Here is a 72089-nt window from a genome sequence, read left to right as displayed (position 1 = left end):
TAGACCCATTCCTGGATAACTCAGGGCCCACACCTGGGTGAATGTCATAGACTCATAGGACTGGAAGGGACCTAGTCATCTAGTCCAGTCCTCTGCACTCAAGGCAGGACCTAGTATTATCTAGACCATCCCTGACAGGTGTTTGTCTAACCTACTCTTAAAAATCTCCAATGATGAAGATTCCACAACCCCCCCCCCCAGGCAATTTATTCCAATGCTTAACCACTCTGACAGTTAGGAATTTCTTCTGAATGTCCGACCTAAACCATCCTTGCTGAAATTTAAGCCCATTGCTTCTTGCCCTATCCTCAGCGGTTAAGGAGAACCATTTTTCTCCCTTCTCCTTATAACAACCTTTTACATACTTGAAAACTGTTATCATGTCCGTCCCCCCCGCCCCTTAGTCTTCTCCTCTCCAGACTAAACAAACCCAATTTTTTCAATCTTCCCTCATAGGTCATGTTTTCTAGACCTTTAGTCATTTTTGTTGCTCTTCTCTGGACTTCCTTCAATTTGTCCACATCTTTCCTGAAATGTGGCACCCAGAACTGGACACAATACTCGTATATAATGAGCCAAATTCTCCACCGACATACACACTGTGCAACAGCATCAGCTTTTTGTGGGTTTGCACTTAGTTGTAGTGAAAAATTTGGCTCAAAATAAACATCTTTACTTTTAATAGGGAACACCACAATGGAAATGATTAAAAAAAGAAAAATAAACAAAATGGACAGTCTAACCCTTGGGAAAATACTTAAAAAATCCCTTTAGAGACCAACAGTCTTTTGTTAAAGAAGTATTTGATCTGTGTGGAGTTCAGGTGCCATTGTTTTGTGGTCCTTCTAGTGAAATTATAATACTGATGTCATAGGTACATTTTGGTACATAGGTCATGAGAATGTGACTTACAAAGATGTATTTTTAGCTGAATCAATACATATTTATGAGAAGAGTATCTCTTCACAAAAAGGGCTTGTAAATGATGTGAGACTTGTTTTTTTTCCCACAGGCTGATACACATATGTTGCAAACATCAAGGACAAGGATGGCCTCTAATCCCAGCAGCTACAGACAGCTGGGTAAGTTAAAACATAATTCTCTTGAAATTCATTGATAGTTGGCTTTGCTACTATCAGTTGTTTTGCTCTGATACCTACTGAGAGCTGTGTAAGTTGAAGAATAGCCTGTGATTACATTATATTATCCACTGTACTGCACAATGGACTGAAGCAACTAGTGTCCCATCAAAAATTGTCCTACAGTGGAGAGGAAGCAAATTGCCGCTCAGCATATGTTGCTTTAGGTTTGTATCTTTTCCTTTCTCAGCTAGAAGATAGTTCAGATAGAAGTTAGTGTCGGGTAAGTGGCACTTACTTACTAAGTTCTAAGACTCCATTCCTTTTCTGTTCCTGGCAAAAGCATCACACAGACAGAGAGAACCTTTGTTTCTCCCCCCCCTCCAGCTTTGAAAGTATCTTGTCTCCTCATTGGTCATTTTGGTCAGGTGCCAGCGAGGTTATCCTAGCTTCTTAACCCTTTACAGGTGAAAGGGTTTTGCCTCTGGCCAGGAGGGATTTTAAAGGTGTTTACCCTTCCCTTTATATTTATGACACCTTCCCAGAATAATTAGGAAAATATATGGAACCCTGTCTGGAGAGTTTTCCCTTTTTAGTGTTTATGTTTATTTCAGAAAGTCATTCTTGATTTATGTACTTCCAGTGAGATCAGAAACTCGGAAGATTTGAGGAGACTGTATTAGTTCTTTTAAGCTCAGGGTCAAATTCTGATGTCCTCATTCAGGTTTTATTCATTCCTCATGTAACACACTGGCCAAGTGTGTTTGTTCCCCTCTAACGCTTGGTCCATATAGAGGCAAAGCCAAGTGTTCCATCCATAGTTTCCACCTTAATGTACTCAGCCTCTGCTGAGCTGTGCTACGTTCAGAGGGTCTGCATCTCATTGCTAAATTTTGCTTCTCTGATGCCCCCCTTGTAGTGGACCTACACAGGCTATCAGGTACCTGGGAACTTTCATACCACTGGAGAGGGGGTGGGCTTTGATTCTTTACTCCAAGACTTAAATACTGTTTCTACATCAGATCAGTCCTGTTACCCACTATTCTCTGCTTGGCAGTGCTTGGCCCCAGAGCTTAGAGGCAAGCCGCTCTCTTTGTTCCTGAGTTGGCCTATGGGAATCCAGGGTTCCAGGACATCTCCCTTTCTTTGTAGTATCTGTTTTTCTATTGATGCAAGAGGCTACTCAAGGGAGACCTTTCTATAGCCTGGTGGGGGTCTGTGCAGGTTGATGGTTAGTTGCTAGGCTCCTCACACCACTCCTATCTTTTCTTTAATGCTTAAGTTATGTACATGTAGTAAAGGATTTGTGCTGGCTGTGTGCATGTGTCTTCCTGGGTGTTACATGTATGTGCACCCCTATGATGTGAATGTGTTTATAATAAAGCTATATAATTTAAAAAAATGAAGAAAAACAATCCAAATTCAGTTCTCAGATACTTGATTATTAAGAGCTTATTGGCTGGAATAAGGCAATAAACTAATTGCTTATTAACAGATGACTTGACTTCAGGAAGCTGTCTGAGTATAGACATTTCAGAGAGCTGCTTAAGTATGCTAAGTTTTGTTATTACTTGAACCATAGAGTAGACAAGCCATATTTTATGCCATTCTTGGACACCCGGTCTCAAAATTGGAATAAAGAAGTGAAGTCTAATGTCATATATAGTGAAGCTGCGAAGAGTACAATGAAGAAATATCATATACATGGCATGGTTAAATGATGTGAACGGTGAACGCTTTGCAGAGTTGCCTACTACATTTCTCCTTGAGCATACCCTGCTGGCTGAGCCACAGGAACTCACTCCCATTCAGACTGGACAGTGTTTATGGCTTTTTTCCAGACTGAAGAAGCAAAGTCAGTCAACAGCGGGGGGGAGTGTTCAGAGCATTTGGAGGCAAAGACAGCTCTGCCTGCAAGAAATGGAAAGAAAAAAGAACCTGTTACTCACGGAATATAATGGTGGTCATTTCACATTCTATTCTTCACCTTTGGGAATGTGATTAAGTACAGGATCGACTTGCAAACCATAAAAATACTGAACTGGTATAAACATAAACTGAAATCTGAACAGACTTTAGGGAAAGGAAATTTGTTTGGCTTGACCTGTTAATACAAAGTCAAAATACCTGTTAGTGCCCACCAGGTATGGGAAGCAGAACACCTTCCATTCAAATTAATAGAACTCTTCAAACTGTGTGTGGGGAGGAGTGGGGGCAGGGGGAGAACTGGATGGGATGGGAATTACACTTCCATTCACACTTAATTTATACAGCTGTCAGAAAGCTCACGTCTTTCTCGTGTGACTGTTGTATTGTCGGGATCATTTTGCCACTGTCAAATCCTGTCTTTGAGACATATTTTGTGCTTGAATGCTTGCCCTGATCAATAAGAACAGTATGCAAGTACCCAAGGCCCACTGCACTAATTAGACATAGATGTTCACTCCTTGTGTCAAGGTTCCTCCCCCACTCGGTAGGGTACAGATGTGGGGACCTGCATGAAAAACCTCCTAAGCTTCTCTTTACCAGCTTAGGTCAAAACTTCCCCAAGGTACAAAATATTCCACCCTTTGTCCTTGGATTGGCCGCTACCACCACCAAACTAATACTGGTTACTGGGGAAGAGCTGTTTGGACACGTCTTCCCCCCCAAAATACTTCCCAAAACCTTGCACCCCACTTTCTGGACAAGGTTTGGTAAAAAGCCTCACCAATTTACCTAGGTGACTACAGACCCAGACCCTTGGATCTTAAGAACAATGAACAATCCTCCCAACACTTGCACTCCCCCTTTCCTGGGAAATGTTGGATAAAAAGCCTCACCAATTTGCATAGGTGACCACAGACCCAAACCCTTGGATCTGAGAACAATGAAAAAGCATTCAGTTTTCTTACAAGAAGACTTTTAATAGAAATAGAAGTAAATAGAAATAAAGAAATCCCCCCTGTAAAATAAGGATGGTAGATACCTTACAGGGTAATTAGATTCAAAACATAGAGAACCCCTCTAGGCAAAACCTTAAGTTACAAAAAAGATACACAGACAGAAATAGTTATTCTATTCAGCACAATTCTTTTCTCAGCCATTTAAAGAAATCATAATCTAACACATACCTAGCTAGCTTACTTACTAAAAGTTCTAAGACTCCATTCCTGGTCTATCCCCGGCAGAAACAGCATATAGACAGACACATAGACCCTTTGTTTCTCTCCCTCCTCCCAGCTTTTGAAAGTATCTTGTCTCCTCATTGGTCATTTTGGTCAGGTGCCAGCGAGGTTACCTTTAGCTTCTTAACCCTTTACAGGTGAGGGGAGCTTTTCCCTGGCCAGGAGGGATTTCAAAGGGGTTTACCCTTCCCTTTATATTTATGACACCTTGAAATAGGTGTTAAACCTCCACCATAGATGGAAAACAGATGCACATATACCAGTTGGTGTAAATCTTTCATGACCATTGCACGCCTTACCCATGACACTTCTCACCTCCTATACTTCAAGGACTGTGTTTGCTATTTGCTTGCTGGTCATGCACTTGGATTGTAAAGAATCCCAGTTTCAAACTGAGACCCGTATGTACGGTTTTTCTCCCTGAGTTTTCACAGATTTTATGAATGCAGTGTTGTTGTAGCCATGTCAGTGCCAGGATACTAGAGAGACAAGGTGGGTGAAGTAATATCTTTTACTGGACCAACTTCCATGGGTGAAAGAGACAAGCTTTCGAGCTTACACCGAGCTCTTCTTCAGACCAGAAGAAGATGGATGGATTTTATGTCAGTTTATAATTTTATCAGTAGAATTAAAAAAAACTGTAGTGTCTGGCCTCTCTTTAAAAAAGCGTTGCATGCACACACACACACACACAGAAGTGCATGCTTGTTTGTGGGAAACTAAGTACCTTCCATTTTAGAAGTGCTTAATTTTTAACGCCAGGCCCTCATCTAAAAAGGTAAACCTCTGGTTGGTTGATAACATTAATGGGAACAACCATTATTTGCACTTTGGGTATGTCTTCACTACCTGCTGGGTCGTGATAAATCGACCCCTGAGCGTTCTCCTGTCGACTCCTGTAGTCCAGTGCCGGTAAGTCGATCTAAGTATATCGACTTCAGCTACATTATTCACGTAGCTGAAGTTGCATAACTTAGATCGATTCCTCCCCCACCCCCTAGTGTAGACCAGGGCTTTGGGTAATGACATGGCTAACAGATGAAAGTGACATGGACCCAGAGATCAGTGATGTCAAGTTCTTTAGGATTGCATTGTGGTGGAAGTGGGGCTGCTTTTGTGATAATTTATGAATTCGGTAGTGTGTCCTGGTTGTAGGGATGTTTACTATATGAAAAAAGTAGGCTGTAGGGGAAAACAAGGCAGGAAATGAGATGATGGCTTGAGATAGCCACCCATCTTCCTACATGTAAGGGGCTGTGCAAGAACCTTTCATTTTGATGTTCTACCTCCAGCCCCCTGCACAGCTCAAGGAATTGGTTTTGAGCAGCAAGGTTCAAGTTTGTGAACATAGGAGGACATTGACCCCAGGTAGTTTTAAAGGAACACTTCTTCAAGGGGGAAGAGACATCTGGGGGAATTAGACTGACACCTAAAGCCTGCAAAAAGAAAAGGAGGACTTGTGGCACCTTGGAGACTAACAAATTTATTTGAGCATAAGCTTTCATGAGCTACAGCTCACTTCATCGGATGCATTCAGTGGAAAATACAGTGAGGAGATTTATATACACGGAGAACATGAAACAATGGGTGTTACCATACACACTGTAATGAGAGTGATCAGGTAAGGTGAGCTATTGCTAGCAGGAGAGCGGGGTCGGGGGGGGGGGGAAGGGGATGACGAAACTTTTGTAGTGATAATCAAGTTGGGCCATTTCCAGCAGTTGACAAGAACGTCTGAGGAACAGCAGGGGTGGGGTGGGGTGGAATAAACATGGGGAAATAGTTGTACTTTGTGTAATGACCCATCCACTCCCAGTCTTTATTGAAGCCTAAGTTAATTGTATCCAGTTTGCAAACTAATTCCAATTCAGCAGTCTCTCGTTGGAGGCTGTTTTTGAAGTTTTTTGGTTGAAGAATTGCCACTTTTAGGTCTGTGATCGAGTGACCAAAGAGATTGAAGTGTTCTCCGACTGGTTTTTGAATGTTATAATTCTTGACGTCTGATATGTGTCCATTTATTATTTTATGTAGAGACTGTCCGGTTTGACCAATGTACATGGCAGAGGGGCATTGCTGGCACATGGTGGCATATACAGATTGGTAGATGTGCAGGTGAACGAGCTTCTGATAGTGTGGCTGATGTGATTAGGCCCTATGATGATGTCCCCTGAATAGATATGTGGACACAGTTGGCAACGGGCTTTGTTGCAAGGATAGGTTCCTGGGTTAGTGGTTCTGTTGTGTGGTGTGTTGTTGCTGGTGAGTATTTACTTCAGGTTGGGGGGCTGTCTGTAAGCAAGGACTGGCCTGTCTCCCAAGATCTGTGAGAGTGATGGGTCATCCTTCCGGATAGGTTGTAGATCCTTGATGATGCGTTGGAGAGGTTTTAGTTGGGGGCTGAAGGTGATGGCTAGTGGCGTTCTGTTATTTTCTTTGTTGGGCCTGTCCTGTAGTAGGTGACTTCTGGGTACTCTTCTGGCTCTGTCAATCTGTTTCTTCACTTCAGCAGGTGGGTATTGTAGTTGTAAAAACGCTTGATAGAGATCTTGTAGGTGTTTGTCTCTGTCTGAGGGGTTGGAGCAAATGCGGCTGTATCATAGAGCTTGGCTGTGGACAATGGATCGTGTGGTGTGGTCTGGATGAAAGCTGGAGGCATGTAGATAGGAATAGCGGTCAGTAGGTTTCCAGTAGAGGGTGGTGTTTATGTGACCTAAAGCCTGGAGATTTGAGGTGACACCGGTTATGTCTATATTTGAGCTGAAGGTGTGATTTCCCACTTGGGTAGACAAGTCTGCTTTGACACTCCCCAGGGGACCCTGGGTTGTGAGGCACCTCACTACTACCTGCCCTTAGCATGAGGGAGTCTTGTCCGTGTCTGCTATGGATCAGCTCCCTGAAACCACCAGCCTGTGGCAACACAAGCACTGCCTTCCAGGCATCTGCAGGCTTCAGTCTATTTGTACAGGTAGTGACAGGCACACACCAATCCCTGAGTCCTGGGAGTATTCCTTGTAGTTTCCCATTCCTCATCCACTGGGCACTCACAGAATTACCAGGCCTGCTGTGCCTAAAGGGACAGTACATATACCAGCTGGTAAGATTCAACTCAGGACACCACTTGGCTTAACATCACAGCATTCGGATATAAGAAAACAAGAATAAGTTTATCATCAAATATTCACGATTACCCAAATGTCTGGTAAGAATATTGGAAACAAAGGGTTACGTATAAAACAAAATCATAACGTGCTTTCTGGAAACTAAATTTACCAAACAAGTTACCATCCTGTCTAAACAAGTTTATCTCACCCAACGTTCACTCCAGCATTTTCAACCCAACGCTGGCTAAGACCCCTCTTTCGTGAAGCAAACATACTGTCCCTTTATTTCCTAGGTGATTTTCTTTGTTCCCCAGTTATAATAAAGCAAATCTTTGATGTGCACCTCAAGATAGGGTTCTCCTCCCCGCTCCTGTTTGTTTCTTCCTGTTACTTTCTCCCTTTGAAGTATTTACAATCCTTCATTAACATTCAGTACAGATTAGTGATAAAGAGGCCCATTGTGAACTATACAATACTTAAAAAGAAAAGGAGTACTTATGGCACCTTAGAGACTCTCCTTTTCTTTTTGAAAATACAGACTAACACTGCTGCTACTCTGAAACCTATACAATACTTAATTCACATGGAAACAGCCGGCTAGATAAATATTTCTTGTTTGACAGGAAACCTGTTTTTCACCTTTCCTGAGGACCAGTCCCTAGACACAGACCTTACAATTTTCAGTGTATATGCATAACTCCATACAGAACATCTGTATATGGATTTCTCAGAGATAACGATGACTGGTGTCACACCGGCTTTGATTTGAGATCTTTCCGAACATTCTTTAGTGAACTAGCCTGTACCTACCAGACTCAGGAGATCCCTGTAACCCGTATGCACTAAGAGGTTCTTGGGTCACAGCTGCACTAGCTCCGCTTGAGCTAGTACCTAAAAACAGCAGTGTGTTTGCAGCAGCATGGCAGACACTCAAGCCTGACCCCTGAGTATGTACTTGGCTGGCCCGAGCTACCACCAAGGCTGCTGTGGACACACTGCTATTTTCAGATGCTAGCTTGAGCCCAGCTAGTGCTGGGAATCACATCTCCCAGCTCACGTGTAGATGTACCCTCAGAAAGGGAAGGTAATGCCTATGGTTTGTACCGAAGTATGGTAAGCCTCTGGGTAAGGCAGACATACATATAGACCTTTTGTTGTTCTAAAATCCTTTCTCTTAATTTGTTCTTTATTCCTATTGTTAAGATTAAACAATGCTTTGGTTTAAGAAGGCTGTCTGGTCACTGTATTCACCATGGGTCGGGTGGTGAATACAGAACTGAACGCAGTTGGACCTGCAGGGTAAGCACAGTTGATACACAAGGTTCTGTAACCCAGGGCCCAACCAAACAGTGGAAGAATCATGTGAGTCTACTCCAGAAGAGATAAAGGCCCCTACTGGTGGGCTGCACTCAGAGAGATCAGGGAGGGGTCAGAGGTGCAGCTCTCTCTGTAACAGTGACTGGTATAATAGTACGAGTTAGAGTTACAGGAATTGAAAGGGGTGAAAACCTCACACAGAGTCAAACTCAGCAACTTCTGAATGTTACTCTCTAACAGCTGTGACTACTAAAAAGGGGAAGGAAGAGGTGGCAATTTTTATAAATGTTTCTTTATTAAATGTATCAATCCTATTTATGCTTTTCAAAACATGAACTTCTGTTCGTTTTTGGAAACACCTAGAAGGCAGGGGATTAAGGGAACAGGCCAAAGCTATGCAAATCTGTGCAGCTACCTGCTTCCTCTTCCATCTTTAGAGGCGAAAGGTGTTCCTGGCATCTCCAAGGATAGAGAAGGGTGTTAGCATTTACTGGGAAAATGAATTTGACCAGAGTAAAATGTTAAATTTGCTGGGCTATTTGTGATGTGGCAGCCACCACCTGTTTTAACTCTGCAGCTGCTTTTATTACTCAGTGGCTATTTTCCCCCTTGAGGTATCTGATGTAACTGCCGTTAACATAAATTAAAATGATATTTGCACATCAGATGGAGTCTAGATTGCAAAGATTGGGAATGACAGCTTTAATGTTTCCTGCAAAGTAGTCTGGGGGAGGCTGAGTTTAGTCACACTAGTTAGTCCCTCCCCCGCCACTTGCTCCTGATATCCAGGCACTTAATCACTTAGTACAAATTGCTGTTTTCAGAACCACTGCACCTTTACTCAGAGGGGAGAAATGCATTACATTTTCTATTGTGTTTGATTTAACCAACACTAGGATTTAGACAGTTACTAAAATATGAAGGAATGTATAATTCCTTCTTGGGCAGTCTTGAAAATGTGCTTTGAGAGAGAGAATAATTCTGGAAACACTTTACGGTCATCTGAGTGCAGAGGACCAGGAAACATTAATAAATGGATCTGGTCACATTTTGCATTAAAGTAATTAGCCATCATATTCAAATTAGTCTCTACTTAACTAGGTGCCAAAGTCATTTCTGTTTTTGGGTTAAACAAAACAAAACTACAAATATTTTTACAAAATTCATTGTTATTAGAAAAGTTCTCATGGTTTATTTTTTAAAAAGTGATACTATTTTTTATATTGGATTTACATATTTCCCAGCTTTGTTTGCAACCCAAATGCTGCAACTTTGTATTATTGCAGCTAATATGAGAGGCTTATTTAGTGCAACTAATTAGGAACAAGAGAAACTGTGACTAGTTCTACGTTCATCATTGTCTGTCTGAACTAAAAGAAGTGCAAAAAGTAGGCAAGTAATATACCTGTGGGAAAGTGAGTTAGTTTTTATAATGTCTCTGTTTTAATAACCTAGGAGATAGCTATTAACGTAGATGAGTGGTTTGTTTTAAAATATTTTTCTGAAACTGAGTATTCTTTAAAGATAATGAAAATTTCTCTTTGTTTCCTTTTACCTGTCAACACCTGCATGCAGGGTCTTTGCCGAATTTTTGCAACAACTGAAATAGCACAAATACTTGCATTACGCAGAGCAGAGAGTTTCCCTGCATTCTTCAGACCAGTGGTCCTTAAATGTTTATATATTATGACCCACTTAAGACTAGAACCTCTGCTAGACCAACTCCCTTTCCAACCAACTGATTCAATTTTCCCTATGGCAAATATGCTATTTGGTTTAATGAAAAAAATATGAAGACCTCATTAGGAAGATAAGATCAATATAACCTCTAATGCAATGCATGCTACTCTTTGTTTCCATTCTCCTAGTTTATTCATTTGGTCTTTGCTTCCTCTTCCCAGACTCTAGGAAATTACATTTATTAGGACCAACTCTCTCCTAGACTAATAGACAGCGGACCCCACTGCTCCAATCTTTCCAAGTCTCTTTGCAGTTTGGTAGGATCTTCCTGTATATGCCACTCCTCCAATTTTGGTGATCATGGTTGAATTTACACTTACCATCCCCAAAACAAAAACAAAATCAGAACAACCAAAAAACCCCAACACAACCAACCAACCAAAAACAGGCTGAGAGAGACATGAAACAGTTGTGTAGATCTTGGGATTTTTAGATGGTTTTTAGTTGATCAAAAAATAATCCATTAATTCTTGAAAATTGATATGCTGCCATTTGGACAGAAGCAGCACTGGCCTGCCAGTGGCCCACAGATTGTGTACCACAGTTTCAGAAGCAGCATGGTTTAGAGGTTAGGATACAGGAGACAGTCTCTAGTCCTGATTCTGCCATTGGCCTATTCCGTCATCTTGGACAAACCACTTCACCTCTTAGTGCCTCTTTTTCAATATACGTTTAAAAACAAAACACCCCCCTGGGATAATGATACTTCCCTTTTGTGAAGCTGTATGAGAACTACGGATGAGACATGTTATACAAAAGCCTATTATTAATAATCTGTTCAGACAGTTTTAGCTGGTAGTGACAAATGCGGAACCTTGAATTCAGATCTTGCTGGGTAAGTCTAGAAGGAGATTATTTTCAAATTACCATTATTTTGCTTAGTCTATCTTTAAAGTCTACACATGCATTCTGTGAATATTGAGGGATTTTTCTACTTTTTAGATTTATTTCAGAGATGGGTTTGTATCAACCCCCCAGATCTCCTGAATACTCAGAACTTTGGAGACATTCAGTCCAGAACCAGACTTTGCAATTCTGGTTCATCTTTAACTTAAAAGCTGTAGAGCTTTCCAGTTTTCAATAAAACCACTAAACTGGTTGCCAGAATACCCTACATTGATATCTTTTTTGCATCCAAAGAGAACAGACTAGACCAACTTCCTTTCCCGTCATTCTCATACTGCCTTTTCTCAGACTGTTCAATTCCTCTTACTTTATATCCTGGTACATAGTACCCCAGATGTCAGAGGCAGAAGTACTTTGATCTCAGGCCATGCTCAAGTTAAATTACCAATAGATGCCTTGTGCTTACTCTACATCTAGAGGTCATGGCACATTAATCTGAACTTTGCAGGCTCTCGGCTTTACATCTGTAGACAGTGAAAACAGTTTAAAGAAAGGAACACAGTTCAGTCCTGTGATCCAGTCCTGTTGTGGGAAAAGGCTAACGCTGCCCACAGGAGGGCTATTATCTTCTAGTCTAAATGAAGAGGAAACAATTAAACCTCAAACTGTTAAAGCTCAAGAGGAGAATTAAGGAGCTGTAGGAACAATTTAAAAAAAGCCGCTCAGCTAAGATTAAAAGAGAATTAAAAGCAGCAGGGCATGCCTTCTACCAGATTTTAAATCAAAGATTTGTTTGAGACTTCCTACTAAGAGTTGTATATTTGAAGGCCACACAGACCAAGGTAGAAAAATGCTTTCAAAGTTCATCAAAGGATAATATTTTCCATCCCTGTAATTACAGATGGGCCCAAACCAGAACTCCGGATCCATGAACACCTGACAACTTTGAGGAAGTTTGGATCTGAACTCCAAGGATCAGGCCCATCTCTACCTGCAATGAGCCAAACGCTTTGCCAGAAACAATCATGTGCAATGGGCATTAAAGGAAAGCAGCAATGGGATACATAAAATAGCTTCCAGTCACTTAATTCAGTAAGTGTGACTAAATCAGCAAAGTGTGACTAAATCACTAACATTTTTTATAAATGACAACTGGGAGAGGATTTTTCAAAAGCAATCAACATTGGCCTTACTCTGCTCCTACTGAAATCAATTAGCACTTTAACACTGATGTAAATTCAGAGCAAAATTAGGCCCTTGCCAGTTGTATAAGTATCTTTTTAAGATATCTAATGGAGGTGATAAGTATGAGACATATGATATAGGTAATTCCTAATAATTCTAAATACCTTATCATGGAAGTTTGTTGGAAAATTTCTGTTGACACTAGTTTCAACCAAAAACTAGAAATAGTTTTCGCAAAAATGTTGTGAAAATTGTACAGCTGCTGACGTTTGTATATTGCTCAGGTGCATGCACAGGTAGGTATTTGCATTGGTGCTGTGCGTAATCATCAGGAGTGGTTATGTCGATACAAAATGCAGTGCATCACTGGTAGCTCTCTGAGTGTGGCCTGCACTGCCATGTGACTCAATGCCTTGTGCATATTAAGTGTTTTTTGTGGGATACCAGTGATTTGCCTAGCGACTTCTGGGAGCTGCCACTTTCTTCAACCCATAATACTTTTAATATCCCATATTTTCTCTGCTTTTTAAAAAACTCCTACAGTCCTGTGCGATGCTTTTAGTTCTCCACCATCTCTCTGACAGAAGCACGGACCCTTCAGAGCACAGGTCTCATGGGAATTGTTAATACAGGACATATAGTACTCCTGTATCTCCAGAGCTCGAATTAGTATTGTTACAACTGGAATTGCAAAGAGGAAGATGCAGAGATGTTCAAGCACAATAACTGGATGCTTATGGACATAATAAAAAAAGCCAGATTGCTGCTGGCATTCACTGGGCAGCTCCACACAGTGGTTTACGGCTTCTGGGTCCTAGATTTGAGCACTGATTGGTGGAATCACATCATACTGAGGATTTGGGATCACAAGCAGTGGCTGCGGAAGTTTTGGATGCGAAAGGCCACGTTCCCAGATCTGTGTGCTGAGCTCATCCCAGACCTCCAGAGCAGGAACAATAAAATGAGATGCAATGACAGTGGAGAAACAAGTGACAATCACACTCTGGAAGCTTGCAATGCTACATTGTTGTAGGTTAGTGGGTAATCAGTTTTGGAATTGGAAGATCCACAGTGGGGACTATTGTCATCCAAGTGTGTAAGACCATTAAGCAGCTCCAACTGCACAAGAGTGTGACTGTCTGTAAAGTACAGGAAAACGTGGATAGATTTGCAGCAATGGGATTCCTGAACTGCAGTGGGGTAATAGCACACAATCTGCATTCTGGCACCAGCCCACCTTGCCACCCAGTACATCAACAGAACAGAATACTCTTCTATGGTTATGCAAGTGCTAGTGGATCACCAGGAATGTTTCCCTGATATCAGCATGGGGAGTTCAGGGAAGGTGTATGATGCTCACATCTTCAAGAACACAGGACTTTTCAAAAAGCTGCTCACAGGGAAGTGCTTCCCTGAATGGTGGATTACCACTGGCAATGTCAAAATGCCAGTAGTGATTCTGGGGGATCCAGCCCATCCTTTGCTCCCCGGGGGCATGGAGCCATACACTGGCCACCACAACAGCACCGCGGAAGAATTCAGCTATTGACTCAGCAGGCTCAAAATGACTCTTGAAAGTACTTTTGGCAGATTAAAGGTAGGCTGGCGTTGTTTGCTCACTAGATTGGATCTTGACAAGAAAAATATCCCCAGGATTATAGCTGAATGTTCTGTACTGCATAATATCTGTGAGGTGGAGGGGGAAAGGCTGTTGCCAGTGTGGAGGGGCAAGGTGGAGCGGCTGTCTGCTGAATTTGACCAGCCAGACACAAGGGTTATTAGAAGAGTCTAGCGTGGAGCTAGGCTGCTGAGGGAGGCCTTAAAAGACCATTTTAACAGTCAGACCCGTAACGTTGTCTGATGCATTTATGAAATAGTGTCTCCTGTGGGTATTTACTGAGATTAAATAAGGATGGGTCTTTGCCTCCTGCTTTGAATTCTGTAATGCTTGAGCAGACAAATAAAGAGTTTGAGTTTCCAAAAATAGAACTTCATTGTGTGCAAAGAAACAGGCAACAAAATTAAAGTTGAAACAAAGACACAAGGTTAAAAAACTTTTACTGACACTATAGCAGAAGAATCATACTTTGCAATCCCAAGTAAAAATGGAAATAAACAGTGAATATTTATGTCCATGTATCTAAAAACTACTTTAATGTAGGTTGTGACTACATATACACTGAGCTGTAGTTTTCACAGGTTGGTGTGTGTGTCGCTGTTGTTCTCATTGTCTAGTGTGGCTAGGGTAGGTAGGTCTAGCATGGTAGGGGTAAGGAATGATGTACACCATGCTACAACCTGGGGTATGTTGTGGGGTGTAGGGAGCGAGGGCCAGGGAGTTCTCCAAGGATTGGAAAGCTGCTGAGTCCAGGGTCACTGGGCGTGTCTGTCAGTAATGCTCCGCAACATCTGAGTTTGTTGCCTGAGCAAACCCATTACGTCCTTGTGCATTTTCTAATGTACCTCTTCGTCCTTTTCCCTCCTCTATAGCAACCACTCTGTCCATTCTCATATCTTCTCCATGGTCCTGTTCAAATGACCTCTCTAATTCCTGAGTTCATGGTCCAAGGCTGTAGAGGGTTGCAGTGTTTTGCAGAACGTTTCCTCTGTAGTACTCTTCTTTCTTCTCCTGAGCTGGGTCAGGCATTCAGAAGGCACCACTCCAGGCCACCACACCAGAGGCTGCTGGTTAAAACAGACCGCTACGTCATTATATTTACAATCACCACAGCAAGAAAGATACATCTCAACATTCCCTTACTTTATTCCCATTAATACATTTAAGAAATGCTAACTGTCAATTTAGCTTTGGAGCACCTCACTACAGCACCACTCCTGCAGCTCCAACCATGGCAAATGGGAAGGCAGGAGGAGTGCTGTTACCTGGAAACTAGTGCTGGGTGCTCCTCTCCAGATGAGTGTATGGAAAGTGCACTAAATATTGGTACTGTTTTCACCAGTGGTGGTGATTTTAGACAATATCTCACTCCTGATGATGGGCAAAGGCACAGAGAACCTATCTGCTATTGGTGATCTGAAGCTGCCCGGGGTTGGATGCTGCTAGCCTGTTTGCTGCAATGGTGCCAAATGAACTCATCATGGAGTGGCATGGGAAAATCTCCTATAGCAGCGGAGGAAACAAACCTGTCTTCCCAAGTAATCTTCAGGAGAGGATTACGGAGTATTTCCATCAGTTACATCGAGATCTCGCAAGAGAATAAAAGGGACATCCCTGCTTAGATAATGTAATACACCTGGCCCTCTGTTCTTTTGCGTAGAGACTGTCCGATTTGGCCAATGTACATGGCATCAAGCATTCTTAAAACTACAATACCCACCTGTTGAAGTGAAAAAACAGATTGACAGAGCCAGAAGAGTACCCAGAAGTCACCTACTACAGGACAGGCCCAACAAAGAAAATAACAGAATGCCACTAGCTGTCACCTTCAGCCCCCAACTAAAACCTCTCCAACGCATCATCAAGGATCTACAACCTATCCTGAAAAATCCTCACTCTCACAGATCTTGGGAGACAGACCAGTCCTCGCTTACAGACAGACCCCAAACCTGAAGCAAATACTCTCCAGCAACCACACACCACACAACCAAAACACTAACCCAGAAACCTATCCTTGCAACAAAGCCTATTGCCAACTCTGTCCACATATTTATTCAAGTGACACCATCATAGGACCTAATCACATTAGCCACGCATCAAGGTTCCTTCCCCACTCTGAACTCTAGGGTACAGATGTGGGGACCTGCATGAAAAACCTCCCCAAGCCCTACACCCCCTCTCCTGGGGAAGGCTTGATAAAAATCCTCATCAATTTGCATAGGTGAACACAGACGCAAACCCTTGGATCTTAAGAACAATGAAAAAGCAATCGGGTTCTTAAAAGAAAAATTTTAATAGAAGAAAAAGTAAAAGAATCACCTCTGTAAAATCAGGATGTAAATACCTTACAGGGTAATCAGATTCAAAACATAGAGAATCCCTCTAGGCAAAACCTTAAGTTACAAAGAGACACAAAAACAGGAATATACATTCCATTCTGCACAACTTATTTTATCAGCCATTTAAACAAAACAGAATCTAACGCATATCTAACTAGATTGCTTATTAACTTTTTACAGGAGTTCTGACCTGCATTCCTGCTCTGGTCAGACAACAAAAGACAACACAGACAGAGAGAACCCTTTGTTTCCCCCCCCCTCCAGCTTTGAAAGTATCTTGTCTCCTCATTGGTCATTTTGGTCAGGTGCCAGCGAGGTTGTCTTAGCTTCTTAACCCTTTACAGGTGAAAGGGGTTTTCCTCTGGCCAGGAGGGATTTAAAGGTGTTTACCCTTCCCTTTATATTTATGACTCCACGCTCTTAGGGGCTCGTTGACCAGCACATCTACCAATGTGATATATGCCATCATGTGCCAGAAATGCCCCTCTGCCATGTACATTGGCCACACCGGACAGTCTCTACACAAAAGAATAAATGGACACAAATCTGACATCAGGAATCATAACATTCAAAAACCGGTAGGAGAACATTTAAACACTTCAACCTCTCTGGCCACTCAGTAAAAGATCGAAGGGTGGCAATTTTGCAACAGAAAAGCCTCAAAAACAGACTCCAATGAGAAACTGCTGAGCTTGAATTAATATCCAACCAGATACCATTAACTTGGGTTTGAAAGAGACTGGGAGTGGCTGGGTCATTACACATATTGAATCTATTTCCCCATGTTAAGTATCCTCACACCTTCTTGTCAACTGTCCAAATGGGTTATCTTGATTATCACTACAAAAGTTTTTTTCTCCTGCTGATAATAGCTCATCTTAACTAATTAACCTTTTTCAATTTGTCTGACAACTTCCACCTTCACTGTATGTGTATATGTATATATATATTCTTATTATATGTTCTATTCTATGCATCCGATGAAGGGGGCTGTATCCCACAAAAGCTTATGCTCTAATAAATTTGTTAGTCTCTAAGTTGCCACAAGTACTCCTGTTCTTTTTGCAGATACAGGCTAACACAGCTGCTACTCTGAAACCTAACAGATCTCTGTGTGCATGGAGCTGGCATGGTCAGATGCACTTAACAAAGATGAGAGCTGGTAGGTCAACTTACGAACGTGATCAATCAGAAAAAGGCATTTTAAAAACACATACATTTTTTTAAAGGGAGGTATGGGAAGCAGGTTTCCAGTGTCTGTGACCCCGCGGCAACAGAGTTTACTGTTGCGGAGATAGGGGCATTTGGGTCAGCTGCTGGAGGACTGTTAGGGTCAATGTGGGGAGGGACAGCTCAGAGGTTTGCGCATTGGCCTGCTAAACCCAGGGTTGTGAGTTCAATCCTTGAGGGGGCCATTTAGGGGTCGGCGCAGAAATTGGGGATTGGTCCTGCTTTGAGCAGGGGGTTGGACTAGATGACTTCCTGTGGTTCCTTCCAACCCTGATATTCTATGAAACTAGTGAGGTGTCTACATTATAGGTCAACCATGGCTCTGTGTCACTGTAACAGGGTGCTTACATTAGCGGGAGACAAATTTTGGTTGACATGCATAAGCACATGCACAAGTAGGTTCACAGAAGTTGACCTGACTTTGTAGTGTAGACCAGGCCTCAGTCCCTACTGTCAGAATTAGCCGATAAAATAGAGGCTCCTAAGAGAGGTTTTGCAAAAGTTTGCAACACCATTGCCATCCATTATTTAGGTCCTGATCGATGATCCGTTGGGTGGACACCCCCTATGCCTGCATGGATATGCAATCCATTTCATATTACAGGAGAGGGGTAACCTCCTCTCAAGTCAATGGAGTTAAACATTTGTCAAATAAGTGTACGTGAAAGCAGAATCAGGAATTAGACATATTCATATATACTAGCGAAATATTCCAAAGAACAATATAACCTGTGGAAAACTTGAACACAACTTGGAATATATATATATATATATATATATATATATAGAGTGTATATATGTGGGTATATAGGGAGAGAGTGGTTAATGACTTCCTATCTATCTCTAACATTTCATAAAAATGCAAACAACTCTAACTCTGCAAATAACTTCAAGGAGACGATATTCTCTTCTCACGGCATATAGTGTTTAAATAAACATAGTTGTTAAATACAAGCGTTCTATGCCTCCGTAAGAACCACACACTGTTTCCTCTAGCAGGGTGGTTTCTCTTTGGATGAAAAATTGTTGACAGAGTCAGGCTATTTTCTTGGTGTTATTTATTTATAGATCTACCCAAACCCTCTTTCCCTCAGTAGCGGTATGAACAGATGGCATGCAGGCAGACATCTGTTACAGAACTCCTAGCTAAGGCACCCCAGTCCTGTCCCAAGAAGCAGCTGTCCTCTTGCCTCTGCTTCTCCTGTGGACTCTCAGCTGACTGGACATCGTATCCTTCCAGAGGCTGCACAGAACTCAGTCTTGCCCCCCACTTAACACACAGCTTTCTCCCACTCATCAGCCCCTGAGGTTGGAACCTACGAAATCCTGTTGGCTACACTCTCTCTCTCTGTCACATGGACTGGTCAGGCGGCCTGAGCCTTAGCTACTTTTTTTGGTGTTCACCTGATCTTCACTAGAGTAGCACCTCAGCTGCGTGTTTAAACCCACCCCGCCCTTTCCCTTATAAAGTCCTATTCCTTGCATCAATGACCCCAGTGCCTGAAAAGCAATTATAAATAACTTTCCATGGAACTCCAGAACCCAAATGCCTACATAATCTGTAAAATAGTTACATTTCCATTCTGGACTAATGACTAATGGTTAAAAAGTCCATAAGCAACATCTCTGTCAAAAACACATTCAGCTAAAGCAATGTAGTGGTTTAATAACACACAGAACAAAACCAAAATAGTTCAGATAAATGAGGCCTATCATCTATTAACTCATGAACAGTCCCCCCCACATTTCCTGGAGTCTATAATTCTGTTTATATATGACTCCTTCCCAAATGTCTGTGATTCTTGAGCAGCAACTGAATGGCTATTGCTTCTCCCAAATGAATGTTTGTCATTAAGAATCATATAGCAGTAAATAGTCTGATCATTCAGTGTTTTATGGGGGTGGGTACTGATTGCTTTAATTCAAATGTTAGTGTATGTCTCATCTGTGGATTATACGAAAGAGCCCTTAGGAATCCATAGTTAAGAGAAGCAAGGTGCTTTGCTCATTTTTGATCCTGATCCTGCAAATACTTGGGCATGTTGTGAGGCCCTGGGTTTCCATCTCGTTACCTGCCTTGTTGAATGTGTAAGTGGGTTATTAGTGAGATGCCATGGGTTACAGTGTCTACGTATGCTGATGACACCCCACTGTGTATTTCCATCCCATCTGACCCAGCCAAACTGATTGATTTCCTTAACTGGGGCACAGGTGAGTGCTAACAGGCTGAGACTCAGTCTGTATATGGCTGAGATGGGTTCATCAAGAAGATGTGGCAAGGAATAACATCTGCCTCTTTGAGAGAAGGAGCCTGCTTTTTGTCATTCAGCCTAGTGGTCTCCCAGAATCATAGAAACATAGCACTGGAAGGGACCTCCAGAGATAATCCAGTCCAGTCCCCTGTACTCAGACAGGACTAAGCATTATCTAGAAGTACACCATCTTTGACAAGTTTGTCTAACTTGTTCTGGAAAAACCTCCAATGACAGAGCAGATTCCCAGCTGCTACTAGATTATTAGGTAATCTGGTGAGCCTTTGATTGAATGGTCCACATCATTATCACCATGTCCAGATCACAACTGTCATGGGGGTACACTCTCCACTGGGACACCTCCTTGTGGCTTATATGGGGATTAGCTCTACATTGGTCTGATGTTTCCTCCTTCAGTTGCTCTCACTGTGGTCTCAGTCTCTCTCTCTTTCTCTCTGGACTCATGTTACTCCCTTTCATGACTCAGCCCCACGGCCAGGTCACTATAGTCCTCCCCTTCCAGGGTATCAAAGTTCTTTTAGACCAACTGTCCAGTTGGTGTCTCCCACAATCCTGTGCTACTTCCCAGTGGCAGGTAGGAGAACCCAGGCCTGCCCACTATTCTGGGTTCCAGCCCAGAGACCCTACAATCAGCATCCAATGTCTGTACAATCTTTAACCTGGCTGATCTTTCCCTGGGCTGCTTCCTATACCATGTCCCACAAGCTCTCTTCTCTACCCTTCTGGATAAACATTTCCCTCAGTATCAGGTTCCCAGGGCTTCTTTCTTGCCTTGGGTTCCTCTTTTTCCTTTCTAAGCCCAGAGAGTGACTCCTGATTTCCACATTGCAGCCACGTTCTGCTGAAAACTTCCTTGTTTTATACCTTAGCCAGCTTCTCAACCAACAGGGCGTTATTAGCCACTAATCATTTTCAATCAAGCCAGACTCTCCATCAGATGCGGCATATAGAGCTAATTTCTCCTATCTGTGCCACCTTAACCTCTTCCAGGCTGGTGTGGGATGAACATCGCATCTCAACCACCATGGCCAACTCAGCCATCTCAGTTGGCTCAGATGGGTAAAACTAGTCTTAGGGTATGTCTACACTGCACTTGGGCTAGAGCCTTGGCTCTGGGACTCTCCCCCTTTGCAGGGTCCCACTGACGGACTCCCACCTGAGCCCAAATATCTACACTGCAATTAAACAGCCCCATAGCCAGAGCCCCATGAGCCTGAGTCAGCTGACACGGGCCAGCTGCAAGTGTTTAACTGCTGTTTAGACATATCCTTATAGTCCTCCTATGTCTACATACTTGTGGCATTAACTCAGTTGTCCCACTCCCAACACCAAAGAAAAGAAGAACCTTTGAATTACTGTTTCATTAGGTCAGGAAACAGGGTAACACACATTTAAGGATGACGTTGTCTTATCTTGTTGAGTAAGACACAACCAGTTTGTAATATGGGTGTAATATTTACCCAATTTTCAAGTGGTTCAGTGAGGCTTAAAATTTGTAAATTACTTTGACCTACTCAAATGAAAGGTTCTGATTAAACTCCTTCCATGTGTGTGTTCCATTTTCTTTTAAATTCTTTCTAAATTCCCTATTTACTCCTAGTTTTGTTTGGAAAAAAGTCCCAACATTGTATTATGGCCCCAGGCTTTTGAACTTGTTCCTGATGTAAAAAAAATCTGTTGACGTACAGTTTCTTGTAATAAATTTGAGAATATTTAGTCACCTCAAAAATCTCTATTTTTCTCTAATAAGAAGAAAAGCAGTTTCCTTAGCTTTTCTTATAGCTGGGAAAGAATTCTCTCAGGTAGCTCACAGTCTTTCTCCATCTAGTGTCCCATCTCTGGCCATTGTAGATATTTGCTAATAGCAATCACAGATGGGCCATATGCCATTGTTGGAAACCTCATCATACCAGCCCCTTCATAAATTTACCAAGCTCAGTCTTAAAATTTTTTAACTTTTTAAGTTAAGTTTTTGCCCCCATTATCCTTTTGGAAGGTTCTTCCAAAACTTCTCTCCTATGAAGTTTAGAAATCTAAACTTATTGATGGCCAGCTTATATCCCTTTGTTCTTGTGCCAACATTGGCCCTTAACTTAAATAACATTTATCTCCCCCTGGTCTTTATCCTTCAATGTGTTTATAGACAGCAATCATATCTCCCTTCAGCCTTTGTTTTATTAGTTTAAACAAGCTAAGCACCTTAAGTCTCATTTCATCAGGAAAGTTGTCCATTCCTTTGATCATCCTTGTAGCCCTTCTCTGTACCTGTTCCTATCTGCTATGAACCATGGCATGGAAGAGCAATTTTTTAAAAAGCAGCTACAATTTAATTTTGTAAATTAAGAAGGGGTGTCTAGGACAGTTGAGCAAATGGTGAAATGATTTAATTAAATCATTGCTGTTCACCTAAGGGTGAAAATGTAGCATTTTTACTATGGGAAAAGTCCCGCCCCCCCACTGGTGTTGTGTGCAGTACTGAGTTTAAACAACTGAGGGAAAATCATAATTGTTGTGAAACATCCTGTAGGAGTCTGGAAAAATGAATCCTGCATGCTGCCATTCAAGAGATGCGTATCTATGTCGGGAAGTGTGATCACAATTATCCAAAAAGGTCATTAAATCCGTATGCCAAGGGGTTTACATAAAATATTTTGCAGTTGCCTTTTATGCAGTGTTTATCTGAAGATCTCAAAATACTTTTTCTAAATGTTGGGTAAGCATTATCCCATTTTAGGCCACAGAGACATGAAGTCTTGACTGAGATCACACAGCAGGTCAGTGACTTCACTGGGGTGGAATAGAATCCAAGTGTCCTACCTCCCTTTTCCCAGACTTAACTATTATAGTTTATTCCTTCTGTCATGTGCCATGTCAGGCACATGCTCAGGAGCAACGGAAATGCAAGCCTCTGGGGCTCTTTTAAGTTGTAATGGGAAAAAACTTAGTTGAGAGACTCAACAGCTGATAGTTTGGGCAAATTGGAACAGAATTACATGGGCCCAGCAGAAGTTACCTCTTGCTTTCAGGACTATCCACCTGCCAGAATTCAAAGTCCTGCTGTAACCCATGCAGGTGTTAAAGATCTGCATAAGAAGGCAGCAAGAATTTCTAATTGTGGACGGTGTTTGGCAACCTAAAGTTAGGGGTTGCTGCTGCTGCTGCTCGCTATAATAGTGAAACCTAATGTTATATAGGAGACTTTGTTGTGGGAAGAAATATGTAGTTTCGATATCAGGAAGACCATTCCAATTAAAAGTTCTATTTGGCTATGACACAGTTTCCTTAGGGCAGTGGTGGAATTATAAGCACCATCATTTGAGTTATATAAAGCCTAGAATCATAGATATGTAGGACTGGGAGGGACCTTGAGAGGTCATCAAGTACAGTCCCCCATCCCTCAGCTGAGGCAGGACCAAGTATACCTAGACAATCCCTGACAGTTGTTTGTCCAGCCTGTTTTTATCAAATTCCAAGGACAAGGATTCCACACCCTTCTTAGGTAATCTATTCCAGTGTTAACTATCTTTACAGTTAGAAAGTTTTTCCTAATATCCAACCTAAATCTCCCCTGCTGATAAGTCGATTACTTCTTGTCCTGCCCTTGGTAGACATGGAGCACCATCTTCAACAATTGAACACTGTCTTCTTTTTGACAATCTTGTAGATATTTGAGGACTGTTATCAGGTCCACCGGTAACTTTCTCTTCTGTAGGCTAAAGATGCCCAATTCTTTCAGCCTTTCTACATAGGTCAGGTTTTCTAAACCTTTTATCATTTTATTACTCTACTCTCCTCTGGACTCTCTCCAATTTGTTCACATCTTTCTTAACACATGGTGCCAAAAACTGGACTCAGTACTCGAGCTGAGGTCTCACCAGTGCCAAACAGAATGTTACATTTACCTCCCGGATCTTACATATGACACTCATGTCAATAAGCCCCAGAATGCCTTGTCTGTAACAGCATCATACTGTTGACTCATTCAATTTGTGATTCACTATAAACTCCAGATCCTCTTCCGCAGTACTACCACCGAGCCACTTATTCCCCATTTTGTAGCTGAACATTTGAATTTTTTCTTCCTAAGTGTAGTACTTTGCAGTTGTCTTTATTAAATGTTATCTTGTTGATTTCAGACCAATTCTCCAGTTTATCAAGGTCCTTATGAATTCTAATCTCATCCTCCAAAGTGCTTTCAATCCTTACCACCTTGGTGTCATCTGAAATGTTTATAAATATACTCTCTATTCCATTTTCCAAGTCATTAATGGAATAATACTGGACCAAGGACAGACTCCTGCAAAGCCCTACTTGATATATTTCTCCCAGTTTGACAGCAAACCACTGATAACTACTCTTTGAGAATGGCCTTTCAACCAGTTGTGCACCCAGTTTTTCGGAATTTAATCTGGATCATATTTCCCTTGTTTACTTATGGGATCATCATGTGGGACTGTGTCAAAAGCCTCACTAAAATCAATGACTGGACAAAGCATAGCACATAGGTTTGTTGTGAGCAATCCTGTCATGGCAAGAGATGGACTAAAATTATTGCTAGTTGGAGGTGGAAAGGTTCTCTGATTTTCTGTCTTGGTTTTCCATTCAGGTATAAGATGAATCTATCTTAAATTATTTATAAGCAACAGATAACATTTGTCTTTTGAAAAAACAGAAAAAGAAAAAAAGGACTTAAATGTGATTCACAGACTATAAAGGCAGTTGAAGGGCATAAATCCACACCGTGTAGAGGTCAAGCATAGGAGTTTATTATGTACAGCGCTGACGGAGTGTCATCTAGCTTATTAGGCTCAGAGACACTGCCAATTAATTGATTACAATGGAATATATGGATTTTTCATGGGCAGGGAAAGTAACGGGGTAGGCAGTTCCACACCCCCGGATAGGTCTAGCTGCAAGACATGATAGCACAGTAGCCAATGGTCAAAAAGTTACATAATGTCTCCGCCCATGGTCTCAATGTTACCAAATTAACAGTTAGCATTTAATTAATATTTTAATAAATGTATTAGTCTAGAATATATGTTGGATTTAATTTGGGGTCCATAGGAATGAAGTAGCTACTTTGATTGTCCAACAGATACATATCTAGGGGTAAAAGCAAAGAAACAGTGACAGTATATGGCAATAAAGATTGTCTTTCAAGTTGCTTATTTGTGTTTTAAGGCAGGCATTGGTTCCTAGGAAAGGAAGGTGGGAGGAGGCCATATCTTATACTGACATGTTCCAACCTTTTCATAAATTTAAGGTTGGATGGGTGGGAAGAACATCTCCCTACAGAAGAAACTAACACAACAGAAACAGGGTTTCTTTGTTCTATTTGCAACTTTGAATAAGACACAATTATTGCCCCCTACATCTGGCGTTTTGCTGACCAGGCATATCTTAGCAAAAGCAAGGTTATCTTTGGTTATTTTGCTTTCTCTTAGCTATTGCTAGGCCTCTGACCTCTTGACCAAACTCTGGAGTTTGGGCCTGTACACAAATCCATATACTAGGTTATTACATCAGCAATGGATTTTAACCCTTCAGTCCCTCCTCTTGACCCTAGGGTTTTCTAACCCGCCAGGTCAAATATACTAATTTTAATGCACCCAGTCTATTTTGGAGTCGCCGGTAAAGCACCAATACCATTAGGAATGTCAATATAGACACTCGCACATACCTTGACAAAACAGCACCCAGATCCATCTCCAGGGGACCTTATCACCTGAGATGGCATTGCCCATGATCATCGCTTTAACCTCCACTGTCTGGTTCCGTGCCTTTGAGTACTTTACATCGGCCTGGTCCACGGTTTCCCCTATCAGGGTGTACCTCAGACGGCCTTCCCCAATATGCCTCGGGCCTCGGCCACCAACTCCTTGATCTTCACCTGCGGGGCCTTTAGACCTCTTCTAGATACTTACTGCTGTCGTGCCATTCCGGATTCTACGTTAGGTTGCCTATTATTGGCTGAATACGGTGGAGCCGCGTCCCGTCAACAGTCAGGGTTACCCTTTGGGGAACCAACATGCACATGGATGGATGCCTTGAGGGGCAGGGCCTTCCATTTAGCTCGATGGAGTGGTTTTGGGCAGTCACACACCAGTATATTTATTTGGACCAGCTCCGTGTGCACCAGTTTTTTAGTGATGGCCACTTCGAACCTAGACAGATTCGTTAGAGTATAGTATGGGCATGTACACATTAGAGTGGGTGCAACATTCACTAGGATACAATGCTCTTTCAGCGACCTCGGAGTATGCAACGCCTTTTATCTTAATAACATGAGCCCTCCTTCATACTGGCAGGGAGGTCACCATTCTGGCTTGCTGTAAATGAGGGATGCCCAGAGGTACTAAAAGGTTAAAGAGTATACTGTGACCTGTCCAAACTGGTCTTTGGACTCTCATTGATTCTCTGTTTTTTTATGCCCACAGAGAGGTACTGGGGAGATAGGGTTCCACTAACTCCATTAGGGCTGGGTGGACCTGGCCGTCAAGGAGATCGGTTACAATTACCTGTGTGGTGATGGCCAAAGTTTGTCCTACTCTCCAACAACTCTCCTCCAGTGCCTTCATTTTAGTAGTATTTAATAGCAGGCTGGTGACTTCATGACCCAGGTATTTTGTTATATTCAATGAGGTGGATACAGAGGTTGACAGATCCTTTCAGCTGTCTAGGATCAATCGGCTGGCCCTATGAGTATCCAATTCTCCCGGAGCATTAGAGATTACAGCGTCTGCCAGCCTTGATTTAAGTTGGTCCCTCCTCTCAGCTTGGCATGCTATGGTATAGATGTTGCTAACAGAATTACCTGCACCGAACCATCCTGCAAGGGTATCTAGTAATCCCCTCTTGTGTCTGGTTAAGCGTTCACCAATTTGGTTTGTTAGGCTAGTAACATTTCTACTCATTCGAGGCCTGACCTTTTCACACTGCCTGTTCACTTCCTGTAATGGAATACGCACCTCAACCCTGTAAGTGTGGAATACCACTGAGGTGAGGACTGGTAGTGCTGATCCTATCATTACCAATCCTGGTTCTGGAACAGGGATTTGTTCAGGGCATGACACATAGTCAGGTGGTTCCACTCTGTCTCTGATAACTTGGTTAATTGTTACCAGTCGTGGGCATTCTAATTTGGGCCATTGTTTAACAAATTTATGCCATGCCTTTGGGGATACCTCCGTCTATGCTTTAAGTGGTAAGCCCCATTCTGAATTAACAGGCCTAACTTCCACAGGTACCATATCTGTTTAATTGGCACATGATCTTTCATGAGTGTTTGGTTTCATTCCCACAAAATCCCACACAAATTCCAGTATCGAGGTCTGTGTGTTTTCCTCCCCAGCCATCATGGCAATATGCCATGTAATTGTGTTCAAATGAGGGGTGGCCCAGGACCTTGTAGTCCCCTTCACTAGTAGTATGCAGCTGTCCCCCTTTAAAGGTAATCCGGACACTGGTTGCATTAAGTACAGACACTGTCCCTTGAAGAGGGCCACAGCATCGTCTAAGGGTGTTACCCTGCACCTGGCACACTACTTGCGTCCTTCCTCATGCACCACAGGGACAGCAGGAGCCACAGCAGGAGCCTCGCCATGGTCACTCTGGTTGTCCTGGTCACCCTCCAGTTCTTCCTCCTTCACCTTCTTTTGTTTACCTGTGGAGACACTTGTGGAAACATTGTTAGTATTGACAGATGCTGATTTAAAATAGTAAAGCATCTTTTTTTATAGAGGGCCACCATCAGTGTTTCAGGGCAGCTCTCATTTGTCTCCACTCCAGATGAGCTGGAGACTGGATGGCATGGAGCAGCAGAGCCCATATGCACTCCAGGGCTACTGGCTCCTCCCCCCCCCCCCCGGCTTATACCAGAAGTGATTTTTATACACACAGCCTTGTTCTTCCAATTTACTTTTTTCTTCTGGGCTTATGGTTGCATATAGTTTTGAAAATTTACTTCCTCTTCGTGCACTACAGCTGCACAAATTATAATAGGACTTGCTTGTGCAATTTCTTTGGCCTGTTTATTTGCCCAGTAATTTTCTTTTTGTTTTTTGCTTGAGATTTTATTATGTGCTTTTATCTTTACTGCTGCCAGTTCTGATGGTAGTTTGGCAGCTTCTGTTAGTCTTTGAACTGCCTCCATATTATTAATTGGCTTGCCAGTTGTTGTTATAAAACCCCTGTGTGACCGCACTTCCATGTAGTCATGTACTATTCCGAATGCATATCTGCTGTCTGTGTATACAGTGAGCTTCTTGCCTTCCCCCACTCTCAAAGCTTCAATGAGGGCTGTTAGCTTTGCTTCTTGTGCTGACTTTGATCCTTCCATCTGACCTGACGCTATCACTGTCCCATCACTGAGTACCACTGCCCATCCAGTGTGTGGCACTCCATTTTCATACTTTCTTGATTTATCTACATACAGAATTATATTTGAATTCTTTAATAGCTTTTCTTTAACTCTCCCCAAGACTTCCTCTTCTCTATTTATAAGACATTCGTGAACCTCTCCCTCTATGTTCAGACATTCAGCTACATTTATTCCTTTGTCACTTACTATAGAGAAGTTGGGGTTTTGCAAGCACAATGTTGATTTTCACTGACTCCTGCGGTCATCTGTTACAGATCTTAGCTGCCCGGTATTAAGGAGATTAATAAGTGTATGGGGTGTATGTAGCATTAATTTCCCTGTGAGGGTGTATGATTCACAAGCTTTTACCGCCTACGTAGCACAATCCAGAGCAGCTACGCACTCCACTCCAGTTGTCCTTGGGATACAGGGGGTCTCAAGGTAGATAGGTATGCTACTGGAGGTTGCTTATCTCCCTGAAGTTGTGTCAATACAGCTGAGTATCGAGTTTCACTATGGCTGCAGTAAAGGTGGAACGGCTTTCCTATATCGGGTAAACCCAGGCTGGGGGCAGAGGCTAAAGCCTGTTTTATTTTTATAAATGCCTTCTCTTGTTCTGTGCCCCATATTACTAACTCATTTGCAGGCTTTCCTTCTCTAGTGAGGCTTTGAATTTGGTTCCCGCTACTTATGAGTACTCCGAAATCTATGTTCTACAGAAATTGAGGCGTCCCAGCACCTTTTGGACTTCCTTAACTGTCCGTGGTTTTTTTAACTCTTGAATTGCTTGCTTTCTGTTTACTGTGAGTGCTTTCTGTCCCCGTGATATGTTATGCTTTAGATATAAAACTTGCTGCTGTTGCAATTGAGCTTTCTTCTCGCTTAATTTGAATTCTGCCTCGCGAAGATGTATAAACAGTCTGCTTAGGGTTTTTAAATGGTCCTTTTTATTTGAACTGGCAATTAGCAAGTCATTTACATACTGCAATATTACAGTATCCCCTTCCAAAGGCACTTGTGCTATTACTTCTACCATCACCTTGTGGGAGATAGAGGGAGAATTATGGAACCCCTGGGGTACTCGGGTCCAAGTGTACTGCTGGTCTTCCACTGTAAATGCAAATTTCTCCTGACTTTCTTTTGAAGTGAGCTGTAGCTCACGAAAGCTCATGCTCAAATAAATTGGTTAGTCTCTAAGGTGCCACAAGTACTCCTTTTCTTTTTGCGAATACAGACTAACACGGCTGTTCCTCTGAAACCTGTCATTTTGCAAGGGGAATACTCCAAAATCCATTAGCTACATCCAGGACTGAGAATACGGAGTGTCCTGGTTTTAGCAAATTAAGGATAGTGGCAGGGCTTGCCACAAGAGGATGTGCCTTTGGAGTCACCCGGTTAAGGTGGGTATCGTCTATAGTTAACCTCCAGGTCCCGTTTGGCTTCTGGACGGGCCAAATTGGGGAGTTAGTTATGGAGGTGGCTTTTTTAATTACTTCTTTAAATTTTAAATTAGTGACTATAATTTTAACTGCCTCTAAGGCTTCTGGTTTAATTGGATACTGCTGTGGGCTTTATGAGTTGACTGTTCTACAGATATGGGCTTCATGTTTACTAGCCCACAATCTTGTTTATCTGTTGCCCACACTTTAGGGTGAAGAGAACACAGTGTTTCTACTGGACTCCCCCCCGGTATTATTGCTTACTACTGGCAATCATGGCTATATTTTGAGATAATTTCTTCTGTTTGGACCCTTTGGCCCATTTAATGCAGCTAGCTCTGGGGTTGATTACTCCCCCGAGCTCCTTAAGGAGATTTATGCCGCAAATTGTGTCTCCCTGCTCGGCAAACCCAAATTTGACTGACTGTGACTATATCTTTAAATTCTATTTTTACTGGCTGGTTTAGGGTTGCTTTTAATCTTCCTCCTCCCACCCTTCAATCCATATGGTTCGACAGGTGAGGGGGAGATCTTGGCTGGTTATTGATACCAAGGCTCCTGTGTCTATTGACATGTTGCATGGTCGGCCCCCCACTCGTGCATTAAGAAACATCCTGGGGTTGCCTTCAGTTCCAGCCACAGAGGCCGCTAATACCTATTTGCTAGCCAGGAGTTTGAGCAACTCCTGGATTTGTTTATTTTTTTCTTTTTCTTGGGTACTAGTTGTATCAGGTTTATTCTGTTTGTTTGGCCACTGGCTCTCCTTACCACCCCCCGGGGTGGAAGCAGTCTTCCTTTAAGTGGCTGCTCCTTTTACAATTACTGCATATTTTGATTTTATTTTTACAGTTATGTGCTAGATGTCCAAGCTTTGCATGTGAAGCAGGCAGTGGTTTTGATTGCATGAACTGCTGTAATTTCCTCAGAGGGGGTGGTTGCTGCTATCTTCCTCTTTTTCCAGTGTTCTACTTCTGTGGCCCATTTCATTACTGCTGAGTATGTCTCTCCCACTGAGATGCCTAATGCCAGGACCGCTTGGTGGTCTGCAGACAGCCCTTCCTTTAGGATTTGGAGGAATACATCATGGTCTCGGGATGCTATATTCTCCAAACCCGAATAAGCTCGGAATGCATTCAGTTTCTTTTCAGCATAAGACATGGCAGACTCCCCCTCCTGCTGAACCACTGATTGAAGAGCCCCCCAGTTGGTGGTCTGGGCTCCTAGCTCACGAAAGCTCATGCTCAAATAAACTGGTTAGTCTCTAAGGTGCCACCAGTCCTCCTTTTCCTTTTGCGAATACAGACTAACGTGGCTGCTACTCTGAAACCTGGCTCCTAGAGCAGCAGATAGTGCACTCCTGAATTCAGTTACTGTGTCTGCTTCTGGGTTTGGAAGTCCCGCCGGTTCTCCAGCTTGATCCCCTCCCGCAGGGTTGGGCTTATGATCTTCAGCCCAGTGCCCTGTCTCCCATTTATCTTCTAGGTTGTCCCACACACCCCTGGGGCATTTACACTTGACTCGGATGTGAACATCTTTCCTATGGAGGCCGTGTATTTCAGCCAGGCCATCCAGCTTGTCCCAGAACTCAGTGTTCTCGTTATCTCGTTTGAGTTTGGGTAAATCAGACAGTAACGCCTGTTTTTCCTGGGGGGTGAAGGGACGGTAGATTTCAGTTGTTTTTGTCCTGAGTCCCCTTACTGGTTCACCCTCTGCATTAACATTTCTGAATCTCTTTAACTACATTTTGATTGCACATGATGGCATATATCACATTGGTGGATGTGCAGGTGAATGAGCCTCTGATAGTGTGGCTGATGTGATTAGACCCTATGATGGTGTCCCCTGTATAGATCTGTGGACACAGTTGGCAACGGGCTTTGTTGCAAGGACAGGTTCCTGGGTTAGTGGTTCTGTTGTGTGGTGTGTGGTTGCTGGTGAGTATTTGCTTCAGGTTGGGGGGCTGTCTGTAAGCAAGGACTGGCTTGTCTCCCAAGATCTGTGAGAGTGATAGGTCGTCCTTCCGGATAGGTTGTAGATCCTTGATGATGCGTTGGAGGGGTTTTAGTTGGGGGCTGAAGGTGATGGCTAGTGGCATTCTGTTATTTTCTTTGTTAGGCCTGTCCTGGAGTAGGTGACTTCTGGGAACTCTTCTGGCTCTGTCAATCTGTTTCTTCACTTCAGCAGGTGGGTATTGTAGTTGTAAGAATGCTTGATAGAGATCTTGTAGGTGTTTGTCTCTGTCTGAGGGGTTGGAGCAAATGCGGTTGTATCGTAGAGCTTGGCTGTAGACAATGGATCTTGTGGTGTGATCTGGGTGAAAGCTGGAGGCATGTAGGTAGGATTAGTGGTCAGTAGGTTTCTGGTATAGGGTGGCGTTTATGTGACCATCGCTTATTAGCACCACAGTGTCCAGGAAGTGGATCTCTTGTGTGGACTGGTCCAGGCTGAGGTTGATTGTGGGATGGAAATTGTTGAAATCATGTTGGAATTCCTCAAGGGCTTCTTTGGCATGGGTCCAGATGATGAAGACGTCATCAGTGTAGCGTAAGTAGAGTAGGGGCATTAGGGGACAAGAGCTGAGGAAGCGTTGTTCTAAGTCAGCCTGTCAAGGTTCCTCCCCCACTCTGAACTCTAGGGTACAGATGTGGGGACCTGCATGAAAAACCTCCTAAGCTTATCTTTACCAGCTTAGGTCAAAACTTCCCCAAGGTACAAAATATTCCACCCATCGTCCTTGGATTGGCCGCTACCACCACCAAACTAATACTGGTTACTGGGGAAGAGCTGTTTGGACACGTCTTTCCCCCCAAAATACTTCCCAAAACCTTGCACCCCACTTCCTGGACAAGGTTTGGTAAAAAGCCTCACCAATTTGCCTAGGTGACTACAGACCCAGACCCTTGGATCTTAAGAACAATGAACAATCCTCCCAACACTTGCACTCCCCCTTTCCTGGGAAATGTTGGATAAAAAGCCTCACCAATTTGCATAGGTGACCACAGACCCAAACCCTTGGATCTGAGAACAATGAAAAAGCATTCAGTTTTCTTACAAGAAGACTTTTAATAAAAATAGAAGTAAATAGAAATAAAGAAATCCCCCCTGTAAAATCAGGATGGTAGATATCTTACAGGGTAATTAGATTCAAAAACATAGAGAACCCCTCTAGGCAAAACCTTCAGTTACAAAAAAGATACACAGACAGAAATAATTATTCTATTCAGCACAGTTCTTTTCTCAGCCATTTAAAGAAATCATAATCTAACATGTACCTAGCTAGATTACTTACTAAAAGTTCTAAGACTCCATTCCTGGTCTATCCCCGACAAAGACAGACTATAGACAGACACACAGACCCTTTGTTTCTCTCCCTCCTCCCAGCTTTTGAAAGTATCTTGTCTCCTCATTGGTCATTTTGGTCAGGTGCCAGCGAGGTTACCTTTAGCTTCTTAACCCTTTACAGGTGAGAGGAGCTTTCCCCTGGCCAGGAGGGATTTCAAAGGGGTTTACCCTTCCCTTTATATTTATGACACAGCCATAAAAATGTTGGCATACTGTGGGGCCATGCGGGTACCCATAGCAGTGCCGCTGATTTGAAGGTATACATTGAGGACAAAGTCACAAAGTTCAGCCACCAGGTTTGCCGTGACATCATCTAAGGCATTGGCACCTTGACAGCAGGATTGTCTGGCTCTGTAGACTCCCTCCTCAGGCCCTACGCTACCAGCACTCCCAGCTATCTTCGAGACACCACTGACTTCCTGAGGAAACTACAGTCCATCGGTGATCTTCCTGAAAACACCATCTTGGCCACTATGGATGATGAAGCCCTCTCCTCCAACATTCCACACAAAGATGGACTACAAGCCATCAGGAACAGAATCCCCGATAATGTCACGGCAAACCTGGTGGCTGAACTTTGTGACTTTGTCCTCACCCATAACTATTTCACATTTGGGGACAATGTATACCTTCAAATCAGCGGCACTGCTATGGGCACCCGCATGGCCCCACAGTATGCCAACATTATTATGGCTGACTTGGAACAATGCTTCCTCAGCTCTCGTCCCCTAATGCCCCTACTCTACTTCCGACAGTGGCCAATGCCAGGTGCCCCAGAGAGAATGAACAGAACAGGTAATCATCAAGTGATCCATCCCCTATTGTCCATTCCATCCTTTGTCTCCCTGAGGCTAGGGACACTATCCCTGCCCATCCTGGCTAATAGCCATCGATGGACCTATCCTCCATGAATTTATCTAGTTCTTTTTTGAACCCTGTTATAATCTTGGCCTTCACAACATCCTCTGGGAAAGAGGTCCACAGGTGCATTGTGTGAAGAAATACTTCCTTTTGTTAGTTTTAAACCTGTTGCCTATTAATTTTGTTTGGTGACCCCTAGTTTTTGTGTTATGAGAAAGAGTAAATAATACTTCTTTATTTACTTTCTCCACACCAGTCATGATTTCATATAACTCTATCATATTCCCTCTTAATTGCCTCTTTTTCAAGATGAAAAGTTCCAGTCTTATTAATCTCTCCTCGTATGAAAGCTGTTCCATACCCCTAATCATTTTTGTTGCCCTTTTCTGAACCTTTTCCAATTCCAATATATCTTTTTTTGAGATGGGGCGACCACATCTGGATGCAGTATTCAAGATGTGGGCATACCATGGATTTATATAAAGGCAATATGATATTTTCTGTCTTATTATCTATCCTTTTCTTAATGATGCCAACATTTGGTTAGCTTTTTTGATGCTGCGGCACATTGAGTGGATGTTTTCAGAGAACTGTCCACAAAGATGCCAAGATCTCTCTTGAGTGGTAACAGCTAATTTAGACTCCATCATTTTATACGTATAGTTGGGATTATGTTTTCCAATGTGCATTTTTAACATTGAATTTCCTCTGCCATTTTGTTTCTCACTCACCCAGTTTTGTGAGATCCCTTTGTAGCTCTTTGCAGTCTACTTGGGACTTAACTATGTTGAGTAGTTTTGTATCATCTGCAAATTTTTCCACCTCACTGTTTACCCCTTTTTCCAGATCATTTATGAATATGTTGAATAGTACTAGTCCTAGTACAGACCCCTGGGGAACACCACTATTTACCTCTCTCCATTGTGAAAACTGACCATTTATTCCTACCCTTTGTTTCCTATCTTTTAACCAGTTGCCAATCCATGGGAGGACCTTCCCTCTTATCCCATGACAATTTACTTTGCTTAACAGCCTTTGGTGTGGAACCTTGTCAAAGGCTTTCTGAAAATCTAAGTACACTATATCCACTGGATCCTCCTGGTCCACATGCTTGCTGACCCCCCTCAAAGAATTCTAGTAGATTGGTGAGGCATGATTTCCCTGTACAAAAACCATGTTGACTCTTTACCATCAAATTATGTTCATCTGTGTGTCTGACAATTCTGTTCTTTACTATAGTTTCAACCAATTTGCCTGGTACTGAAGTGAGGACTACTGGCTTGTAATTGCTGGGATCACCTCTGGAGCCCCTTTTAAACATTGACATCACATTAGCTATCCGCCAGTCATTTGGTACAGAAGCTGATTTAAATGATAGGTTACAAACCACAATTAGTAGTTTTTCATTTTCACATTTGAGTTCCTTCAGAACTCTTGGGTGAATCCGATCTGGTCCTGGTGACTTATTGCTGTTTAATTTATCAATTTGTTATTTATTATCTGTTACTTAGTAAGTGCTGGCAATGTGTTTGAGAGGAATGATGACCTTGTGTGTATGGGGCTGGACTAGGTTTCAGGTTCATAGACGCTCATAGAATCATAGGACACAAAGAACCTCAAGATGTCATTTAGTCCAGTCCCCTGCAATCATGGCAGGACTAAAATATTAGTTAGACCATCCCTGACAGGTTATGAGTTCAATTCCCTGCTCTGCCACAGCCTTCTTCTGTGACCTTCAGCAAGTCACTTAATCTCTGTCACAGTTTCCCATCTGTAAAATGTTAACAGTAATATTTCCATTCTCCCACCCTCCAACTGTTTTGTCTCTTTGCTGTGTGTTTGTACAGCACCTAATACAATGGGGGCTCTGATTTTGGCTGTGGCCTTTAGGCACTAATACAAATAAGTAATCATGCTCTGTAGAAGACAAAATGAGTCTCTGCCCTGAGGAGGCTATAGTCTAAGAAACAGACACAAGGAAGAAACATAGAGCCAGGAGTAACTTTAATAAAAGAAGCTAGTACTTCAGCTCACATCTTGTGGGCGTAGCAAATGCAGGGAGTTTTTAGTAGGGACCAGAAGTGGGATAGGGAGGTGTCTTGGCAGATTGGGATTGAGTTTATTAAACGTGAAAGAAGGGTCCAGAGATGGGAGTGTGACGAAGACGGTAACAAGGTGCAGGGCTCCTCTGTTGACTCACCCTGTTAGCAATGTATAAGGCAACTGAAAAGATGCTGAAGTAACTGTTTAACTCCTCCTGGAATATTAGGGAGAGGGAGCTAAAGAACTAGAATAGAGGAGACCTTGGAGAGAAACCATTGGTACAGCTGTGCGGGAGACAGAACTTTCTCCGGGGGCATTCCAAGACTGTGCAATGAACTCCCTCAGGAGATAAGGAACATCACAAACCTCATCACTTTCTGCTTCAAGTGCAAAGCACATATCTTTGACCTTGCCATCTCTAGAATAAACACAAAGCAGCAGGTATAGTTTATATATTTTTTAAAAGACACACCCTCCCAGAACAAGACATTCCACTGCACATGTTCTCCTCGGGATAGGCTGGGAGAACAAACATGTAGCAGATGTGTAGTCATGTTGCTTAATGCATGACTGGAATGTACTCAATAACTACAGTGATAAGCATGGTAGAAAACCTATATAGAATAGCTAAGCTCAAGGAGGAAGCTTAAGTTGATCTGTTACTATTTTTGAGGTAGCAACAATACCAAACTTTGGTGGGTTACTGTGAGTGTGGGCATTAACCCACAGTGTGAGTCTGCTCAGTTAAGGATGAGGTAGGGAGTTAGGGATTCACAAAGGTACTTAGGTTCTTGGCTGCTGCATAACCATGTAGGTTCCTAAATTTTCTCAGCATCTAAGTTTTGCAGTAAAAGTTTCCTCAGCATCTATGTTCCTTCCTCTCGGCATACGCACTGCTGCTTCCCTCAAGGAGTCTGCACAACTAAGCCCCAGAGTTATCCATAAACCATAGGAATGAGAGTTGTTCCTCTGCCTAACTTGTGTGTGAGGCCTGATCTTATGTGTAAACTTGCACAGAGGCTGTCTAACTCCCCACAAATCAGTTGTAGGAGGAAGCACCCTTATAACCTTTAGCCAAGTGCTTAGTGCATTCATCTGGGATGTGGGAGACCGCTGGTTCAGATCTCCCCTCTGTTTGCTGAGGGGAAGGGATTTGCCACTTGTCAGGTGAGTGTCTAACTACTGCCCTATAGGATATTCTAATATCTCAATCTCTCTTGTTGAAGTTGTTTCACTTTAATTGGATAATTGATTACTTAAATATTAATTGGGCCAGAGAGTGAGAATCATTCTATATCCCAGCAGTTAGGGCACTCACCTGAGAGGCGGCAGATCCTGTTTAAATCCTTCTCCTCATCAGGTAGTGGGGGGACTTGAAATGGTGGTTTCCAATATCCCAAGTGAATGCTCTAACTATTGTGTTGAAGGTTATAAGGCAGGTCCTCCTCCTCCTCAGGCCGTTTTGTGCTGTGTAAGGTGGCCTCTGAACCCCTCTTTGCAGCCCCAACTTAGGCTCTGATCTCTATGAGAGGGGTGGAGCTTAACACACACCCCTCTTTTTCTAGGTGCGTGGAAGTTAGACTTCATGATGCTAAGCAATTTGGAGACTTTTTTTTTAATACCTTGTTGATTATTTCTGTCTACCTACTGCAGAATTGTAAGCATCAATCTGACTAGTCACTAAAGTGCTTTCTGTGAAAGTAATTTGCTGTTAAGAAATTAACACCAAAAATATTAATTAGCAGTAGTTCTTATGTATGTAGGTGGATCAGTGTCTTTCAATAGTCGCCCTTTGATTATACATTTGAAAACTGGGCCCATAAGGTAAATTTTTTTCATTGTGAAAGAGGTTAGCAACAAGATACAAATTGATGAGCACCCTTGACTTCAACTGAAGTCCATAGAAACAAACCAGCTGTTTTGGAAACAATCAGAATAAGGTTCTCTGCACAACTCAAGCACTGCATATGGGCAATATTGAGGGGACTGTGGGCACAGACTATCATGTGAGGTTATCTATCCACCTTACTCTTGGGTTGAGTGCACCTCTCCAGCTCCTTCTGCAGCCCACCTGCTTAGAACCTGAATACTTGGTCTCTGTCCAGGAGAAGTGAACTTCACCCTACCAGACACCTTCAAGGACAGTAAAAAGGAAAACAAATCAGTATTGCAATCAAATAATTTATTAGTTTTGGAAAATTGTCTGTGGTGTATGCTGGTTTTTATGACAAACACTGATATTTATTGATTTTTTTCCCCTTTCCATCACCTCCCCTAACTACCACAACAAAAAGGCTTAATGGGAGACTGCATGGTTCAGAAGAACTGAATTAGTGTCTTTCATTTCTAGGTGTAGCTGGTGTGGATCCTGCCTTTGAGGTAGTGAATTAAAGTTTAGGCTGGAAATTAGAAGACAGTTTGGGAACAAACAACCTACTAGTTTTAAGATGGAGTTTGGTAAATTTATGAATGGAATTATATGATGGAGTTGCCTGCAGCAGCAGGTGACTGGACTTGATGATCCAGTAGGTTCCATCCAGTCCTGTGTTAAAGTTACCATTTGAAGGCCATAACTGATATGAAGTGCCTGTCTCCTGGACAGCCCAACTTCCTTATCAGCAAACTCAGAAGAGAGTCCTGCGATGAAATCCGAGATCTGTTGAAGCCAATGGTAGTTTCAATGGGGCCAGGATGTCACCCCTAGGATTTCATGAATACAAAGACTGAATTACACTGCAGAACAGATATGTGGCATGTTGGCTGGACGTTGTGGGAGAGCCTGTGTTTCTGGTGCTCATGCCAAAACTGCTTTGTGGAAGAACACTCTAGGGCAGTGGTTCTCAAAGCTGGTCTGCTGCTTGTTTAGGGAAAGCCCCTGGCGGGCCGGGCTGGTTTGTTTACCTGCTGCGTCTGCAGGTTTGGCTGCTTGAGGCTCCCACTGGCCACGGTTCGCTGCTCCAGGCCAATGGGGGCTGCGGGAAGCGGCGCGGGCCAAGGGACGTGCTGGCTGCCCTTCCTGCAGCCCCCATTGGCCTGGAGTGGCAAACTGCAGCCAGTGGGAGCCACTATCGGCCAAACCTGCGGACGCGGCAGGGAAACAAACCGGTCCAGCGCACCAGGGGCTTTCCATGAACAAGCGGCAGACCGGCTTTGAGAACCACTGTTCTAGGGAACTTTAGACTCTTAGGGCTGTAAACCAGCACCTTTCACCACCACTGTTTTCACAAAGTGAGAACTGAGGGAGAAAAGAGAATCTCCCAGATGTTACAATATTTAAATGAAAGGATTTTTGACCAAACAAGGTCTCCTCACTGCCAAAATCATCTTCTTTTAATGGGAAAATGAGTTGTTTGGCTCCAAGAGGACTGTTTTCAAACACCACTACAAAATGGGCAATTCATCATTAATCAGAAGCTAGAGGATCAAAGTGCACCTGTGTACTGTTTATCATTAGTTCAGCAAGTGCCTTTATTACAAGTCATGTTTCAAGGGAGTGTTCAAAATGAGAATGAACTTGTTCCTTGGAGCTGGAAAGTCCATGAATAAAATAAGACCATAGGGGAGAAAAAAGATTTGGTTCTGAAATATTTTCTCATGTTCATTTTAGAAACGTAAATTACAATTCAATCAAAGTGTCTACAAAACCCTAAGTGCAGTGCCTGGTAGGGAGGGATTTGTAGAACATCAGTGGAGTTCTAAATACCTTTCAGCAATTAGCAAATCCCTTGGGAATACTGGTGACAGAGCTGCAGAAATTTCAGTGTTTTTCCTTGTTAAAAGTACTATACACTTGGAAAAGACAACTGTGCGTTTGCCATGTTGCTTCTGTGACTTATTTATTTATTGTTGTGAGAAGGAAGGAATGTCTTTTATATGTTACTTGTACTTGAGGTTTGTTGTATCCAGTTCATAACATTTAGATAAGTCAGGGATCAGACCTGTAAAAACTTAAGTACGTGAGTAACTCTCTTCATGTGAGTAGCTAGAGCAATGGATTGGAGCTAGATGGCAGATTTCACCTTGAGTTCACTGGCACTGTTCCCTGTGTGTACATGTATTTGGGAGTACTTTTAAATGAAAGTAGTCAGTTTAGTAGAGAGGACATAGAAAAGGAATTTCCCCCCCAGTATATGCTGTATTTAAGAATTTACAAAATGGATTCAGTAAGAAGGAAAAGGGGAAGTATGGCTCTTATTCAGCAAGGCACTTTTGTATGTTCTTTCGTTAAGCATGGGAATGATTGCATTGAAGTCAATGGAACTACTCATATGCTTAAAATAGGCACATGTGTGAGTACAGTGCTGAGTCAGAGCTCGTAAATATAAGCTCTTGTACATATGTAACTTTGAACTATTTTACAGAAGGGGAAACTGAGGCAAAGACATGAATGATTTCCTTAAGGTCAAATGAAGACTAACACTCAGGACTGCCTGTTGGCAAGCCTTGTGCTTGTTCCTCTAGACCAGTGTTTCTCAACCTTTTTGCTGGGGCTTGCTGCCTTCCTAAACTGTGCCAGGGAGATCTCAGGGACCGGCACTGGTCCTCAGACTGGTCGTTGAGAAACAGTGCCCTAGACCATACCACCTGTGTGTTTTATGTGGGTGCCAGTCTCTTCTTTCATATCTAAACAAATACAAAATTAAAATAGTAATAATGTAATAGTAACCAGGTCAATGGACTTGAACCAGAAATTTGAATAGTTGTTTGTTGTTTTTTTATTAATCATGTTTATTACAGCAGAGCCTAAGGATCAACTAGGAATGGGGCCCCACAGCGCTAGACACTATACAAACACACATTCGTAGACAGTCCCTGTCCCGAAGAGCTCAGAATCCAAATAGATGAAACAGACTATCTGAGTCATTTGATGGAGATTCCTAGATCCAAATACTCCCTATAGTTTTGACGCTAACTTGGATCTAAAAATTGGAAGCACCTGTATAGTGGCTAAGATGACAAGACAGAAAGCCCACAAGAACAGACCTTCTTGGGAAATGCTATTTGAAGAAGGCACAAACATTAAGAACAGCTCTTGAGGACTTGGTGGCATCAAATCCAAATCCCAGCCCTGATTTGAACCTGAATGCTAAGCCCTAGTGTAATGCACATTGAGATCTGAACACACCTTCTGGAATTTATATTTCTATAACTCTAGACCAGCTTTTCTTAACATTTTGTCTGTTTTCTCAGAACACAGCATTATCTCATTAGATAATTTTCAGGCTGCACATAATTTGTTGATTTAGCAGATACATTTTTATTAAATGAAACTTTAGCAGTTAAACTTGGCCTCAGAAAACTTACATTTATTTATTATTCATTGCATTATTGGGAGTGGAATTTTTCTCATAAAAGTTACTATATCAGACAAGCCCTGGGTGTTTAGAGTAATATACTTTTATTGCAAGAAGAACCCTGTAAAATATTGCAGTGTACTGAACTGTATTGTTTGTCCTTTGGGTTCGAAGGTGACCATGACATCACTTTTTGGTTTGGTTTCTGTGAACATGTGAGTGGCTGATCAGGCCAATCTGAGTTTTGAACTGTCTGTGGCACACTGAACAAGAGGTGCCGCTATGGGTTGCTTGATTAACAGCAGACATGCTGCTGTTGTGAGATTTACATTACTGATGCTTCTGCTCTGCCTCAGTTCTCCTCAGCTCATGGACTGTAGCTCCAGTATGGATGAGCCTCCCCCAGGTAGAACAATCTTGAGTGAGATCTTCCCAAAACTCTGGGTCAATGTTGAAATGCCCTAATGATAACTTGAGGGAGTCCTTGAAATGTTTCTTCTGGCCTCCCTCTAGCTCACCATAAAAGATCTTTTTTGGCAGTCGTTCATCTGACATTCTGCTGACAAGGCCTGCCCATCTCATCTGTGACTTCATCAATAGAGTATGGATGCTTGGAATGCCTGCCGATATGAGCACCTCAGTATCTGGAACCTTGTCTTGCCATCTTATCCATCGCCAGTTTCCTCAGGCAGCCCATGTAAAATGATTCAGTTTCATGGCATGGCATCTGTACACCATCCAGGTTTTGCATGCATACATCACAATTGACAGGACAATGGCTTTGTAGACCTTCAGTTTTGTTTGTTGACTCATGCCTCCACTCTCCTACACACTTGTACATAGTCTGCCAAAGGCCACACTTGCTGTGGCATTTGACGTGTTGATTTCATCCTTGATGTGAACTGCACGTGACAATGTACTGCCAAGATAGGTGAACTTGTCCACTGCCTGGAGGGTTTGGCCATTCAGTGTGACAGTAGGCTCTACATAAGACTTTTCTGGTGCAGGCTGGTACATCACTTCTCTCTTCTTGATGTTGGTTGTGAGACCAAAGTTGTAACAAGCTGAATAGAAATAATCCATACTCTGCATGTCAGACTCACATTTGGCATTCAGGGAAAAGTCATCATCACAAGAAGATCAGGAACAGTTACTTCCTGTACCTTTGGCTTCACTTGTAGTCTCCTCAAATTGAAGAGTTTACCATCAGTCTGGTATCTGATGCCAATCTGAGTGTCATAGTCACGAAAGGCATCTGTAAGCATGGCAGAGAACATCATACTGAAGAGGGTCAGGGCCAACACACAGTCCTGCTTGACTCTATTGGTAACTAGGAATGGTTCAGATAACACGCCGTCATCTTTAACACGAGCAAGCGTGCCATCGTGTAATTGCTGAACCATTGCGATGAATTTCTCTGGGAAACCAAATTTTGCCATGATTTTTCAAAGGCCCTTCTGACTGACTATTAAATGCTTTTGTCAGGTCAATGAAAGTCATGTACAGGTTGGAGTTCTGTTCCTGGCCTTTCTCCTGAAGTTGTTGAGCTGTCAACACCATGTCTATAGTCCCACAACCTCTCCTGAAGCCACATAGAGTCTCCAGTAGAAGTCCTTGTTCAATGTGTTGCACAAGATGATTCAACAGAATTCTGGTGAGAATTTTGCTGACTGTTGACAACAAGGAGATGCCCCGATAGTTGTTGCAGGATTGTCTGTTGCCTTTCTGCTATCATTTTGGAGCATATTCCCTTCCCATCCCTCAACAGTGTTCAAAATACACTTCTATGATGAGATTATCATCATCTTCCTCCTCTTGCCCCTCCATTACAGCTGTTTCTATTTTTGCCCTCTTGGTGGGCACACAGTATTGTACTGTTAAGTGCCACCTGTAGAAAATGTTAAACTGCTCCCAAGTGCATTTGTGCTCCTGATTATGTACACAGCTGCATATGAGACTTGCGCAACTCACATGCATCTCTTTTTGTAAACTTTCTCATCCAAGTCTTAACTAGCAACAGATAATGGTGCTATGAACAAGACTCTTCATTCTCAATTAATGTACAATTATGTTTCTTGAGTAAAACTGCTAATTTTAGCACTCAGAGAAATCCAGTGTTAACAATCCTTCTGCAACAGCTGTGAAATTTATTTCACATTGACAAAAATATTCATAAACTATGGTCGAAACAAGCCATTTTCTGCTTATATTTCAGCCTCTCCATGGAAACAGTTGGCAAAGTTATTGTTTAGACAGCCAAAGTTAAAGATTGAATTATGATAAATAATATTAGTAAGCAAATAAACAAGGTTAAAATGGCTAATCTAAAGCCACTTATGCAAAAAGGTAAACAATTCAAAGAACAGTCATATCTGAGAGGATCTGCTCTCAGATTTACGACCTTTAAAAAATAGCACAAACTTTCTTTATGCAGCATGAATGGTGATTGTGTGCAGGGACTGAACATGACTCTCTCAGTAAGTCAATACCCTTACATTCAGATCGTAAACTCATCTGGGCAACGACCAGACTTTTGTTTGTATCTTGAATACTGACCATATAATAACAATGGAAGGAAATATGGATGTGACACTACGCCCCATAGTCTTCATAGAAATATTGTTATAATATGATTTTGGCATAACTAAGATATATTTTATGCAAGATGGGTCATGAGAGATATCATTGGAAAGGTTATGATATATTGACTATGATTATTCTCTTTGTATGCATGTATCATTTCTGTATCTGAAGTTAGGAATATTGACTATGTAACAATTACAACTGTGTTTACACCTAGGGAACACCCACCAGACAGTATGCAATCAGCCTGGCTGGGCCATTAGGGAGAACAATAGGACTCTGTAGATGCTAATCTCCCATCTTTCTGAGAAGCTTCCTGGGATGCTGCTTTGACACTGAAGGGTCATGTGATCATGTCACCTGGTACTGGACCCCATCTTGGCCTACTAGTATTTTTCCACTAATAGGGGGTGGGGACCAAACTGGGAAACAAAGGATTCCCGCCATATATAAATCCTATTTAAGGCAGAGAAGTGAGTTAATCAAAGTTCATTCTTCATTGAATCCCCACTAAGGGCTTGTCTACACTGGCAACAGATGCTGCAGCGCTTTAACGTGGCTTGGGTAGTTACAGCACAGCACTGGGAGAGAGCTCTCCCAGCGCTCTACAAAAACCCACCTCCACGAGGGGTGTAGATACCAGTGCTGAGAGCGCGGCTCCCAGCCGCTGGTGCACTGTCTACACTGGCACTTTACAGCGCTGAAACTTGCTGCGCTCAGGGGGGTGTTTTTTCACACCTCTGAGCGAGAAAGTTGCAGCGTTGTATAGTGCCAGTGTAGACAAGCCCTAAGAAACAAGGACTGAGGAGGGGAGAAGAGCTGAGCACAGGCCAGAAAAGGTGTCTGGCCTGTGGAAGAAATGCCTAAAACAATATTTAGGGTGAGAAATTCCTACTTGTGACCAGTTTCTTTATTGTATTAAGCTTAGTTTGTGTGTTTTACTTGATCAGTAATCTGCTTTGATTTGTTTTCTAAACCTTATAATCACTTAAAATCTATCCTCTGTAGTTAATAAACCTTTTTTTTGCTTATTCTAAAACTCAGTTTGTGTAATCCATAACTGGGGACGGGCGGTGTGGCAAACAGCTTTGCATATCTTCTCCACATTGAGGAAGGTGGTGATTTTCATAAGCTTACTATGTACAGATTTCTGTGCAGCGCAAGACAATACAATTTTGGCTTTTCACCCCAGAGGGGGTGTGCACTTGAGTACTGGGCAATCCCCTAGCTGATTCTTCCCGTGCAGAGCTGATTTCAGTGTCTGTGTCTTTCTGCAGCTGGGCATGTCCCTACCTGTGTGTGTGCTAGAGGAGGCTTGAGTTCCTGACACAGCAGGACAGGGTGAGGGAGCCCAGGGTGGTGGAACGGGTGGGCTCAGTGGGACCCCAGTACATCAGATGGCACCCTGGAAGGGTGTGTGTGTGTGGGAGGCAACCCGTCACAACGGGTCTCCAAGCTGCTGCAAGTGACAACACTCCTTTTACAGCTATATTTGAATAATACTGCACTTGTGTTGTCTGAGCACAAATACCACAAACAATCTCGACATTTGTTTCAGCTGATATTCATGAAAATGAGGAATCTAGTACCAGTGGTTTGAGCCAGCAAAGTATAGAAAGGTGCGGTGCACGGTGCTTCATCCAGCTCTGTAAATCATCTGTTCAGGTCCTAAGCCTGTTGTTATTAGTTTGTCAATAGCTATGCTAAACTGTGTGAAGGTTTTATGAGGAGTTCAGATGGTTGCTAGAGATAAAGATGGACGATGCTGAAGTTGGTTACTTATTCCCAGTTCCTTATTCATGGTTCCAGCTCCTTATTCAAATTATTTTAAAATACATCAGTATAAGGTTAATTTTTAAAAAAAATCATCAATTTTAGGATTTGTTTTTTTAATTTCAAAATTCTGTGGTAGAAATGCCAGTCCTCCGTTTGACAAAGTCTGTGGAAACATACAAAGTGGTTCCAGGTGTTGTATGTTACCTCAACAGCTTTTTATATATAATGATAATATCTTTACTTTAATAAACTCTACTATTTATGCACGTAATTTTGATGACTTCTATTGAATTAAACAATATTTGAAACATTATTTTAAATATTAATACTATATTCAAGTTGTATGGAAAAGTGGTACAGAAGAGAGGGCTGAGGAAGGATTGTCCTGCTCTACTTGGCACTTGAGGCCTCAGCTGAAGTATTGTGTCCAGTTTTGAGTGCCAGGCTTTAAGAAAAATGTGGACAACCTGGAGAGAGTCCAGAGGAGAGCAACAAAAATGATAAAAATGTTTGAAAAGCAGACTTATGAGGAAAGGTTTAAAAAATCTGCATTTGTAGTCTTGAGAGAAAAAAAGACTTGGTGGTGGGGGGGGGGGAGGACCTGATAACAGTCCTCATATGTGTTAAAGGCTGTTATAAAGAGGACAATTGACTGACACAGTGAAGTAATTGGCTTCATCTGCAGCAAGGAAGATTTAGGTTAGCTATTAGGAAAAACAATCTAACTGCAAGGATAGTTAAATTCTGGAATAGGTTACTGGGAGGTTGTGGAATCCCCATTATTGGTGGTTTTAAAGAGATGGTACCATGCTTTAAGGAACTGGGAATAAGGAACCAACTTCAGCTTTGTCAAGGATGGAACAAAACTCATTTTCACTTGTGAGTTAATTCAGAGATCCTCATGCAAAAGTTGGTACCTAATGACTACCTAGTCCACCCATAAATTACATTTTATCAGTAGCCAAAAACCCCCAAATACTTTAATCCTATAGTGATTGTGCTGTTTTAAAAACTCTTGAGTGCTGAGATACAACATGTGGAAAATTGGGGGAAATATTTGTTTTATTTTTTATAAATACCATACACCTCGGTGTATCCGTGTGATACTATCCTGCCTGAATGCACGGAGGTCAAAAGGGTTTGTTTAAGGAATCAGGGAGGAAAGGCAGAACAATGCCCTAGATAAGATCACCTCCTGGTCACCAAGACTGAGAATCTGAAGAGCAAAAGGTGCTGATTGGTTAAAAGGTGCCCCGTCAGAAAGGGAAGGGAGAAGTGGTCAGCCAGCTGATACAGAGAGAACCTGTTGCAGTCTGATCCAGAGACTGACTGAGAACCAGGGTCTGCAGCAAGCAGGCTAAAGCTTCATCCCCAAGGCTAGGTCTCCTCTATCTTGGGGCTTGTGGGCTGTGCCAACCATAGGTAAGACAATGTGAATGTAGGACTCTTGGTTCTATGATGAGCCACTTTTGTGCTCTTCTGGTTCTGGGTTATTGCAGGGGACAGTGAGGGCCCCAATAGAAATTAGAAGAACAACGAGGAGTCCAGTGGCACCTCAAAGACTAACAGATTTATTTGAGCATAAGCTTTCGTGGGGAAAAAAACCACTTCTTCAGATGCATGGAGTGAATATTACAGATACAGGCATAAATATATATTGGCACATGAAGAGAAGGGAGTTACCTTACAAGTGGAAAACCACTGTAGAAGGCCCATTCAGTTAGGGTGGATGTGGTCCACTCCCAATAATTGATGAGGATTGTGTATTTGCTGGTGAGTATTTAACGAGCACGTTTGAGGTTCCAACATACTTCATGCACCGCTCAGCTGCAGCTACAGTATGCTTAGTTGTGTTAAGGTGAACTAGGTTCTGGTGTGTTAGGAGATACCATATCTAAGGGTGTTAGGAGGAGAGCTGAGTGAATCATTTTCAGCTAAAATAAACCTGACATTTTAGGAAATGATAACACTAAACAATTATAGATTGTGTCAGTATCCACCAATCCTACCTTAGTGGGAAGAATGAGCTTGTTTCCTAGTTGAACAAGGTGGTGGAATTTGGGGTTGCAATTTAGAAAGGCAGAGATGAAAGCCACCTTCCACTGAAACACTGGATGGATAGGTTTCAGAGGAACAGCCGTGTTAGTCTGTATTCGCAAAAAGAAAAGGAGTACTTGTGGCACCTTAGAGACTAACCAATTTATTTGAGCATGAGCTTTCGTGAGCCACAGCTCACTTCATCACATCTGATGAAGTGAGCTGTGGCTCACGAAAGCTCATGCTCAAATAAATTGGTTAGTCTCTAAGGTGCCACAAGTACTCCTTTTCTTTTTACTGGATGGATACTTAGTTTCGGTTGCAGCCAGTGCTGAGAAGCTTGACTCACATAGGTAGGTTGGCAAAAAAGGAATGAGGGCTTCAAGAGCTCAGTGGGTTACCTTAGGAAACCCATGTCCCACTGATCACCAAAAATCTGTGACAGGCATTTGTGAAAGTGTTGCCAGTTCCTTGTCTCTTGACATGTCCCATCTTTTGACGAGCTCTGCTCCTGACTCCTTGCACGGAGCCTGTCTGATGCCAAGATGCTGGCACACAGCTCCCCAAACACCAGGAGTTTGGCTCGATTAGTTCTAGAAGGATGTGATTCTTGGCTGCCAATGCTCAGGCACATGCTGGGGTGTTGTGCCGGGAGTGAGTGGGTAAGTGCACGGAGCACAGAGCTGAGGGAAGGATACTGCATGTGTGCAATTCCCTCCCTCGCCCCATGGTTACTGCAGTGGAGGGTCACAACTGCCACACAGAGCAGGGCCTCCTCTTCCTCCAGGCCACACATCATAGCGTCTCCCAGGCTCTGTCATCCCCTGCCCCGTAGGCACAGACCTGTGAAGAGTACAGGAGACTCCAGCTCATTCTCACTGCATGAGGGAGTCTCTCTGAGAGTACGTCTACTCTGCAATAAAAAACCTGTCGCACCAAGTCTCAGAGCCTGGGTCAGCTGACTTGGGCTTGCTGGGCTCTGGTTGTGGGGCTAAACATAACAGTGTCGATGTTTGGGCTCGGGCTGGAGCCTGGGCTCTGAGATCATATGAGCAGGGAGCATCTCAGAGCCCAGGCTCCAGCCCGAGCCCAAACATCGACACTGTTATGTTTAGCCCCACAGCCTGAGCCCCATGAGCCGTGCCCTGGGTCTTTTATTGCAATGCCCAATAAGGGGCAGCGAATCCTTGGTGGTTTCATTTTCTACATCACACATGTACACACATTTGGCAGTCATATTTTAGAGAGAAGCTACTGTCAGGATCTGTACCTGTAAAGTTCTGCAGGCCTCTTCTCCCCTCCCCTGTGGGGCAGTCAAAGGGCTGTTCCCATTTCAAATGGCAGTAGGAGTGGGGTCTGGGTAGAAGAATTCCTGCCATGCTGATCAGGAAATATACCCCTGGCCAAAGGTACCCAACTGGCAAATCCCTTGACCAGGGTTATGCCTTCTCAGAGAGACATGCTCTTTACTTTGAGAACCTCTGCACTGGGGACACCATCACCTTTCCTGCAAAGTATTTAGACGCTATGGTAATGGGTGCTATAGAAGATCCTAAAATAGGTAAGGGTATTTCCAGAGTTTCTTTGTAATTGTCAGTCTCTAAAAATGTGTATACTTTACAAATCAGTAACATAGAGCTTTTATTTTGTAGACAAGTGCTAACAGAGTTGGATTATGTCTGCAGTATCTGAAGTACTGTCCTTTTTATATCATATAGTGTTTTAGATGTGTTATGGGCGCTCCATAAAACTCCAATATCCAGGAAAGAGAGTCCTTGATCAGCTTAAGAATCTGTAGTGAAGTTAATATCCAGAAGTTGTGTATTGAATGATTCACTGTATGCTGTACATCATTTTTATCGATGGTAAGGAATATGTCATCTGTTCAACATCTACCCGTAGTTATTTGTACAAAGTTGATTAAAAACATTATGTTCCAGATCAGCCATAAAGATTTCAGTTGCTGTTGCAGAAATAAATAGGAAATTCCATTGTCTTGTTTGAAAGTCACCCATTGTCCACAATATAAGTTAAGAAATATAACAAAACAGAATTTGATGAACTCTCTTGTCCATAAAGAAAAGGAGTACTTGTGGCACCTTAGAGACTAACCAATTTATTTGAGCATGAGCTTTCGTGAGCTACAGCTCACTTATGATGAAGTGAGCTGTAGCTCACGAAAGCTCATGCTCAAATAAATTGGTTAGTCTCTAAGGTGCCACAAGTACTCCTTTTCTTTTTGCGAATACAGACTAACACGGCTGTTCCTCTGAAACCTCTCTTGTCCATGTATCAATTCATCATTATTCTTTGTTTACAAAGGCATTTATTATTGATTGTTGTTAGCATTTGGGACAAAGAATTGCAGGTTATAGGCTTTTATAACTAAATAAAACAATTGGTATGTGTATAAGTATAAAAAACTGGGAAATGAGCATGCATGTATCGGTATTTATGCACAGAAGATACAATTCAACCCAGTGCAGAGGACCTATACTTAAACCTAGTATTAAGGGCTTAAATAGAACTTGAGTGGTGGATAGGGTCTTATGTGATATTCGACAATGGGCTGAACTTCACCTATATGTAGCATGAATGACACAAGTAAAGTAGAAGTGGCCATCTAAAGTTTGGAAGCTCCCATGTATCACAGTGCACAGTAAAGGGTTTTTTATATGGGGAAGTTCAGTTTCATGAATCACCTTGATAGTTGGTTTCTTATCTGAACTCTCCAAGCTTCTTGGGCCTACAAATTGCACTGGAAATTGCAGAAGAATAGACTTTCTCACAAGAGTTGTAGTATTTCTTGCTTCTGGATGCTCTGGAGTAACGCTATTTGGGGCCTTATGCCCTTAACTGAAACCTGAACAAAAAAAAAGAGGCTTGTGGAAATTAAACCTACTCCCCCAAAAAAACAGTTAACTGAGCCTTTTTTAGCTTTAAAGGATTAGTTTCAGTTTTGGACAAAAGTTCGCGTCTGTTTCATCTAGACATGGACCCAACATGCAAAGTTAAGTTCTGAATCAGACCCAGATTCAAACTTACTCAAAGTTTACAGTGAGTGGTTTGCATCTGGTGGGTCTTATTTGAGACCTTCTCTAATCTTCTTCATACTAGTTAGCCAGTGCCTAATATAAGTATATGCATAGCTTGTATGACTGGACCAGGCAGCAATGGGTGGGATTGCAATTATAGTCACACATGCATAATTTTCAAGGGAAAACTGTATGGACAGGTTTAATGAGGACTGGACAAATTTACAGGAAATGAAAGCTGCAACTAGGTAACTTTATGTAATGCTACATGCATGTATATTAGGACTGTCAAGCAATTAAAAAATAATCGCGATTAATCGTGCTGTTAAACAATAATAGAATGCCATTTATTTAAATATTTTTGGATATTTCCTACATTTTCAAATATATTGATTTCAATTACAACACAGAATACAAAGTGTACAGTGCTCACTTTATATTTATTTTCGATTACAAATATTTGCACTGTAAAAAAACAAAAGAAATAGTATTTTTCAATTCCCCCATAACAAGTACTGTAGTGCAATCTCTTTATCATGAAAGTTGAATTTAAAAATGTAGAATTATGTACAAAAAACACTGCATTTTTGGGGCATGGCGGCAGGGCAGGGGTGGAGTCGGGGTGGGGCTGGGGGTACAGGGGGGTTGAGCACCCACCAGCGTGAGCAGAAGTCGGTGCCCATGCCAGCAGGGATCAGTTCTGGGTCTGGTTCTGTTCAATATCTTCATCAATGATTTAGACAATGGCATACAGAGTACACTTATAAAGTTTGTGGATGATATCAAGTTGGGAGGGGTTGCAAATGCTTTGGAGGATAGGATTAAAATTCAAAATGATTTATGCAAACCAGAGAAATGGGCTGAAGAAAATAGGATGAAATTTAATAAGGACAAATGCAAAGTACTCCAGTTAGGAAGGAACAATCAGTTACACACATACAAAATGGGAAATGACTGCCTAGGAGGGAGTACTGAGGAAAGGGATCTGGGGGTCAAAGTGGACCACAAGCTAAATATAAGTCAACAGTGTAATGCTGTTGCAAAAAAATACTTCTGGGATATATTAGCAGGAGTGTTGTAAGCAAGACATGAGAAGTAATTCTTCTGCTCTACTCCACACTGATTAGGCCTCAACTAGAGTATTGTGTCCAGTTCTGGGTACAACATTTCAGGAAAGATGTGGACAAACTGGAGAGAGTCCAGCGAAGAGCAATAAAAATGCTTAAAGGTCTAGAAAACATTAGCTATGAGGGAAGATTGAAAAATTTGAGTTTGTTTAGTCTGGAAAAGAGAAGACTGAGAGGGGACATGATAACAGTTTTCAAGTATATAAAAGGTTGTTACAGGAGGAGGAAGAAAATTGTTTTTTCTTAACCTCTGAGGATAGGACAAGAAGCAGTGGGGTTAAATTGCAGCCAGGGCAGTTTAGGTTGGACATTAGAAAAAACTTCCTAACTGTCAGGGTGGTTAAGCGCTGGAATAAATTGCCTAGGGAGGTTGTGGAATCTCCATCATCAAAGGAGATTTTTAAGAGCTGGTTAGATAAACACCTGTCAGGAATGGTCTAGATAATACTTAATCCTGCCACGAATGCAGGGGACTGGACTAGATGACCTCTCGAGGTCACTTCCAGTCCTATGATTCTTTGATTCTATGAAAACTTTAGAACCTGTAAGTCCACTCAGTCCTACTTCTTGGTCAGCCAACCACTCGGACAAATTTGTTTATGTTTGCAGGAGATAATGCTGCCTGCTTCTTATTTACAATGTCACTTGAAAGTGAGAACAGGTGTAGCTGGTGTTGCAAGATATTTATGTACCAGATGTGCTAAAGATTCATGTGTCCCTTCATGCTTAAGTCACCATTCCAGAGGACCTGCATCCATGCTGATGATGGGTTCTGCTTGATAACTATTCAAAACAGTGCCAACCAATGCATGTTGATTTTCATCATCTGAGTCAGACGACACCAGCAGAAGATTGATTTTCTTTTTTGGTGGTTAGGATTCTGTAGTTTCTGCATCAGAGTGTTGCTCTTTTAAGACTTCTGAAAGCATGCTTCACACCTCATCCCTCTCAGATTTTGGAAGGCACTTCAGATTCTTAAACCTTGTGTCAAGTGCTGTATCTATCCTTAGAAATCTCACATTGGTGCCTTCTTTGCATTTTGTCAAATCTGCAATGAAAGTGTTCTTAAAATGAACAACATGCTGGGTCATCATCCGAGACTGCTATAACCTGAAATATATGGCAGAATGTGGGTAAAACAGTGCAGGAGACATACAATTCTCCCCCAAGGAGTTCAGTCACAAATTTTATTAACACATTATTTTTTTAATGAGCGTCATCAGCATGGAAGCATGTCCTCTGGAATGTTGGCTGAAGCATGAAGGGGCATACGAATTCTAGTGTATCTGGCATGTAAATAGCTTGCAATGCTGGGTACAAAAGTGCCATGAATATGCCTGTTCTTACTTTCAGGTGGCATTGTAAATAAGAAGTGGGCACCATTATCTCCCGTAAATGTAAACAAACTTGTTTGTTTTAGCGATTGGCTGAACAAGAAGTAGGACTGAGTGGACTTGTAGAAGCTAAAGTTTTACACTGTTTTGTTTTTGAATGCAGTTATGTAACAAAAAAAATCTACATTTGTAAATTGCACTTTCAAAATAAAGAGATTTCACTTGAAGACTACTTGTATGAGGTGAATTGAAAAATGCTATTTCTTTTGTTTATTATTTTAACAGTGCAAATATTTGTAATCAAAAATAATAATATAAAGTGAGTACTGTACATTTTGTATTCAGTGTTGTAATTGAAGTCAATATATTTGAAAATGTAGAAAAGCATCCAAAATATTTAATACATTTCAATTGGGATTCTATTGTTTAACAGAGCAATTAAAACTGTGATTAATCATGATTAATTTTTTTGAGTTAATCATGTGAGTTAACTGCAATTAATTGACAGCCCTAATATATATCCATGTATATTAAAGTAGGAAAGCCTCTAACTCAGCTGAGATGTTGAGATGTCTCAAAGGGAAGAGTAGGAACATATGACCCATCGGAAGGCAATGTGCCTTGTGAGATAAAGGAAACTGACACTGTAAATAAGAAAACTGCACCAATTCTTGCACAGAACTCATAGATGACTTAAGTGCTCCATAGTCCTTGTAGGAGCACTCTGCCCAAGGGTAATTTGACTTTACAACTACTAATGGCAGAGAACTAGATGATGATGTATATAAAAATGTGTTTCAAAATTTTCAGTGAACTGTTCTTTCACCAGTGCACTTCTTAAAATCATCCTCTAAAACTTAATATCACATTGTGAAAGTGATATTGAACAAATGTTGAAAAAACATTTGTTAATTTAAGAGAATTGGGTTGTCCTATTTCCACATTAGCGGCTGACATACGTACAACTCATCTGGAGGGTAATATTTTAAATAATTTTTTAAATACCCAGTCAACTTCGTAGAGATGTTCAAGATAATGGCTTGCATATATGAAAATGTCTATCATATTGCAGTTATTCAACAAACAATTCAAGAAGGTTATCTTTACAATAGTATAGGAAACAGGTTAACAGCTAGAACTTTGTTCATAAGAACAAAAGAGGTGGGAAAATATTCACAATCAATTTAAAAAGAGTACTAAATTCTCAATGGTAGGTTTTCTCTGATACAGTAATTATCCCATTTAGTGTTTTTAGTTTTATCAAAATGTGGCATCTTATTTGCTTTGATACAACTTAATGAATCTCAGCATGGGCACATTCTCCCAGATCAACAGGTTCATGACCTAAAAACAGTAACTCCTCTTATTTTAAACAACATTTCCAGGATTTCTAGCCTGAACTGGAGTAAATCCAACAAAGAGAGGAAATGTTCTGTGAGAAGCTAGGATTAAAGGATCAGTGGAATATAGGGGCTGATTTTGCTCTTACATGTTTTACTCCATTATATGCACAGGTGAAATAGCAGAACCAGTCCTAGAATTAGTAAAGAGTGTAGAGGAGTTTGGTACAAACAGGAATTAAGATATCACATCTTTTTGTCTTGGTAACATTGCACCATGCAGCAAATCTATTTTTGGTGATCTCATGGATATTTTGTTGTGGCAAAATGTTGCTCCCTTTACAACTGATTCTTTATCTGGCAATCTGATGTGCACAGGCATAGTGGGGCACTGTGCCGGTAGAGAAGTCTGGCTGGGTGCCAAAATTTGCAGAATTGGTACCTTGGAGACTAAATTCAACTCTGTTACACTTACACTTGGTGCATGTATAACTCCAAGCTCAATGGGGATGAGATCTATGCCTTAATTTATAGGATGTGGTCATGTCATGTCATACCATATAAAGTGTTGTGTTGTGTTTGTATTTCATAATGCATCCATACTTGATTTTGTGCATTCTGTTGTCACAAGTCTAAAACTCTTTTGTAACCATAATAAGGATCAATGATGAAGTGCCCATGAGGAGATATTTTGAGGAGAAATGTACTTTAGATGGAGCTGTTTGACATCACAGCAATGAAATGCACATTATAGAATGTCCAACATGAAATTACTTGGACTGGGGTTTTTTGGGGGATGAAAGGAAGGAATTGGAGGTTCTGGGCTAGATCTGAGTAGCACTGAGACCCCATGCACCAGGTTACAATGCCTGGAGTGGGGAGCCGAGCCCAGCCAACCACATGGGACCGGAGCCACCATGTGACCCTTTGAAACCTTCTGCCACCCCAGGTTGCAAAACCCTGACCTAAATAATTTCATGTGCAACAAAAGTGATTTGTTTCTTTGTTTATGTAGCAGTCCTGCAATTTATTTTAATGCAAAATATAGGTGTTACAAATTAAGTATTTACTAAATTTTTCACATTGAAGAATACCTTTCAATTTTAATTAAACTAAATCAGTTTAATAGAGTTGAAATTAGCTTGTCTACCTGCAGGTACAATATTACCTATAAATCTATAGGCTACCAGATGTTCTGATAAAAAGTACCAACTATGAAACAATCCTCAAAAAGTACCAGATAATAAGAAATCCACAGAAATATTCCAAATAAGATCCCAATCTAGAAAAGTACTTAAGCATATGCTTAACTTTATGTATAAGAGTATTCCTACTGTCTACAATGAGACTACATGTGTTTAAGTGCTATCATGGATTGGGACTTAAGTGACACACAGCAAATCCTAATACATACTCTTGAGAATCTCAAATTCTGTGCCTCTTCCTTAGCCTCCCACCTTCATAATATTTGCACTGATTTCCTGCCATTCAAGCTCCATGAAGTTTCATTAACCTCAAGCTTTCTGTAGTTCAGATTTAAACAATCATAACTTTCATATACACACTGAAAGAGTTCATAAATGCTGGCCAGTACAGTGGCATAGGAGTTAGGATTATCCACTTTAGCTTGATCATTCTCATAAAGCTATCTTAATATAAAATGGTTCATTTCCTCCCAAGCTGTCTGGAGTAACAGTGCATTCTATAAACCTAATTCATCCTTTGTTGACACTAACGTACTGTATATTGTAATAAATCCCCGATGATAATTCATCAGTAATTGCCAGAAAATGGAATAACTGTAATTATATTGAGTTAAGTAATTCAGTCTTCTGAATTCGTGTGTAATGAAAGTTACTGGCAGGTCACTGCACTGGCTTTTGTTTTTCCATGGCAACCTTAAAGTGTTTGGCACAGAAAATACACTTTACCAAATCAGATGCCTGGATATTCATAAGAACATAAGAATGGCACTACTGGGTCAGACCAAAGGTTCATCTAGCCCAGTATCCTGTCTTCCAACAGTGGCCAGTGCCAGATGCTTGAGGTTGAATGAACGGAAGAGGGAAATTATTGAATAATCCATTCCCAGTGTCAGATGTCCCAGAGGGAATGAACAGAACAGGTAATCATCAAGTAATCCATCCCCTGTCACTCATTCCCAGCTTCTGGCAAACAGAGGCTAGGGACACCATTCCTACCCATCCTGGCTAATAGCCATTGATAGACCTATCCTCCATAAATTTATCTAGTTCTTTTTTGAACCCTGTAATGGTCTTGGCCTTCACAACATCCTCCAGCAAGGAGTTCCACAGGTTGACTGTGCGCTGTCCTTCTGTTTGTTTTAAACCTGTTGCCTATTAATTTCATTTGGTGACCCCTAGTTCTTGTGTTATAAGAAGTAGTAAACAACACTTCCTTATCTACTTTCTCTACACCAGTCATGACTTTATAGACCTCAATCATATCTCCCCTTAGCTGTCTTTTTCCCAAGCTGAAAAGTCCCAGTCTTATTAATCTCTCCTCATATGGAAGCCATTCCATACCCTTAATCATTTTTGTTGCCCCTTTCTGAACTGTTTCCAATTCCAATATATCTTTTTTGAGATGGGCGACCACATCTGCATGCAGTACTCAAGATGTGGGTGTACCATGGATTTACATAGAGGCAACATGATATTCTCTGTCCTATTATCTATCGCTTTCTTAATTATTCCCAGCATTCTGTTCGCTATTTTGACTGCTGCTGCACATTGAGTGGATGTTTTCAGAGAACTATCCACAATGACTCCAAGATCTCTTTCTTGAGTGGTAACAGCTAATTTAGACCCCATCATTTTATATTGGTCTTATCAGACAATATTATATTATATTATTTATTATATTATTATTTATTATGGGGGAGAATGTGTAATACGTAGCTATATACTGTATGTGCGATGTAAACTAACTTTTTATCAAAATCTCTCAATTTCTGTAGACACCTCAGCAGTGAAGTGTGTGTGGCTGGTGGAGCAATGGAAAATAATGAAAATTATCGTGGTTTATAAGTGACATAGTCAATGCTCTCCTACTCCTCTTGTAGGAAGGTTCCAAACTGCTTCCCTAAAACTCTTGCTATTTTCTATATTGTAGGAAACGTAAAATGGAAATTAAATAACCGCTTCCCGAAACTATTCCCACTATATACCACACACATTCATTTTCTTAGACATACCAGCAGGAGGGAATTAGTATATTTTGAGATAAGCTGGTTCTAGTTCTTCAACTACCCACTAGGGAGACAAGTTGACCAAAACATCAACTGATGTAAATCAATATAGCTCCATTGATTTGAATAGTAATTTGCTGATTTTACACCAGCTGAGGAGCTGGAACATTTAATATCTCTAACTTCTATAAAAATGTAGGTAATGAAAAAGGTTGGTAATGATGGCACAAAACTGTTCTCTCTTCAGTACATCACAGTACATTCAGAACTGCTCCATTATTTTGCAGAGAAGTTGCTCCATATTTACACAGGTTTTGGTGAAATGTATCCACAAAAATTTTTTATTTTCAGAAAAATCAGGCATACAAATATTTTAAATTTTCAGCCTTGAAAATAAAAATCTAAACAGTCTTTAAGGACATAGAGCCAGATTTTCTGTTAGCATAAAATGGCATAAATCCACTGTAGTAAATGGAGCTACACTGATTTACAGCTGCTGCGGATCTGGCCCTTAAAAACTATAATGTGCTCATAAGAAAAATACTGTTAGGGTCAGGACTCCCCACTTCAGCTAATATTATGTCAATTGTTCATTGGCACTGCTTCCATTAACTCCCAACTGGAGTTTTGCCTGAGCACTCACAGGATCTAGCTCAATATTACTGGCCTTTGAATTCTGAGGGATCACAAGTGGAGTAATTAGTGGCTTATCTAATTTGCTATTCTGCACGCTTGATGCTTTGCAGCTATGATATGTACCAAACCAGCCAGGAAATAAATATATCCTGGACCCCTAAAGTCAATGTGAGATTAACCATTTACATCAAAAGAGACTAGGATTTCACCCATAAAACTACGGCTTACTTATAGCAAGCTGTCACATATAGAGCTTGATGACATTTTTCAGACTAATAGTTTACTCAGTGAAAAATGCAGTTTCAGTCAACCTGAAAACATTCACAAATTTGACAGAAATAACTTTGGCCATTCAAAAAAAGGTTGGAGGAGGAGAAGGAGGAGCAGCAGCAGGAGGTGTTGATGTTGGTTTGGCAGTGTTGGTGCTTCCTCATTTAGTCCACTGGTTAAAGCATTCATCTGGGATGTGAGGGAAACAGGTTCAAATTCTTGCTCTGTAACAGCCCCCAAATGGACTTTTTCAATTCACTGAAAATTCAGAAAATTTTCAGATTTGATTCAACCCGAACCAATTTATTTTATATATTTATTTTTGTGGAACTGCCACCAAATGGAAAAATCAGTTATTCACTTGGTTCCAGTCACAAATGGATTTTTTTTCTTCAGTACTTGAATTCTGGTGCTGCAACAGCATCCCATCTTTTCCTCAGTACAGTGAAAACTGTGTCCTCATGGTACAAAAGTGTTAAACCTTAGATATATTTCCAACCATTAAAAAGTTTGAAAAGGACAAATGTTAACAAAAGTTTTGTTCTCCGTACCTACCTTCTACTCAGCATCATTTCATTGAGTACCCCATTAGCCCTTTCATTTTTGTGTCTGCCACGTTGTCTTTTATAACCAATGATACTCTCTTGTTTCCATGTTAAGTTGACATTGAAGTTTTTGGTTACTCTTTATATTAAGGGTACATTTACAAATACTTTATAAAGAGTTAATGAATGATTTAATAGTGGTTAATCAATGGTAACAGATTCCAGCTGGTCAATAGATTGCTTATAACTATGGCTCATAACGTTACATAACATCTTCTATTTAACCCCTTTGGGGGACAGGGGTGCTCCTGAAATACCACACTGAGCCTCTAAGGGACTTGCCCCTTGACTACAGCAGCAATGGTTACAGAGACTTGGGTCCAGGGTGGAGATAGAACTGGCTAGCAACACTACCAGGTTCAATCATCAGCGAGAACTCAGAGACAAAGGTTTGGTTTTTGGCTGTGTTTGGAGTGCAGCAGAGAGAGAAGTATCACAGCCAGGGAGGACCCTTCTGCCCTCCACATTCCTACCCAAGAGAAGACTTGGAGCCCTTTTGGATTTCTGGGACATTGGTTAGTGTCATCTCAGCAGAGACCAGAAACCCAGGAGACTGAGGAGAGTCATGGCCAGGAAACCAAGAGCCAGATTAACTGAACAATTGAATCCAGACCAGAGAACCACAAAGATGATCTTACCATCCACTGTCTGGAAGCTTTGTAAGAACACCTCTGTTTGTTTATGCTGATACTGTGTTTTAAGCTGGCCATTGCAGTCAGCTCTGTAGCATGTGTTAAAGACTGAACCTCAAGTCACTGTTTGCCTAGCAGGTGCTGGGAAGGGAGCACATGGTGATTTGTACATGTTGGGAAGGGTAGAGTTTATGTATTGTTATTTTTGTCTTGTAGTATCCTGATCCCTTTTTCTGTTGTCCCCTGTTTTGAGTTTGGCATGTCTAATAAATCCCTATGTACTGTTTTATTACTTGGGGAATTGTGATAGCTAGTTTATTGTTTGTGCTCTAAATGATACTCCTCCTTATGAGATTGTTAAATATTTTCCCAAGGGACAAGCCCTCTCTGTTCTCTGCACTAGGAGGGGTTTCTTTGTGTGGAGGTGTGGTGCAGAGGGGTGCAGCCACAGTTTGGGCACCCGTGGCTTCCCTACTTTTAGGGAGATTCTGACACTCCTGGGTGGAGACCTATATCTCTCTCCCTCCAGACCAGGGATTTAGTCTTGCAGTCCCTCTGCACCTAATTCCAATTTCCCCAGCAGGCCTGACAAGGGTCCAGCACTTGTGGTTAACTTCTCTTCAGAGGGCTACAACAGGGTATACCAGTTACCAACATCCTTCACAAAGCAAAATAAATTTATTCTTAGGGCAAAAGCATTGCAGAGAGAACATATTAAAGAAAAGTTCCTACATATTTATTAAAAATAGCAGGACTCACCCATCAATTTTATGGGGCCCTAGTGGGGTCCCCAATTTTGGTTGGATGGATTCCTGAAGGTTTCATCACATGGCATAATATTGAATTAAAGATTAATCTTAAATTCCTGGAGACTCCAGGACAATCCTGGAAGGTTGGCAACAACAGGTCCTAGTAAAGCAAAGTCTTTCAAACCTTTCAGCGAGGGTTGGAATCCCCCTAGACCCTAAGATCCTGTCTTTGTTGAATCATAAGAAAGACCCTGAGTCTCCCCAACATAGCCTTTATATAACAAACCCCCGTCTCTTTGTTTCCTAGTGTCTAGAAAACCCAGTCTGAAGCAGTATACACAAACCAGCCTGGGGGGTTGGCTTTCCTCTGGAACTGTTTACAATCTCAGGAACTATAGTAATCACTCCCTGTAGAATGGTTTTTAGTTCTAGGAGGAGCTGTGGTAACTCTCCCACCATTGAGTTGCATAGTTGCACGCTCCCCAAAGATACTGCATGTGGTTGCAATATCTGTCACAAATATCATCCATTATCTTTTTTTAAAAAGTTGCAACTTGCCATCTGTCTAGTCTGAGGTTACCAGTATTGTGCTTTCACTGGAATACTCTGGCAGTGGCTCTAAGTTCCATCTATTGATTAAACCACGACAGAAAGAGAAATGGACATAGAATGTTTTAAGGATAGCACTAGCCCTTGAACAATAAAGATCTGTGAAACCTGGTCTGATAATCACCATTATGATTCTTGAGATTGGCCTAGTCACCTAAATGTGGTAATTTAGAAGGTTTATTTTGCTTATGTCTGAAAATTGCTGTAACACAGGTACAGGGAGAGCTAGCATGGTGATGTGCTTTCACCCTGATAACTCTTGTTAACCTTGATTTCAGAGTAACAGCCATGTTAGTCTGTATTCACAAAAAGAAAAGGAGTACTTGTGGCACCTTAGAGACTAACCAATTTATTTGAGCATAAGCTTTCGTGAACCTTGTTCAGGGAGCACTGCAGTCTTCTGTTGGCTACATAGTAGTAGAATACAGTTTTTGCAGTATACGGTATTTGCAAGTGATGGGACACATTTGAGTAAGTGTCTCAAGAGGGATTAGTCAGTTTATTTCATGTCAATCACTGGTAATCCATTGTAAGGAATAGCAGATGACACATGCATAGATCTGTGGGATTTACAATGGGAGGTGTTTTTGTAACAGAAGAGCGGGTTTGAGCCAGTCAGTAGAGCTCTGAAGCCAAACTTCTTCAAAGTTCAGGGTGTTTGCATCCAGAGTTTTCATCTGGGTCGATCTATCTCCTATATGGCCCTATCATTGTGATGTCTCAATTCCTCCCATATACTTATGAATTTATTCTCATACCCTCCGTTAAGAAAGGGATGCTTACTATTCTGCATAATACAGATGGTGCATGGAGGCACAGAGAGCCTGTGATGATACAAGGGGACTTTGGCAGGAACAGGAACTGAACTTAGGTCTCTGGAGGCCCAGGTCAGTGTTTCAACCATCTTTTCTTCTCTCCCTAGTAATAGTTTAGAGTTGGAGAGAATGATTTAAAGACTAAACATAAGCTAGAAAATAAGAGTTAAAAATGCCCTTTAAAAATCAAATAAAATCTGAGTCTTAGAATAGCTATCAGTATCCCTTTAATCTGATTGACAAGGAATTGTCAGGAACTTTGTTTTCTCTGCAGAGTTTAATTAAGCTCACTGTTGCCTTGTGTGTTTGGAAAGTTTCAGAAGAGTATTTACAAGCTGTCTTTCTCAGCATTATTTATCACCTGTCTCCCCTCTATAAAATGACAAGCTGTGATGTTCCTCTTGTAAAATGTGCAATGTGTACTCTGGAAACTTTCCTTTATTTTATGCTTTAATAATCCTATATTAATAGATGCCATTTCAAAACCTTCTTCTGAATGAGACTGGAATGTATCTTTTTCACTTAATAGATCAGTGAAGGAATCACTTTGTTTGACATGTTGTTTCATTTGCTTTGAGTTTCTTGAAAGGTGGGCTGTGTATTTTCAATGGCACTTCTCTTCGACAAGCAGAACTGAATGTTTGTTATCACAGCAGTGGATTCCATTAATTCGGTCTGTAAATTATTCTTAGTTACAATTTGGTAAAGACAAACGGTGAGATGGGAGTGAACTGTACTGTTAGCAGTGTCAGACTTCAGAGCAGGGGAGATATGAAAAGTAAATATTAAAATATGTGCTTTAGTTTCTGCATGCAAGATCATAAAATGCTTACATAATCAGCAGCTGTAGTATGAAAGAGCTAGTGGTACTGATACACTTTCTTGTCTAGCTCTGGTGCTCATTTGGTGGCATGGTTTTTTTTAATTATTAATACTTCCACATGAAGTTAATGTAAAGCACTTTCCTGGCAGTGGGCAGATTTAGATGCCATTTGAAAACCACTTTGAGGGTGGGCAATGCCAACAGCCAGAATTATCAAGGTGCAGAACTGCCTCAGCCATACATCCCGCATCCCAGATATGCCCCTGACTACCTCCAGAGCACTCCTTCCCGGAACACTTCCTGTGCCGGAGATCATTCACAGGGAAGCTTCAGTCTTCTGTGGCCCCTTTGCAAGAACCTAACTGGTTTAAAGGGGCTACAAGGTAACTGTTCAGCTGGACCAAAAGCATGAACAAGGGTTAAAAGCTCCTGGTTCTATGACCTTCCTGTTACATCATGTCCCACAACCATCTGTCCTCTAGAGATCTCCTACTTCCAGGGTTCAGGTTCTGAAGAGGTATTTGACATCTTATTTATGTATTTTTTATAAGAATCTATTCTCTTTCTTTGTACAAATGCAGAATTTCCACTTCTTCTCTCCTGTCTGTTGCTTGCAAGATACTTCTTGGCTCTGGTGCAAAAATATCTTTGATTTGCCTGCTCTTTGCTACTTTTATTTTATTAGAGGTAATAATGTAGAATAAATTGTCTTTGGTTTTGTTAACTGGTATGCTGCTATTTGTTCTGGGAGAGTCTATGAATCTTTGATGTAATCTCATCTGTGAATTTACATTGTTTTAGTGTCATCTCATTTTTGCCTTCACCATTGACATAGCAAATTTCATAGATTTTTACTTATGTTTGATCTCTTACTAAAACTGGGTGTTTATTATTATTAACAGCACAGAGCTTGTAGCTTTGGAAATGCCAGCTGACATGTTTTCTGATGTTGTTAGTCATCATTATATTTGTCAAATACATTCTGATCTAATTGTAGAATCTTTATTATTGATGCTGCCACGGGGCAATTAGAACACAGAATGTGTAAGTTAATGGTGAACCTGTCAACAACAGTCACTTACCCTTTTAATGTATGGAACTGTCCCTGTGGCAGGCAAGAGTTCCCCTGACAATAAGGAGCAGTTATCAAGCTCAAGAGATGTGTTATCAAGGGCCTAGGAGAGCCAGTGATGAGGCACAGAACCCCTGTAAGGACAGCCATGTCCTTGGTAGATATATCGGTAATGCCAATTTTGAAACCCAAACTTCTTGCTACTTCAAAGGATTGTACTGGACATAGGGTGCACATCTCCACTTCTCAACCCCTCCCAAGAGCGAGCATTAGAAATGCAGCAAGTGCGGACTCATGGAGCTTCTTATCCTGCATGTGAGAGGAGCCCATGAGTGGGAAGAGAGGTGGCCTAATGACAATAATTTTAAGCTGAATCCTAAATTGGAGAGCTACTGAAGATATGTTGCGTGGCTCTTTGTAAATCAATGTGAGCAGCAGCATTCTGCACATGCTTAATATGGAGAGCTTGGGTTTGGGTAAGCCATAAAGAGACATTTGCAATAGTCCAAGGAAGAAGAGACAGACATGGATGAGGCTTTCAGCTGAGCTGTAGCTGAGTCATTAAGCATAGCATAAATGGTATTTCTGAACCTATTGGGTCCAAAATCATCTAAGCAGGGTATGTAATCCTTAAATGCTGCATTTTCAAATGGGTTGAGATTGGCCACTAAGGAGGTCTGGTCTCATTTACATGCAGCTTGCAGCAGATTTTGCAGGGACACAAACAAACTCCCAACATTAGTTGTGAAAATGATAAAGAGTAAAATAAACAGAGTAAAATAAATCTGATTGAAAATTGTCTCACAGAACAGTTTTCTGTTGGAAAATGTTGATTTAACAAAATTAAAACATTTGGTGGAAAGGTGTCAATTTTGTCTAAATGTTTTGATTTCCCATGAAAATTTTTATTTCTATTTTATGGTAGAACAGAATAGAGTGCCCAAATGATATAGTCAAAACTAAATTTTAATTTTATTGGAAAAAATGTTTCAATAATATTGAAACAATAACATATTTTCAGAAAAAAGAAAAGGAGTACTTGTGGCACCTTAGAGACTAACCAATTTATTTGAGCAAAAGCTTTTGTGAGTGCCACAAGGTGCCACAAGTACTCCTTTTCTTTTTGCGAATACAGACTAACACGGCTGTTACTCTGAAACCTGTCATATTTTCAGAATATTTTGTTTTTTGACAAATTCCAAGATTTTGATTTCTTGTTGATTCAGAGTGAAACCTAATTTCAAAATCTTGGAATTTCCTACAGGATGGAAATTCTGAATTTTAAGCAGCTCTAGAGTAAACTCTGATTTAATTAAAAATATTTCCACATGGCTACATTTTATAATGAATTCATAGGACTGAAAGGAGACCTGATGTGTAATATTAGCTATATAGCTTTCCAGTACAACAGATCTTTAGATTAGATCTTAGTTATGGGTGAGATACCAGTGAGAAGGCTTTGTCTGGGGTTTCCTTTTAAAAGTTTACAGGCTTCTGGCAGTATGCTCAAGATATAATATATTCTCAAATTGAAGCGTTAACTGTAGACACCATTTTTCAGTCCTGAAGATGATCTGATACAGTTCTAACAAAAGTGAACAATTTTGCCAATATCTCCAACAAAATTATTGAACTAATAGGTCACTGGTCCAAATATTCTTGGTCTACAAACATTCTCTTACCGATGTGTATGAACAGAAAAAAATCTCTTTTAATCACAATAAAATTTGTTTTCATTAAAGACTCTGCCTTGCCCAAAGTATGAAGTAGATTCTCTCAGCCAGACTGAAAATATTTCAATCCTTTTTCATACTCCACATTATCAATTTGTTGAAAAAGCAAACTCTCAGCTATTGTCTTCGGCAACTTGGGCCATTTCATATTTTACTTAACAGCCATCTCTAGCAACTGTTCCTTCTGCCCTATATATCTTGTCTCATTCCTGTTGTAATATCCTACAGGTTATTCAATCACTTTATATTTATAATTAATCTTCAAAATGTGACATTTGTAGTCTTTGACACGTTGAGGAACTGACTTAAGCTCACAGTTCACTCATCCCTCTTGACTTTCACAGCATGCAATGCTATTGAAACTTCAGCACAATATAAAATGTGTGCTGAATCTACACTCTGTTGTGTGAGCAAGAATGGATGGAATATTTACAGATGGAGTTTTACAGATCCTTAATGGATCTTTATTGCTTTTGGATGCTTAATTACATTTTTCATATTTGGACTTGGGTGGTGAGGAGAGGGAATGGCAGGAGGGAAATCTTATATTGGTATGGTTGAGTCATAAAGATTCCACTGATATTCAGCTGAGGAACTATTTGACATACTAGTGCAATTTTTAAAATGTATGTTGTTTCCAAAAGTGACTTTTTTATCTAAAAGTCACAATGACAACTTCCCAGAGATATGTGTACCTTGTATATATTTACATAATTTTAAAAATTAAAAATGCATACCATTGATAGTTTCACTGATACATTCTTAATAAAAAGATAACATTTCTGATGACAGGTTTCAGAGGAACAGCCGTGTTAGTCTGTATTTGCAAAAAGAAAAGGAGTACTTGTGGCACCTTAGAGACTAACCAATTTATTTGAGCATGAGCTTTCGTGAGCTACAGCTCACTTCATCAGACGTATACCGTGGAAACTGCAGCAGACTTTATATACACACAGAGAATATGAAACAATACCTCCTCCCACCCCACTGTCCTGCTGGTAATAGCTTATCTAAAGTGATCAACAGGTGGGCCATTTCCAGCACAAATCCAGGTTTTCTCACCCTCCACCCCCCCACACAAATTCACTCTCCTGCTGGTGCTAGCCCATCCAAAGTGACAACTCTTTACATAATCAAGTCGGGCTATTTCCTGCATAGATCCAGGTTTTCTCACATCCCCCCCACCCCCATACACACACAAACTCACTCTCCTGCTGGTAATAGCTCATCTAAACTGACCACTCTCCAAGTTTAAATCCAAGTTAAACCAGAACATCTGGGGGGGGAGAGGGTAGGAAAAAACAAGAGGAAACAGGCTACCTTGCATAATGACTTAGCCACTCCCAGTCTCTATTTAAGCCTAAATTAATAGTATCCAATTTGCAAATGAATTCCAATTCAGCAGTTTCTCGCTGGAGTCTGGATTTGAAGTTTTTTTATTTTAAGATAGCGACCTTCATGTCTGTGATTGCGTGACCAGAGAGATTGAAGTGTTCTCCGACTGGTTTATGAATGTTATAATTCTTGACATCTGATTTGTGTCCATTTATTCTTTTTCTGATGTTTCTTTATTCATTTCTGATGTTTGATATTTGAAAAAATACAAAAAACTTGCACCAGATAAGCTTTCTGCTCTCTGTACAGTTACAGGGAAGAGGGCAACTCCAACCATTTGTCAAAAATGGAAATATTGAGGATTTAAATTATTCAGTGTTAGGTAGGTGGGTAAGCAGTATTATTTCAGTTCTGCAGCTGGAGAAAAGTGGGCATAGATTAAAAGCTTGAACCAATGCATATTGAAGTCAGTGGAGTCTAGAAACTATGTGGTTCAATTGACTAGGGTATATGATTAAGGAGAAAGATCTGGGTTCTAATTCTGGTTCTAACATTGATTTGGGAATGCCACTAAGGGTGTGTCTACACTAAGGGTGTAACTTCCAGCTCAAGTAGACAAACATGCATTAGTTCTGGTCAAGCTAGTGCACTAAAAACACAACAGTAGCGATGGTGGCATGAACAGTGGGAGGGGTTAGCCTCCTCGAGTACAATCCTATATGAGACCTAGGCCATTAGCTGCTCTTGCCTTTCATGTTGCTGTGGCTAAACTTCTATTTTTAGCTCACTAGCTTGATAAGAACTAGCACTGGTATCTCTACTCAAACTGGAGATTACACATTCCAGCTCTAGTGTAGGCACACTCTCAATCACTCTGCGTATCAGTTCTTCCTCTCATAATATAGAAGTAATGATATTTACCTATTAAATAAGAAAAGCTAGTACATTTCTCATATTTTCCAAATACTGATAAAAAATTGTGTCAAAGTTTTAAATTTCAACAAAAAAATTGTTCATGAAAATTTCATCCGTTTTTGACCAGTTATTGTGCTGCTCAAAATCATATGAACTTTGAAATGTTGATCAAAATAAATTGTCAAAAAGGACACTATTTTTTGTTTACAAAAACTTATGAAAATTTTCCAATTTTTCAATCAGCTGTATACATAAAGTTTGGAAAATGATGCTTTAGGCTTTGGTTCAGAAAAGCACTTGAACTTAAGGAGGGGCATGTGCTTCAGTGTTTGCCTGAATTGGAAGCTATATGCAAAGTATCCATATGTCCAGAAAGCTACAGAAGTATGAATAGAACTTGGGACCCCCAGACCTCAAGTTTTGTACTTAATTCAGGACACATATGCCTTTCTTTCAAAATTCACAAGAATTCCCATAGAAGAATCACAGAATTGTAGCACTGGAAGGGGTCTTAAGAGGTCATCTAGTCTGTCCCCGGCACTCACAGAGGGACCATGGTTCATTCTCAATAATTTTGAGTTTCACAAAATTCTGAAACTTCAGAGGAGGAACTTGCAAAATATTTTAGATTAATTCCTATACAAAAATTGTTGCCAGGTGTGCTAGTAAAGACAAGTTAGATTGGATTGCTCTTATACATTAGCTTGCATAGCTGAAGATGCTATTAATGGTCATGAAATTATCCAGTGCTTTTAAAGACTCAATCATGATATCTGTCTAAATGACTTTATGTGATAGTGAATTCCACAGCTTGATTATAATCTGCATAGGCAATATTTCTATTCTCAGTTTCTACTGGTGTTTTGCATCATTTACATCCTGCCTCCTGGATGATATTTATCTTTCTTTAAATCAGCTCACTCTTTTAATCCTTTTTCTACCCCATCAACTTGCTGCTGCTTACATCATCTCCTTAATGGGTTTCTTTACTTAGCTCTATATTGTGCTTATCTTTTTACTTGACTAAATAGCCTAGTAGTGCCTCACTGTTTTTAACCCTAATGGTGTATTGATAATTGTAGCTCACGAAAGCTTATGCTCAAATAAATTTGTTAATCTCTAAGGTGCCACAAGTCCTCCTTTTCTTTTAGCGAATACAGACTAACAGGGCTGCTATTCTGAAATCTAACAATTGAGGTATTGTTGGGTATTTTCTTTCTGTCAGTACTTCTCATCCCATTTGCTGCTGCTTGAGAGAGCAGTTCTTTGAGCAATCCATTTTACTAACCTTATTTAAAGTTCTGTTTTTAACATTGTCGTTTTTTTCTTCTTATAAAACATAATGGTTCTTCATCCCTTTGCTGATGTCAAACTGCCTATCATTGTTTCTTAGCTGCCTATCATTGTTGGGGTTTTTTGATTTACATAATGCCAAAAGTGTATAAGATGGATACAGATAAAAATGAAGATGCAGTCCCTGACTTGAAAAGTTTAAATGATAAAGGAATGACATTCTTCTGCTTTCCTTCTATGTTCTTACTCTTTAAATCAACCCAGCATTTTCTGTTGCTTATTGCATTTAGTGCTGAGGCCTCTCATGATGGAATGGATTATTCTGTTTGTCTACAACGATGAACAGTTCATTCTTCTTCATCAACCCAGATACTGTTTTGTTCATCTAATGGAAAAACCCCACAGCATTTATTTTCTGTAGAATTTTCTACTGACTTGCTATGCTCTGTCAAGGTCTTCTATGCAGCTAGTCAAGAATCTTTTTGTAAAGATTCTAATACCTTATGTTTTCTTTAATTACCTTTTCCAGAGACTGCCCAAGTCAATCTGTCGCCCTAATCAAAAGTTCAGTGTGCTACCCTGCTCGTATCTCCTTAGAAGTTCACAGCAAAGACCAACTCCCCATTTTCTCCCTGCAACCCTCCCCCGGCCTCTTCTATCCTCTGGGGACAAGGACCTACTCCTGATCTGTCCTCTGTAACCCTCCCTCTGTCTCCTCCACACCTGCTGCACCAGGCCTAGAGACCCACTCCTTATCCACTCCTGCAACCCTCCCACAGCCCTCCTCCACACCAGGGGCCAGGGACCCCAGCCCTTCCCCTGGAACCTCTCAGCTCAACCACAATGGCATTTGGGCATCCCACACCGTCTCCTGCTACCTCCATCCCCAGCCACCTCTAGCCCACACCCCCAACCTGACCCTGTGCCCTTCATATCACCAGCTCACTGCAGCCTGCACCCCCAGCCTGTCCCCCCATCACTTTTGTGGATGAGCTTCTTGCTGTCGGACTTATAGCACAGGGCAGCAGCAGCTGGGGCAGGGACTGAGAGCTGCTTGTATAGCAGGGCCCACTGGGGCCTGGTGCAGAGTGGCAGGTGTGAGCTGGGTGTTGACATGGAGCCAGGCAGGTTGCTCTGCTTACGGCCGAAGCCCCAGTAACACTCGTGGTGCCTCCAGGAACAGCCCAAAGCCAGTCAGTCTATAAATACTTACACAGGGAGAAAATATCCGATAACAGAGAAGAAGAAAAATTCAAATTGGAAATAAGATGCAAATGTTTAGTAGTTAAAGGTCAAATTTTTTTTATAGTCAAGGGCTATCCATTGGGATAGATTGCCAAGAGATATGGCAAATTCTTCATCACAAGAAATCCAAATCAGATGTCTTTCTAAAAGAGCTGCTGAAGCTCAGTCAGAAGTAAATTGAGTTTAATGCAAAAATTATTGGATGAAATTCGATGGCCTCCATTTATGCAGGAGGTCAGAAAAGATTATTATAATAATCCTTTCTGCCCTAAAATTAAATGAATGCAAACAATTCCAAGTGACTTGTGACAAATTCCAACTGACCAACACAGCTTGAATTTCCAATCCTGAATGTTCAGTACTAATGGTTCAATGGTTCAGGATCAATCCGTTGAAGCTGGGGAATCCTCACCCCCAATTCTCTAGAATTTTCAGCTTAGGTTGGAAGAGACCTGTGATAGGCTATCCCCCTCCCTCATATTGCAACTCTCCCCAAGCTTTCTTAACTAGCTGTTGTTCAGTGCTAATCTTGACAACCTCCAGAGAAGGTGATTCTTTCGCCATGTGTCCCATTGTTCTTTTAATTAATTTTTCCAGCGCAATGGAAAGCAATACAATAGGTAAGTTGTACTAAATTATTGCTAAACTGGTAAAAGTATTGAAAGTATTTTGTGTCTTCATTCATCCACCCATTAAATACACAAAAACAATGAATATAAAATGAACTCGTTTGTTTCTTTTCTTCGTATTCAGTGTGTAAATCTATGGACTGTTAAAAACAATAAAAATTCATTTAACATTAAATATTTTACCCCAAAACACTCATTTGACTGTATCCATTATTTCATCTTTTGTTTTAGGTAGAGACATTTGAATTTCTCACTCCGTAATTGATACCATTTCACAGCAATTAATCTGAGAATAATTTACATTTTTAATATTTCACAAGCCTTTTCTTATTGAAATAACTGAGGAAACAATGTTTTGGACATGGGAGAAAAAGCAAGAATACTTTCTCAGTGATCTGGGTCTAATTATCTATAGTCAGAAATGTTCCTGTTCAGTTTACTAAAATTGTTTATACTGTGATTTCTTATGGTTCCCAGTTTAGCAAGATGACTGTACTTGTGCCAAGACTACCATTTCCATACTTGAAATAATTTTTTCCTCTAGCTGCCTTTGATTGCTCTCATGTTTTAGAAACACAATACATCATATGGAACATGGAGAAAAAGAACATTGGGAATTAAAAATCATAGTATAAATCATAAAGTATAAATCCAAAAGTTTTCGCTCTTTTTTTGGTTGATATTGGTAGATTCACTTTGAGTTTGTGTCCTTTGAAAAAGAAACAAATATAGATCTAAATTAAAATGTTTTCTGAACATTTTGTTCTTTTCCTTTTGTAAAGCAAAGAAAGATTCACTTTGAGGGGCACATTTTAAGGGGTTCAGCAGGCGATCCATGTTTACGGGTACTGGAAGAAAAGGTGGTGGCAGAACATGAGGCAGAAAGACCTTGGATGGATGATGTGATATCCTCAGTGGATCAAAAGGACTATTCATCAACAAAGGACTACCAGAACATAATAGAGAATGGGCTACCACGGTTGCAAACCTCCAGTAATAGAGATGCCGCATAACAAGAATTTTTATGATGTGGTTGGGTATTGTAAAAT

Source organism: Caretta caretta, chromosome 1 (genome assembly GCF_965140235.1).
Source record: "Caretta caretta isolate rCarCar2 chromosome 1, rCarCar1.hap1, whole genome shotgun sequence".
Classification (NCBI taxonomy): Eukaryota; Metazoa; Chordata; order Testudines; family Cheloniidae; genus Caretta; species Caretta caretta.
Note: the sequence above shows the minus strand (reverse complement) of the source record.